The sequence below is a fragment of the Triticum urartu genome, chromosome 1, assembly GCF_003073215.2.
Source record: "Triticum urartu cultivar G1812 chromosome 1, Tu2.1, whole genome shotgun sequence".
In the NCBI taxonomy this organism is placed as follows: domain Eukaryota; kingdom Viridiplantae; phylum Streptophyta; class Magnoliopsida; order Poales; family Poaceae; genus Triticum; species Triticum urartu.
Window position 1 is genome coordinate 111,451,309 of NC_053022.1, and position 72,089 is coordinate 111,523,397.

General features: G+C 46.9%; 1 pseudogene; it reads left to right on the forward strand.

Annotated features, from left to right (window-relative positions):
* Positions 1-52,537: 52,537 nt before the first annotated feature.
* On the forward strand, positions 52,538-60,145 carry LOC125532759 (annotated as a pseudogene).
* Positions 60,146-72,089: the final 11,944 nt, after the last annotated feature.

A 72,089-nucleotide genomic window follows, 5' to 3' on the forward strand; every position in this document is an offset into this window, starting at 1 on the left:
AGTTGTACCTTGACCTTATGACAACTAGAATCGGATACTTAATAAAACACACCCTTCCAAGTGCCAGATACAACCGGTGGTCGCTCTCTCTCAGGGATACGAGGAGGGGATCGCCGGGTAGGATTATGCTATGCGATGTTACTTGGAGGACTTCAGTCTACTCTCTTCTACATGTCGCAAGACGGAGGCTACTAGAAGCGTAGTCTTCGAAAAGATTAGTTATCCCCCTCTTATTCTGGCATTCTGCAGTTCAGTCCACATATGATACCCTTACTCCATTTGATACCCATGCATATGTAGTGTAGCTCCTTGCTTGCGAGTACTTTGGATGAGTACTCACGGTTGCTTTCTTCCCCTTTTCCCCCTTTCCTTTCATTCTGGTTGTCGCAACCAGATGCTGGAGTCCAGGAGCCAGACGCCACCGTCGACGACGACTCCTACTACACCGGAGGTGCCTATTACTACGTGCTGCCCGCTGACGACGACCAGGAGTAGTTAGGAGGATCCCAGGCAGGAGGCCTGCACCTCTTTCGATCTGTATCCCAGTTTGTGCTAGCCTTCTTAAGGCAAACTTGTTTAACTTATGTCTGTACTCAGATATTGTTGCTTCCGCTGACTCGTCTATGATCGAGCTCTTGTATTCGAGCCCTCGAGGCCCCTGGCTTGTAATATGATGCTTGTATGACTTATTTTTATTTGTAGAGTTGTGTTGTGATATCTTCCCGTGAGTCCCTGATCTTGATCGTACACGTTTGCGTGTATGATTAGTGTACGATTGAATCGGGGGCACCACAAAAGCTTCGGGGAGGAGTTCTGTCAACATGACGGCGTGGTGACGATCTTGATGTTCAACCGTCGCAGGGCTTCGCCTAAGCACCGCTACAATATGACCGAGGTGGAATATGGTGGAGGGGGGGCACCGCACACGGCTAAGGAACGATCACGAAGATCAACTTGTGTGTCCTAGGGTGCCCCCTGCCCCCGTATATAAAGGAGCCAAGGGGAGGGGGCGGCCGGCCAAGGAGGGCGCGCCAAGGGGGAGTCCTACTCCCACCGGGAGTAGGACTCCCTTCTTTCGTAGTTGGAGAAGGAGAAGTGGGAAAGAGGAGGAAGAGGGAAAGGAAAGGGGGGGCGCCACCCCCCTCTCCTTGTCCTATTCGGACTAGGGAGGGGAGGGGCGCGCGGCCACCTCTTGCCTCCTTTCCTCTTCTCCCTTACGGCCTATGTAGGCCCAATAACCCCCGGGGGGGTTCCGGTAACCCCTCGGTACTCCGGTAAAATCCCGATTTCACCCGGAACGATTCCGATATCCAGATATAGGCTTCCAATATATCGATCTTTATGTCTCGACCATTTCGAGACTCCTCGTCATGTCCATGATCACATCCGGGACTCCGAACAACCTTCGGTACATCAAAATACATAAACTCATAATGAAACTGTCATCGTAACGTTAAGCGTGCGGACCCTACGGTTCGAGAACAATGTAGACATGACCGAGACACATCTCCGGTCAATAACCAATAGCGGAACCTGGATGCTCATATTGGTTCCTACATATTCTACGAAGATCTTTATCGGTCAGACCGCATAACAACATGCGTTGTTCCCTTTGTCATCGGTATGTTACTTGCCCGAGATTCGATCGTCGGTATCTCAATACCTAGTTCAATCTCGTTACCGGCAAGTCTCTTTACTCGTTCCGTAATACATCATCTCACAACTAACTCATTAGTTGCAATGCTTGCAAGGCTTATGTGATGTGCATTACCGAGAGGGCCCAGAGATACCTCTCCGACAATCGGAGTGACAAATCCTAATCTCGAAATACGCCAACCCAACATGTACCTTTGGAGACACCTGTAGAGCACCTTTATAATCACCCAGTTACGTTGTGACGTTTGGTAGCACACAAAGTGTTCCTCCGGCAAACGGGAGTTGCATAATCTCATAGTCATATGAACATGTATAAGTCATGAAGAAAGCAATAGCAACATACTAAACGATCGGGTGCTAAGCTAATGGAATGGGTCATGTTAATCAGATCATTCACCTAATGATGTGATCCCGTTAATCAAATAACAACTCTTTGTCCATGGTTAGGAAACATAACCATCTTTGATTAACGAGCTAGTCAAGTAGAGGCATACTAGTGACACTCTGTTTGTCTATGTATTCACACATGTATTATGTTTCCGGTTAATACAATTCTAGCCTGAATAATAAACATTTATCATGATATAAGGAAATAAATAATAACTTTATTATTGCCTCTAGGGCATATTTCCTTCAAACAAGATGTGTGTGTTGTGAGTAAACGATTGCTGGTATACAATTGTCAGTGATTGATGAAAACATCACCGACGGGTTCCATTGTTTAGTCTGTGTGCGATGTGATTTGCTTTGTCTGCACAAAATCTACACTCTGTCTGCAGAGCATCAACATATATACTTAAAAAGACAGCATTGCAAAACCAAATTAAGCATGCAATTAAACAAGTGACTAGAGACATAACATTTCCATACACCAAAGTAAGCAATTACATGCATACTAAACTAGGAGAAACGAGCATCTAATCGTCTACTTCTTGCCGAGACAACGCTTACCATTGCTCTGCTTTTGGCTAGATCCCTGGCCATTTTGGGGAAGGAGGAACTTCCTCATGTCAACGATCCGTCTGTACATTTCGCAGCTCATGTACGCCTCCTTCACCGCGTACACGACACGAGCTTTGTCGAGTTTCTTCATCCAGGCCGAGTGCCAGGAACACTTGTCCTTATTGCAGGAATCCTTCATGTCTCTGTAGTAGGGATCCATGACGGCCTCGGCAAGGTGAACCAGTGAGTCCTTCTCATGCTCGTTGCTGGCCCAGATCTTGTATTAACCCTCGATGTTGACAAGATTCTGGCAGGCGTTGTCCAAATTCTTGAGCACCTTTACATCGTTGGTGATGTCCACCGTAGCAAACATGTAGTGGGGGCTATTGACAAACCCAGCGAAACGCTCGTAAGACCTTGTGGCCAAGCAGTAGTGGTAGACGAGGACGTGATCGCGCACACACATCTGGGCGATGGCAACCTTGGGATGAGACCCGACACGAGTGCGGGTGTACTCGAGGTCGAACCCGACCACCTTGTACTTCTCCTCAGCAAGCAACAACTCCATGATGTGGATGGAGTGCTCCACCCAGACCGGGTTGTTGGTGTACACCACCGAGAGCTCTGTGAACCTTCTGTGGGTGTCCACCACGGCATGCATGGTGAACTGCTACTCGTCGTCGGCAGCCGCTCGGAGTGCCATTGGAGCCACGCAGGATACCTTATAAGAATTTGTCATGGTGGGTGTGCTTTCTTGCAATGGTGGGGCGCGATCGAAAGGTTGAAGAGACACAAGGGTTAAATGGCCGTTGTAATAAATGGGGGCCGACTGGCCTGTAATCGTCACGTCTTGTCACCACGTTCATAGTGAAGGATTCCAGTGCACGCTTGACAACACCACACCACACGCGATTCGTTTGACCATGCGTGGGCTCGAAGAGGCGCCAAATGTATCGCCGGTGAGCCTATTCCCACGCTACCGCGCAAGCTTCCCGCCCGGCTAGTTTGGCCACGCGTCGGCTAGAAAAGGGACAAATCATGGATATTTATTGGCAAAAAGCTTTGTAAAAACAAAGTGTGTGGTGACTTCGGTCATAAGTTTACCTGTGGTTGATGAGGTCAAAGTTACACAGAAGGGTGATGATGGACACTCGAGTGCGATAATTAATTCTGCGCTCTATAGGGCACACGGTTGAAGAAACCAACTGTGTGCAATAATGTTGAAGATCGTAGTCGAGTTAGCTATACAGATTGTGTGCTACGAGATCGACAAGGTAAACAGATTCAAGAATGGTTAATAAAATCTAAGTCCATTGCATATTAAAGTCAAAGTAGTGCTACCAATATACGAGTCTCATATGATGCCATTTCAACGATTGTACCACAAAAGCTCAAAATATTACAAGATTCAAATTTCAGAGTTATATGGCTCAAATTCGAAGATTACAAGGTTCAAACTGATATTAGAAATGAAATCCAGCTCATCAGCTACAAACGCTCATGCTAATCCGCTGAACATGGATATCAGAGAGCTTCAAACTAATATTACCACTTGTAAGTCTGGTTTTGTGTAACGCCCCGAGACCGATGCTCGAGAAGACTTCCATATGTTCCGGGTTTCACCGTGCGTTTCTTTTGTGCCTGCCCTTTTATTTTTGCATTGCATCATGTCATTTTGCATTGCGACCATGCCTCTAGCCGTTTCCCTCTCGGCTGGGCCGGCCTCCCAGGCCCATCCCTAGGCTCACCAGTCCCGCAGCTAACCCTAGCGCCAGGGAGCTTCTCCCCTCGCGCCGCCACAGGGAGAGCGTGCCCGATCCCTTTTCCTCCTCCCGTCGACCCTCTCCCTCTCGTCTCCTAGCCCGCACCACGCTCGATCCCCTCGTCTCTCTTCTTCCCTCGCGCCGCAGGAGATGCCATCTCCCGATCCCCATCTCTCCCCTTCCCCGATCCATCTCTCTCCTTGTTGTTTCTTCCTCCTGGCGCCGCCGCAGAGAGAGGAGCAGCGCGCCCGCACCCGAAACCTCTCGTCCTTCTCGGAACCCACTCTCTCCCTCACCCCTCATTCCCATCCTTCCTCCAGCGCGCCGCGCAGTGCCCGCCAGCTTCTCCCTTCTCTTTGCATGTCGCCCACGCTGGCGACCTTGCAGGCCGCTGCCGCTGGAGATTGTCAGTCCCGTGACCCCTCGTCCAGCGCGCCCTCAACTCCTCGCCCGCGAGCGTCTGCTTCGACGAGCCGCATCACGCCATGCTTCCTTCATGTCTGGGCACACCCCAATGTCTTCGTCAGCGTCGCCTCCGACATCGCGCCTCCTGCCCTGCCGGCCATCTCCGCCGTTCTTGCCCTGGATCCAGCCAGAGCTCGCCTTCTGGCTTCGGATCCGCACCTCCCGCGCCCATTCCCGGTGCCACTGGACCGCTGCTTCGTTCATCCTCTCGCAAGCTGTCATGGCAGGCAGGAACCTTGGCTCCTCTTGCAGCCGACGTGCCCTACCTAGGCCTCCTGTTCACGTTGATCGGAAGACCGCAAGAGACCTCTCCGTTGCCTATATGCATTGTTGGTCAACAGATTGATGCACGCCAAGTACCAGGTCAAGGAGGACCGCCAAGTTCGTCTTTTGATGTCTCTGAAATCGCCAAGTACCACGATGTCAAGTACCCTATGGATGCGTCAAGTGCCACGACGTCGCAAGAATGAGACCGACAAGTTCGAATGACCCCAAGTACCTCTTCGAAACAACCGAGTACCATTACCGTCAGACGCTCGAACGACTACAGGCTGAAACGTCAAGTTCCTCGATGAACCGTGTACGACTACCGTTTCCCATGGACTCACCTAAGTACCACGAAATGGACGACCCTACAAGTTCAACTATAGTTGCCGTGTACGACTACCGTCGCCTCGGAGATGTTGGGTTCATCAAGTTCCTCTTCGGAAAAGTACCACTACTTCCACGACGATATGAGAACAACTACCCTCGTTGAAGGCCGTCAAGTGAACAACTACTGTCGACGTGTACGACTACTTCGTGAACGTGTACCCGACGACCCCGGAGACCTATGTTGCGCCAAGTACCCCCTCGTTAACCCGAACATCTACGAAGCGAGAACGACTACTTCCACTACTGCCATCGCGAGAACGCCTACTTTCCTCTACGAACTTGATCCATCCCGTTTGCACGCTTCAAAGATATAACCACCGAGACGACGCCCGTGAATGAATGTTGAGTGATGTATGAGATGCTCGTGGTTGCACCGTGTCCGAGTTGTTCTTTGCGAGTTCCTCGTTGCCTTGTCATCGACATGTGGGAACCCGGAATCCAGGATCACCCCACCATCCTTGCGTGACTCGCTCTGCACACTTGCTCTTTTGCACCGGTACTCCAACGAGTTACCGGAACCGTGGCACCATTTCCGTTGTCATTGCCGTGGCACCCCTTTCGTTTCCGCCATGATGACAAATGCCTCATATCTTATCATGTCAACATTTTCTTTAATACTAAATAAAACTTCCACATGTCATCCGCATCATGATAATAACATTTAAATGTTTAAATTTGTTGTTGCATCAAATTGCTAAATGCATATGGGGATTTACCGGAATTGTTGTTTGTTATTTCCGGCCTCATTTAAACTTGCCTAAATGTTATGTTTACTTATGCTCCACCTCTTGCCATGCTTAGCAACATTTAATATTGTTGAGTACATAAACGCGAGAGAACTAAATAATTGATGTGGTGTTCCGTCAATATGCAACTTGTTGCATATTGACCTCTACTTAACTTGTAGTGTTGCTTGTGCATTTTGCCATGCCATGCCTGATTAAACCGGATATGCATCATACTTGATTGTGCATCATGCCATGTTCAAGTGATGGTTGTTTACTATGTTGTTTGCTTCTTCCCGGTGTTGCTTCTTCGGGTTAGTTCCGATAATGTCGTGTTTGTGAGGAACTGTTCAACTACGTCCGTTTGTCTTCTTCATGGACTCGTTCTTCTTCCTTGCGGGGTTTCAGGCAAGATGACCATACCCTCGAAATCACTTCTATCTTTGCTTGCTAGATACTCGCTCTTTTGCTATGCCTATGCTACGATACCTACCACTTGCTTATCACGCCTCCCATATTGTTAAGCCATGCCTCTAACCCACCTTGTCCTAGCAAACCGTTGTTTGGCTATGTTACCGCTTTGCTCAGCCCCTCTTATAGCGTTGTTAGTTGCAGGTGAAGATTGGAGCTTGTTCCATGTTTGGAACATGGATATTTTGTTGGGATATCACAATATCTCTTATTTAATTAATGCATCTATATACTTGGTAAAGGGTGGAAGGCTAGGTCTTATGCCTGGTGTTTTGTTCCACTCTTGCCGCCCTAGTTTCCGTCATATCAGTGTTATGTTCCCGGATTTTGCGTTCCTTACACGGTTGGGTTATAATGGGAACCCCTTGACAGTTCGCTTTGAATAAAACTCCTCCAGCAAGGCGCAACCTTGGTTTTGCCATTTGCCTCACCACCACCTATTTTTCCCTTGGGAGTCGCTCTCTCGAGGGTCATCTTTATTTTAACCCCCCGGGCCAGTGCTTCTCTAAGTGTTGGTCCGAACCGGGCAGCCTGCGGGGCCACCTCGGGGAAACTCGAGGGCTGGTTTTACTCGTAGCTTGACCTATCTGAGTGTGCCCTGAGAACGAGATATGTGCAGCTCCTATCGGGATTTGTCGGCACATTCGGGCGGCTTTGCTAGACTTGTTTTACCATTGTCGAGGATGTCTTGTAACCAGGATGCCGAGCCTGATCGGATTGTCTTAGGAGAAGGAATATCCTTCGTTGACCGTGAGAGCTTGTGATGGGCTAAGTTGGGACACCCCTGCAGAGTTTGAACTTTCGAAAGCCGTGCCCGCGGTTATGGGAAGATGGGAATTTGTTAATGTCCGGTTGTAGAAAACCTGAAGTTGATCTTAATTAAAATACACCCACCGCGTGTGTAACCGTGATGGTCTCTTCTCGGCGGAGTCCGGGAAGTGAACACGATGTTGGAGTTATGCTTGACGTAGGTTGTTCTAGGATCACTTCTTGATCATACTTTTATCGACCGTGCTTTACCTTCTCTTCTCGCTCTCATTTGCGTATGTTAGCCACAAAATATGCTAGTCGCTTGCTGCAGCTCCACCTCATACCTTGTACCCTTCCTATAAGCTTAAATAGTCTTGATCGCGAGGGTGTGAGATTGCTGAGTCCCCGTGACTCATAGATACTTCCAAAACCAGTTTGCAGGTGCCGATGTTACCGAGCAGGTGACGCAACCAAGCTCAAGGAGGAGCTTGTTGAAGATCGTGTTCTTTATGTTGTTCCGTTTCCAGTTGTTCAGTAGTGGAGCCCAGTTGGGACGATCGGGGATCTGTGTAGCATTTGGGGTAGTCTTCTTTTATTTTGGTTCCATAGTCGGACCTTGATTGTATCTGGATGATGTAATGCTTTATTCATGTAATTGTGTGAAGTGGCGATTGTAAGCCAACTATGTATCTTTTTCCCTTATGTATTACATGGGTTGTGTGAAGATTACCTCACTTGCGACATTGCTTTCAATGCGGTTATGCCTCTAAGTCGTGCTTCGACACGTGGGAGATATAGCCGCATTGAGGGCGTTACAAGTTGGTAATCAGAGCCTTCCCCGACTTTAGGAGCCCCCTGCTTGATCGAATCGCTGGCGTTGTTGAGTCTTGAAAAATGTTTTGAGTCATTTAGGATTATATATATTGGAGAGTTAGGACTTCTTTTTACTCCTTAGTCCCTTCGTCGCTCTGGTGAGGCATCCTGACGTAGAGTTTTGACTCTTCTCTTCTCAAATTTCACTAAAAACATTTTTAGGATCACGCGGGTATCTTGGAATCATTCCGATGGTTTTGTGATGGGAACATTGTTCTTGGTGCCTCCTGACATTTAGGGGTTGTGGCAGTGTCCCGAGGAGTTGAGCTCCGAGGTGTTGTCGTCACAATTTTAACGTTGCAGTTCTGGAATACCTGAGCTCGCCGACATCGAAAATCTCTTTTATGCAGTTGTTGGTGAGATAACCTCGATGCCACCCAGTATTGGGGCGGGAGTTCGGGAGTATTGCCATAACTCGTATAACGGATGCTTTTCGAAGGTTGAGGTAAATGATTTCCGAAGGTTTCTTGGTTATGTGTTGAAGGATGGATACAACTGGATGTAGGATTTGCTAGTTTTGGGTGAGATATTATGCTTCCCCTGTATCCCCAACACCTGATTGCATAACCGGAAAGTTCCGGGAGTTTATAAGTGGGAAATCAAGTAGCTCTTAGGATTTCTTTCCGACAGATGTATGATATGAAATTGGGGTTCGACGTCTAGTGGTCCGCCTATCCACGGTTGGTTTTACAGTGGTCTCGTTGTGTCTTAAAGAGTCCTTGGCTATGCCGACTCGGGGACGCTTCGTATGTCATGTGCACTGCCTTGTACATGATGGTGCTGTACGATCGAGCCCGTGTAGGTCCCACCATGAAAACTTCGAACGAAATCTCTATCATATGTTTGTTCCGGCTTATTCCGCAAGCCAATCCTTTGTTTTGTTTTGAGTTGTGGTAGTCGAGTTGCTTCGAAGTCAAATGTTGACTCCATACCTTTCCTAAATGGTGTTCTTATACTCCGATGGGAATACTAATCCTTCTCGATCATCGAGTTTGTCATGTCAATCCTTTTTAACCGGTGTGCTTCTCTTCAAGTGGATCCGATCATTTCATCATCCGCAAGATCAACTCAAGCATTCTCAATGGTGTTCGTTTCATTCTCAACGGTGTTCTCCCACCCTCCCTCCCTTTGTTTCTTCAAGGATTCAGATTTCTTATTCAAGTATCCTTTTATTGATGGGAAATCTCTCCATTCCTTTCCGTCATGTTCTTATACGGTGATTCTCATGAAGATTCTAGTGGAGCTTCAAGCTCATCATTCTGCGTTTTTTTCCTTCTCCGGTGGATTCAATTCAAGCTTTGGTATTGAGCATAGTCTTTTCTTTTGCCCAATGCTTTTCTTATGCCGGTGCACCTCTTAATCATTCACCTCTCACTATTCATTTGTTTCCGAAGTGTTGAAGATATCTCAGAAGGTTCGTCTTTTCATTCAAGATCCGTTCAAACCTTATCTCGAGGTTATTGTCTTATTCAAGACATTTAACTCAACCAGCGCAATCTATCTTTTAAATCGCTCAACGGTGTTTATTTTGAGTGGGCCCTAACCCACAGGTCTTTTTCCAGGATCTTACCTGACTCGTCTTATTTTCCGGAGCTATCCTAAATTCTTTTCAAAGTTTGACGTAAGAATGATTTTTCATCAGTCAGACGTCCTGCTCCAAGATCTTCAAATTCTTTTCATTGTTAATTCAGCCCTTATATTCTTCTTTATTCCAGAGTGTCTAAATAATTCATGGTGGTGTTTCTCGTCGTATTTCTCAGATTCTGAAGACCGAAGAAGAGTTCCTCTCTAATCCTTATCCGTTCTCTCAAAGATCCGTGATTCTAGCTTGTTGCCATCCTCTCATAATTGTTTTTCGATTGTGGGAATTCTTTTCACCCATCCGAAACAATTCAAGAGTCTTCTCAGTTTGATTATCCGGAGTCCATCAATTCAGGTTTATTTCATTCTAGCTTTCAGCTCTCGTTCTCCAAACCTTACCGGTGCATCAGTCAAGTATACTCTAATCAGCTCGTCATCTCTCCGTTCTCATGGATCTAAATTCTCTCAACCATCTTCGTTTATTTGTTAATTCTTCCCGGTGTTTCTTTACCTTTTCTTTGTTCATTTTAATTCTTACGGTGGTTCGTGCAAGAGTTCTCGTCATTCGTTATCGTATATATTCATTCATTCTTCTCAATCCTACCGGTGACTTGTTGAAGACTTTCTCAAGTTATGCTATATCTATCTTAATCCTTTCTATGAGAATAAGTAGTGTGCCAAATCCATTGTTTGTCATCAATTTAATTGGTGAAGAAGAAGCATAATGTAATTCTTATTCTTGTTTCATCGAGTGAACTCAATTCCTTATTCCGGAGCCTCATCAAAATTCTCGGTTTCACTTGTTTCATCTTTTCTTTTCCGGAGTTCCAAGTTTCCACTTTATCTCATCGCAAAGTTTCATCTAATCATTGCAAGGCTTCAACCTTACTCTTTTCATCTTTCTTTTTGTTTGAACATTCCTTTGTTTAACCGGAGTTCTTCATGGATGTTCTACATGATGGTTCATCAAGGATTTAATTCCTTCTCAAAGTGTTCACTGAGATTCTTTTCAGAGGAGCCCAAACATTCCTCATCTTGCAATCCGGAGTACAATTCTTTCTGCCGTATCATTGGAGGTGGTATTATGTCATTCTTGATAATTAGAGTTCATGTTTCATGAGTCACATGTTGTTAAGAATGATGTATGTTAAATCCATCAATCTCGTCATTGGAGTTATCTTGGGTTATATTTCACCTAAAGCCTTCCCTAAGGATTGTTGCTATTTATGGTGCTCATAAAGGACCCAAGTCTTTATTTATCCTCCCGGTGAAATAAGTTTCTCGTCTCCTTGTTGATATCAATCCAACCTATTGGTCCCGTTAGTGGCAGAATTTCACCTCATAGTTTTGAGATGTTCTCCATAAGCCCACTACAATCTCATTCTTTTCGTTGTTGATTTCCCAACAACCCCGTGCAATCCTTCCTTGCAAGGATGCTTTCCAAGCTCTTTTGTGGCAGAAGTTGCCATTTTCTTCTCCGTTCTTTTGTTCTGACGATCGACCTTTAATTCCTTCATCCGGAGGCATTATGACGTTGCTCTCTTCGTCCTATCATCTCGTTTGCCAAGATCATGTTTTTTCCTTGATTATCCATCCATCCGGAGTGTCGTGCCCCTTTTCAAGTTCTTTCATCTTATCAAGTCTTTCATCTCTTTTCAACCAGAGTGCTACCCGAATCGGTTCTTTCTTATTCCTCTTTCTTAACAGAGTGTTTGCAACTTTGTTCTTCTTCGTTGCATTCTTTCTTTCAATTTGTTCAACCTCTCAAGGTTCATTGGTTTCACTCGTTTGTCAAAGAAGCAACTTAGTTTTACCTCTTCTCTTTCTCTTCCGGTTTCCTCCGGTTCCATCCTAGATCTCGGGACGAGATCCTCTCGTAGTGGTGGAGTGTTGTAACGCCCCGAGACCGATGCTCGAGAAGACTTCCATATGTTCCGGGTTTCTCTGTGTGTTTCTTTTGTGCCTGCCCTTTTATTTTTGCATTGCATCATGTCATCTTGCACCTCTTATTAAAACTCAACTAAATAAATTGCATGGATCTTTGATCCATTTAAATCGAGGGAGTTCACATGGTGAAATTCTCTTTATAACATATTAAAGTCTCCTACTATTATTAGGGAGCTATAAATAATTATTCCATTAATTTGGAATTAACCACAACCCACTTGCATTTTAAAGTTCCTTTCGTTTCCGAATATTCACATCCTTTCTCTATTCTCCTTTTGACTCCAATTCTTCTTGTGGAGCCTTGTTATATTACCGCGAGGTCGCTTGTCAAATTTCAGCTAAATTGGGATTTATTTTAGAGCTCCAAATAAATGCTTTGGCCCCTCTTCTCTTTTCCAATGAGAAAACCTTTTTTCTTTTCTTTTCACCAAGCGACCAGGCCTCTGGCCGTTTCCCTCTCGGCTGGGCCGGCCTCCCAGGCCCATCCCAAGGCCCACCAGTCCCGCAGCTAACCCTAGCGCCAGGGAGCTTCTCCCCTCGCGCCGCCACAGGGAGAGCGTGCCCGATCCCTTTTCCTCATCCCGTCGACCCTCTCCCTCTCGTCTCCTAGCCCGCACCACGCTCGATCCCCTCGTATCTCTTCTTCCCTCGCGCCGCAGGAGACGCCATCTCCCAATCCCCATCTCTCCCCTTCCTCGATCCATCTCTCTCCTTGTTGTTTCTTCCTCCTGGCGCCGCCGCAGAGAGAGGAGCAGCGCGCCCGCACCTGAAACCTCTCGTCCTTCTCGGAACCCACTCTCTCCCTCACCCCTTGTTCCCGTCCTTCCTCCAGCGCGCCGCGCAGTGCCTGCCAGCTGCTCCCTTCTCTTCACATGTCGCCCACGCTGGCGACCTTGCAGGCCGCTGCCGCTGGAGATTGTTAGTCCCGCGACCCCTCATCCACCGCGCCCTCAACTCCTCGCCCGCGAGCCTCTGCTTCGACGAGCCGCATCGCGCCGTGCCTCCTTCGTGTCTGGGCACACCCCAACGTCTTCGTTAGCGTCGCCTCCGACATCGCGCCTCCTGCCCTGCCGGCCATCTCCGCCGTTCTCGCCCTGGATCCGGCCAGAGCTCGCCTTCCGGCTTCGGATCCGCACCTCCCGCGCCCATTCCTGGTGCCGCTGGACCACTGCTTCATTCATCCTCTCGCAAGCCATCATGGCAGGCAGGAACCTTGGCTCCTCTTGCAGCCGATGTGCCCTGCCTAGGCCTCCTGTTCACGTTGACCGGAAGACCGCAAGAGACCTCTCCGTTGCCTATATGCATTGTTGGTCAACAGATTTATGCACGCCAAGTACCAGGTCAAGGAGGACCGCCAAGTTTGTCTTTCAATGTCTCCGAAATTGCCAAGTACCACGACGTCAAGTACCCTGTGGGTGCGCCAAGTGCCACGACGCCGCAAGAACGAGACCAGCAAGTTCGAATAACCCCAAGTACCTCTTCGAAACAACCGAGTACCATTACCGTCAGACGCTCGAACGACTATAGGCCGAAACGTCCTCTTCCTCCATGAACCGTGTACGACTACTGTCGGTGTCAAAATCGGCGGATCTCGGGTAGGGGGTCCCGAACTGTGCGTCTAGGCCGGATGGTAACAGGAGGCAAGGGATACGAAGTTTTACCCAGGTTCGGGCCCTCTCGATGGAGGTAAAACCCTACGTCCTGCTTGATTAATATTGATGATATGGGTAGTACAAGAGTAGATCTACCACGAGATCAGAGAGGCTAAACCCTAGAAGCTAGCCTATGGTATGATTGTGTTGTCCTACAGACTAAAACCCTCTGAGGATCGCAGCCCCCAAGGCGGCGTCCAACCGCCCATCCTCGATCGGCGCAGTTGGCTCCGAACTAAAGGTCGAAGCCGACGTGGGTGCGGCCTCCAGGGCACTGTTTGGCGGCAGAGCTAGATCATGCTCGTCGTGACAGTGCGGCGCGCTCGGCAGTGGCTCGAATCTGTCAAATATCAAGTCCCCGCGGATGTCAGCCGTGTAGTTTAAACTTCCAAATCTGACCTGACGGCCAGGGGCGTAGCTTTCGATCTGCTCCAGATGGCCAAGTGAATTGGCCCGTAGTGCGAAACCGCCGAAGACGAAGATCTGTCCGGGGAGGAAGGTCTCACCCTGGAGCGCATCGCTATTGATGATCGTAGGAGCCATCGAGCCTGACGGCGACGACACAGAGGAACTCTCAATGAAAGCACCAATGTCGGTGTCAAAACCGGCGGATCTCGGGTAGGGGGTCCCGAACTGTGCGTCTAGGCCGGATGGTAATAGGAGGCAAGGGACACGAAGTTTTACCCAGGTTCGGGCCCTCTCGATGGAGGTAAAACCCTATGTCCTACTTGATTAATATTGATGATATGGGTAGTACAAGAGTAGATCTACCACGAGATCAGAGAGGCTAAACCCTAGAAGCTAGCCTATGGTATGATTGTGTTGTGTATGTTGTCCTACGGACTAAAACCCTCCGGTTTATATAGACACCGGATAGGGTTAGGGTTACATAGAGTCGGTTACAATGGTAGGAGATCTACATATCTGTATCGCCAAGCTTGCCTTCCACGCCAAGGAAAGTCCCTTCCGGACACGGGACGAAGTCTTCAATCTTATATATTCATAGTCCAGGAGTCCGGCTGAAGGTATAGTCCGGCCATCCGGACACGTCCTAATCCAGGACTCCCTCAGTAGCCCCTGAACCAGGCTTCAATGACGACGGGTCCGGCGCGCATATTGTCTTAGACATTGCAAGGCGGGTTCCTCCTCCAAGTACTTCATCGAAGATTTTGAACACAAAGATAGTGTCCGGCTCTGCAAAATAAGTTTCCACATATTGCCATAGAGAGAATAATATTTACACAAATCTAATCTGCTGATGTATTCCGTAGTGTGACATCACACCACGGCCAAGCTTTTATTCGAACCGTTTTACTGTCCCATCTCAGCGTGTTATGCGAGGCGGTTTCCTTGGCACATCTTGTTAAAGCAGAGATCGTGTCCCCTTATTTCGGGATTCTCATCAATACGGGCGTGGGTAACCCAACCGCGCCATTGATTACGGCGCTTGGGAGATAAGCGAGTTTTACCAGGCTGGTGGGGACGCATAGTCGCGTCCACCCATATAAGGGGATAAGGATCCACCTTTTCACCTACGCCTTCCTCCTCCTTTGCCTATCCATTTTCGCGCACTCGAGCTCTAGCACCCAAGTCCGCACTCCCCACCTCAACCTTCTCCAGCCATGTCTGGAGCGGGAGGCAAGTGGATGGTCTCCTCCGTCACGGACGGACACATCAAAAAACTGAGGAAGGCCGGATACTTGTCTAACGACATCGCGTACCGGCTTCCCGAAAAGGGGCAGCTCATCCCCACCCCTAGGCCCCATGAGAGGGTGGTGTTCCTCCCCCATTTCCTCCGCGGACTGGGCTTCCCTCTTCACCCATTTGTCCGGGGGCTCATGTTCTACTATGGCCTGGATTTCCATGATCTGGCCCCGAACTTTGTCCTCAACATCTCGGTGTTTATCGTCGTGTGCGAGGCTTTCCTCCGCATCCGCCCCCATTTTGGCCTATGGCTCAAGACTTTCAATGTCAAGCCGAAGTTGGTGCGCGGCAACCAGGCGGAGTGCGGAGGCGCCATGGTGGGCAAGATGCCCAACGTCTTATGGCTCGAGGGCTCCTTTGTGGAGACCCTGAAGGGGTGGCAATCGGGGTGGTTTTACATCACCGAGCCATGCGACCCTGAGTGGGTCGCAGCCCCCGAGTTCCGGTCCGGACCCCCAACGCGGCTCACGTCCTGGAAAGAGACGGGCCTGTCGTGGGGTAACAAAGGAGAGGTAACTGGACTGCAAACATGCATCCAAACCCTGGTGGACAAGCAGCTCAAGCTGGTCAACGTAGTCCAGGTTATGCTCATCCGCCTGATCCTCTCGTGTCAACAATGGGCCTTCAATCTGTGGGAGTTCAACCCGGCGCAGCACCGAACTCTGAGCAGGCTCTTCGACACTACGTACGAAGATGCTTGGAAGGTGCTTTTCAAGGGCGCCGAGGCTCCCGCATCCGCCACCGAGGATCGCGGATTCAGCGCGCAGCGTCACGCTAGCGCGGTAAGTTGTTTGTACCTTTTTACAGGGTATTGGTTTTCCATAGTTTAACTCAATGTGGGATCTAAGCTCCCTTCCCTTTGACAGAGTTGGAAGGCGAAGTCTGGACAGATCAACTGTCCGGCTCCCTTGCCTAAAGACCCAGCTGATGCCCGCTTGGCAAAGCTGCTGGTTCCGGCACCCTATGTGGTGCCGGAGAAGAAGGCCACGGGGACTCGAAAGAGTGCCCGGCGCCAGGAGGCGTCAGATCTATCATCCGACGGCTCCAAGACGCACTCCTCCCATGAAGATGAGGAGGAGGAAGAAGAGACCTCTCCCCCTCCAGCGGGGGAAGGGAAGAAAAGGAAGGCCGCCCTCTCTGGGGAGGCCGGAGGGTCCAAGAAGGGGAGAACCCTTCCTCCGGACTACTCCACCGACGCCGACGACGGCGGAGAAGAGTGGCCGACCAGGGCCAAGCCCCTGGCGAAATCGTAAGTATCCGGATACCAGAGTAATTCATAATATTCGTTTATTGCACAACTTTCCCTTATGTCGAATATGTTTATGCAACCCACCCAAAGACCGGCTCGACGCGTCGTCGAGCGGCTCACTGGACTCGTCGGATGTGAACTCGCTTCCGACAGCTTCCTCCCCCCACCCTACGGACGACACCGAAGTGTTGTCCCAACAGGTTCCAAGTCGGGAGGAGGTGGTCCCGGAGGCGTCGCAAGGCGACCTCCCGGACTCCAGGAGTAAAGGGGATGAAACCCCCCAGGGCTCCAAGTCCGGCTCTAGGCCAGACACCGCTCCGGAACCTTCAAAGGTTCCAGAGTCCGGTGGGGGACCTCCTTCCAAGAGGAGCAAGCCCACTGTGCCAGTGACCCCCGTCCAACCGGAGGCGCCGGACAATCTGTTGAGACATTCCAAGGCGCCTCCATCGACGAGGAGCACCGCACCATTATGAGTGCGGTGGTCCAAAAGGTTTAGTCCGCCAAGAGCGGACTGACTGAAGCTTGTACTAGCCTTTTAACAGGCTTTGAGGTAAGTAAAGAATGTGTAAATAATATTACCGCATAGACAGTAGCCCCTGATGCTCTGTTTGGCGTTCGGGAAGAAAAGCCGAATAGAGGATGAAATAAAATTCGCAGGAGTCTAACAAAAAGGAGTCAATATGCGTATGCAGGCTTCTCTGCTTGCGTCCGCCGCACTGACTGCGGAAGTGGACACGCTAAAGCAGAACCTCGAGCGGTCCGAGCAAGATCTCGGGCATGCCAAGAAGCAGCTCGAGGACAATGAAGGTAAGAAATACCTTGTTTAAATATATATAGAAAAAGGTGCAATTGCAAAAAATTACAGGATTATCGTGGCTATTGTAGGGGCCACGTCTGAGGTGGCGACCCTTAAGCAAGCGCTGCTCGAGGACGAGAAGGCGGCGGCCACGGAGCGCACCGAGCGGGAGAAGTATGAGACCGAGGTTGGCAAGGTGCGGCAAGAGCTCCAGGCTCTTATGAAAAAACATGAGAGTTTGGAGCTTGACTCAAAGACGCGAGCGTCCGAGCTCGCAGTGGCTGTTGAAAATGCCAAGTCTGCCAAGTCTGAATCCCAGAAGACCCTCCAGGAGTTGGATGAGGCGAAAAATATAGCGGCGGGTAAGGCATTCTTTATGCAAAGAAAACACATAACCGTGAGTTACTTGTTACTTACCCGAATCCGGAGCTCTCCAGGAGCGTTCGCAGATCTTCCCCGTAGCGTGTCCGATGCCGCCGCATTCTATCGAGCCGAGGAGGGCAGCTCGACAGAGAAGGTGTTCTGGTCTCAGTATGCTGAGGCCGGACACCCCGTGCCCCTGAGCGACCAGCTGAAGCAACTGGTCGAGCTCCACAAGGCGGCCGAACAGGCCATGAAGGGCCTCATAGTTTGGCTGTGGCCTGGAGAGGCTTAGCCTGGGAGCTATTTCGGGCTGGTGCGGCGGCTGGTGGAGGCCTGTCCAAGGCTCAAAGTAATCAAGCGCTCCGTCTGCATTGAAGGTGCCCGTAGGGCCCTTGCCCGTGCTAAGGTGCACTGGGGCAAACTGGATGCTGAGAAGCTTGTGAAGGACGGGCCACCGCCGGGGAAAGAGCATCGCAAGCCCGAAAATTATTATAAGGATGTTCTGAAGGGTGCCTGCCTTGTGGCGGATGTATGTTCCAGAGATGTAATTTTTGAGTAAAACTCGCTCGTTTTGTCCTGTGCGCTGAAAACTTGTTCATATGCGCTAAGCAATGCTGTTTGAATTTAAAATGTTACCTTCTGTGCGGCTGTTTATCAATTCTGAGAGATGGCGAGTCATCGGCTTCTGCCCCCGTGCCGCTAGTGCTGGGGTGTTCGGGGATAAACCTGAGCGCTCTTTTTCCCATGTTTGGGTCCTTCGAGGGAGGCGCTCAGCCCAACGAACAAGGCAATCAGACTATAATGCGTGAACACTCTCACTTAGCCATAGAATTCTATAATTTTAAATTTCGGCGAAGCCCCTGGTATTCGGAAGACCGAGTTCAGGGCGCTATCCACGCCTTGGCCGGACAGAGCCGGCTCCTCGCTCTAAGCGGCATAAGTCTTTAGGGACTCGAAAAACCTCTCAAACAGCGACCAGCTCTCGCTTCATCATGACAGTCAGTTTTAGCTTTCTCCACTGAGGTGCTTGACCCAGCTCAACCGGGGCACAATCGCAGTGGTTCTCCTAGTGCTACCTTAGCCGATATAGCGGAACGTAAGGCACCAAAACATAGGAGCCGGGCAAGCCCAACATTTGACCAAAGACATGATTCGGAGCCGATGCATATAATGCTATAAGTTCGGGGTGCCGCACTTGTTAAAGTGTTCGAACTTCTCACACCATGTTGAGGGGTACTAAAGCCCCTGGCGTATTTTGGTCGTACCAAAGTGTAGGGATGCAACATGTCGTTAAGGAACATATATTAAAAAAGAGTAATGCAAAAATAGACAGAAGCTATGCATTGTTTATTAAAGAGGGCTGCGATCAAAGCAGAACGATACAATTAATGCGATAAGCAAAAGGTTGGACTATGTAGCATGTCCTTTCCAGGGGCAAGCTGCAGAATAGTATGCGAAACAGGTATACTGCTCGTGATAGAGACCACCTGGGAGTTCCATAATGCGGCGTGGCTTGTCTGCTTCCCTAGTTCTTGCATCGTTTGTGCGGTAATTGAACTGCCGAACAGGCCTTCCGAAGAGTGGAGTCCTGAAAGTAAGAGAAAATTAAAAAATCGGTAGCCCCTGGTGCGGTTTAAGCCGTGTTTCGGGCGTGCCGTGATGGTGCCCCTCCCCCTATACCCATGGTATTTCTAGAGCGTAGTTATGTATGCGAAGTACTGGTATCGCATTTTTTGCGAGGGCTGTGGTTGGGGCCGCATTGCTACACCTGCTCGGGTCGTGCCAGGCGGTCTTGTTGTAGGTTACTCCGGGCGCGCTTGACGGTGTCCGGTCGTTTAATGGCTGGACTGGAGAACTGCCTGGAGAGGCTGCTTTGTACTTCCGCTGCAAGGGCCGCCGTGTGCTCCTCCATTCGGAGGGAGCGTTCGGTGTTTCCATTGACCGTAATTACTCCTCGAGGGCCTGGCATCTTGAGCTTAAGGTATGCGTAGTGCGGTACCACATTGAACTTGGCGAATGCGGTTCGTCCGAGCAGTGCGTGATAGCCACTGCGGAATGGGACTATGCCGAAGATTAACTCCTCGCTTCGGAAGTTATCCGGAGATCCGAAGACCACTTCAAGTGTGACTGAGCCTGTATAGTTGGCCTCTACACCTGGTATTACGCCTTTAAAGGTCGTTTTGGTGGGCCTAATCCTCGAGGGATCTATGCCCATTTTCCGCACTGTATCCTGGTAAAGCAGGTTCAGGCTACTGCTGCCGTACATAAGGACTCTAGTGAGATGAAATCCGTCAATAATTGGGTCTAGAACCAATGCGGCGAATCTGCCATGACGGGTGCTAGTGGGATGGTCCCTTCGATCAAAGGTGATCGGGCAGGAGGACCGTGGGTTGAACTTTGGGGCGACTGGCTCTATCGCGTATACGTCCCTTAACGCGCGCTTCCGCTCCCTCTTGGGGATGTTGGTTGCGTATATCATGTTCACCGTCCGCACTTGTGGGGGAAAACCCTTCTATCCCCTGTTGTTCGGCGGCCGGGGCTCTTCGTCGTCATCGCTATGCAGCCCCTTGTCTGTATTTTCGGCATTTAACTTGCCTGCCTGCTTGAACACCCAACAATCCCTGTTGGTGTGATTGGCCGGCTTTTCAGGGGTGCCATGTATCTAACACAAGCGGTCGAGTATTCGGTCCAAACTGGATGGGCCCCTAGGATTTCTTTTGAATGGTTTTTTCCGCTGACCGGATTTATAGCCTCTGAATCCGTCATTAACTACCGTATCCTTAGCGTTGTCGCCGTTAATGCGGCGCTTCTGCTTGTTGCGACGCGACCTGCCACTACTGTCCCTGGTATCCGAATTACCAGGGTTCTTGGTCATGTTGTTGCTACGAGCAAGCCAGCTGTATTCTCCCACGCAAAAGCGGGTCATGAGTGTCATGAGTGCTGCCATAGATTTCGGCTTTTCCTGTCCAAGGTGCCGGGGAAGCCACTCGTCACGGATATTGTGCTTGAAGGCTGCTAGGGCCTCAGCGTCCGCACAGTCGACTATTTGATTTTTCTTTGTTAGGAACCATGACCAGAATTGCCTGGCCGATTCCTTTGGCTGCTGAATTACGTGACTTAGGTCATCGGCGTCTGGGGGTCGCACATAAGTGCCCTGGAAATTGTCGAGGAATGCGGCTTCCAGGTCCTCCCAACAACTGATTGATCCTGTTGGCAAGCTGTTAAGCCAATGCCGAGCTGGTCCTTTAAGCTTGAGTGGGAGGTATTTGATGGCGTGGAAATCATCGCCGCGGGCCATGTGGATATGAAGGAGATAATCCTCGATCCATACCGCATGATCTGTTGTGCCATCATATGATTCGATGTTTACGGGTTTGAAATCCTCGGGGTTTTGATGATCCATTATTTCGTCTGTGAAACATAGTGGGTGTGCGGCACCTCTGTACTGGGCTATATCACGACGTAGCTCCAATGAGCTTTGTCTACTGTGTTCGGCCCTGCCGAATTTGTGGCCAGCGTGACGGTTACCGTCTCGAGCCGTGGGGCGCCCACGCGATCCGTAGATCGATCTTGTTTGCTTTGCCTTGTCCTCCAACATATCTCGTAAGTCCGGCACATATTCCCGTGCCTTGGTACGGGGTGCGGCTTGAGTGGAGGGCCGAGAGGCCTCTCTGTCGTGGCCACGAGGTGGCCGGTCGGCGGCATCAAGTGCTTCCTCCTCTAATCGGGGTAGCAACCTGCGCTTTGGGTAGCTCTTGGAGGGGCGTTCGAGTTTATGCTCTTCGGCCGCAAGGACTTCAGTCCATCTGTCGACTAGCAAATCTTGATCAGCTCTAAGCTGTTGCTATTTTTTCTTGAGGCTTCTTGCCGTGGCCATAAGCCTGCGTTGAAAACGCTCTTGCTCGACGGGATCCTCTGGCACGACGAATTCGTCGTCGTCGAGGCTTGCCTCGTCTTCGGAGGGAGGCATATAATTATCGTCCTCGACCTCTCTGTCTGCCGCTCTCTCATGAGGGCTGGTTTCTCCATCCTCCTGTGCTAAATCTTGCTGGAGGGGGTTTTCTTCGGCACTTTCTGGAGTATTATTATCTCCGGTGCTGGAATCACCGTATTTGTTTTGGCAGGATTTTGAGCGGCGCCGCTGACGCCGGCGCTTAGGCTGTTTCTTGGAGGGGTTATCCTCCGCAGTTCCATCGCCGTCTCCTTCTTTTGGGGTGTCCACCATGTATATGTCATATGACGAGGTGGCTTTCCAGGGCCTGATAGGCGCTGGTTCTTCATCGTCTCCTTCATCGGCGTCCATACCGTCGATGTCTTCGGAGTCGAAGTCGAGCATGTCGGTTAAGTCGTCGACAGTGGCTACAAAGTGGGTGGTGGGTGGGCTTTGAATTTCTTCATCGTCCGAATCCCAACCTTGCTGACCGTAGTCCGGCCAGGGCTCTCCTGATAAAGAGAGAGACTTCAGTGTCTTCAGAATATCGCCGAAAGGCGAGTGCTGAAAGATGTCCGCGGCAGTAAACTCCATAATCGGCGCCCAATCGGATTCGATCGGCAGGGGCGCGGAGGGTTCGGAGTCCGGAGAGGAGTCCGGATCCTTGGAGTCACGAGTCTCGCAGAGTGCGGGGCTGGTGTTCGGCTCGATCGCCTTTGGGATCGCAGCCCCCAAGGCGGCGTCCAACCGCCCATCCTCGATCGGCGCAGTTGGCTCCGAACTAAAGGTCGAAGCCGACGTGGGTGCGGCCTCCAGGGCACTGTTTGGCGGCAGAGCTAGATCATGCTCGTCGTGACAGTGCGGCGCGCTCGGCAGTGGCTCGAATCCGTCAAATATCAAGTCCCCGCGGATGTCAGCCGTGTAGTTTAAACTTCCAAATCTGACCTGACGGCCAGGGGCGTAGCTTTCGATCTGCTCCAGATGGCCAAGTGAATTGGCCCGTAGTGCGAAACCGCCGAAGACGAAGATCTGTCCGGGGAGGAAGGTCTCACCCTGGAGCGCATCGCTATTGATGATCGTAGGAGCCATCGAGCCTGACGGCGACAACACAGAGGAACTCTCAATGAAAGCACCAATGTCGGTGTCAAAACCGGCGGATCTCGGGTAGGGGGTCCCGAACTGTGCGTCTAGGCCGGATGGTAATAGGAGGCAAGGGACACGAAGTTTTACCCAGGTTCGGGCCCTCTCGATGGAGGTAAAACCCTATGTCCTACTTGATTAATATTGATGATATGGGTAGTACAAGAGTAGATCTACCACGAGATCAGAGAGGCTAAACCCTAGAAGCTAGCCTATGGTATGATTGTGTTGTGTATGTTGTCCTACGGACTAAAACCCTCCGGTTTATATAGACACCGGATAGGGTTAGGGTTACATAGAGTCGGTTACAATGGTAGGAGATCTACATATCCGTATCGCCAAGCTTGCCTTCCACGCCAAGGAAAGTCCCTTCCGGACACGGGACGAAGTCTTCAATCTTGCATCTTCATAGTCCAGGAGTCCGGCTGAAGGTATAGTCCGGCCATCCGGACACCCCCTAATCCAGGACTCCCTCAACTACCGTTTCCCGTGGACTCACCTAAGTACCACGAAATGGACGACCCTACAAGTTCAACTACAGTTGCCGTGTACGACTACCGTCGCCTCGGAGATGTTGGGTTCATCAAGTTACTCTTTGGAAAAGTACCACTACTTCCACGATGATACGAGAACAACAACCCTCGTTGAAGGCCGTCAAGTGAACAACTACCTTCGACGTGTATGACTACTTCATGAACGTGTACCCGACGACCCCGGAGACCTATGTTGCGCCAAGTACCCCCTCGTTAACCCGAACATCTACGAAGCGAGAACGACTACTTCCACTACCGCCGTCGCGAGAACACCTACTTCCCTCTACAAACTTGATCCATCCCATTTGCACGCTTCGAAGATATAACCACCGAGATGACGCCCGTGAATGAATGTTGAGAGATGTATAAGATGCTCGTGGTTGCACCGTGTCCGAGTTGTTCTTTGCAAGTTCCTCATTGCCTTGTTGTCGACATGTGGGAACCCAGAATCCAGGATCACCCCACCATCCTTGTGTGACTCGCTCCGCACACTTGCTCTTTTGCACCGGTACTCCAACGAGTTACCGGAACCGGAATGTTGCCGTGGCACCATTTCCGTTTTCATTGCCGTGGCACCCCTTTCATTTCTGCCATGATGACAAATGCCTCATATCTTGTCATGTCAACATTTTCTTTAATACTGCATAAAACTTCCACATGTCATTCGCATCATGATAATAACATTTAAATGTTTAAATTTGTTGTTGCACCAAATTGCTAAATGCATATGGGGATTTACCGGAATTGTTGTTTGTTATTTCCGGCCTCATTTAAACTTGCCTAAATGTTTAGTTTACTTATGCTCCACCTCTTGCCATGCTTAACAACATTTAATATTGTTGAGTACATAAACGCGAGAGAACTAAATAATTGATGTGGTGTTCCGTCAATATGCAACTCGTTGCATATTGACCTCCACTTAACTTGTAGTGTTGCTTGTGCATTTTGCCATGCCATGCCTCATTAAACCGGACATGCATCATACTTGATTGTGCATCATGCCATGTTCAAGTGATGGTTGTTTACTATGTTGTTTGCTTCTTTCCCGTGTTGCTTCTTCGGGTTAGTTCCGATAACGTCGCGTTTGTGAGGAACCGTTCAACTACGTCCGTTTGTCTTCTTCATGGACTTGTTCTTCTTCCTTGCGGGGTTTCAGGCAAGATGACCATACCCTCGAAGTCACTTCTATCTTTGCTTGCTAGATGCTCGCTCTTTTGCTATGCCTATGCTACGATACCTACCACTTGCTTATCATGCCTCCCATATTGTTAAGCCAAGCCTCTAACCCACCTTGTCCTAGCAAACCGTTGTTTGGCTATGTTACCGCTTTGCTCAGCCCCTCTTATAGCGTTGTTAGTTGCAGGTGAAGATTGGATCTTGTTCCATGTTTGGAACATGGATATTTTGTTGGGATATCACAATATCTCTTATTTAATTAATGCATCTATATACTTGGTAAAGGGTGGAAGGCTCGGCCTTATGCCTGGTGTTTTGTTCCACTCTTGCCGCCCTAGTTTCCGTCATATCGGTGTTATGTTCCCGGATTTTGCGTTCCTTACACGGTTGGGTTATAATGGGAACCCCTTGACAGTTTGCTTTGAATAAAACTCCTCCAGCAAGGCGCAACCTTGGTTTTGCCATTTGCCTCACCACCACCTATTTTTCCCTTGGGAGTCGCTCTCTCGAGGGTCATCTTTATTTTAACCCCCCCGGGCCAGTGCTTCTCTAAGTGTTGGTCCGAACCGGGCAGCCTGCGGGGCCACCTCGGGGAAACTCGAGGGCTGGTTTTACTCGTAGCTTGACCTATCTGAGTGTGCCCTGAGAATGAGATATGTGCAGCTCCTATCGGGATTTGTCGGCACATTCGGGCGGCTTTGCTGGACTTGTTTTACCATTGTCGAGGATGTCTTGTAACCGGGATGCCGAGCCTGATCGGATTGTCTTGGGAGAATGAATATCCTTCATTGATCGTGAGAGCTTGTGATGGGCTAAGTTGGGACACCCCTGCAGGGTTTGAACTTTCGAAAGCTGTGCCCGTGGTTATGGGCAGATGGGAATTTGTTAATGTCCGGTTGTAGAAAACCTGAAGTTGATCTTAATTAAAATACACCCACCGCGTGTGTAACCGTGATGGTCTCTTCTCGGCGGAGTCCGGGAAGTGAACATGGTGTTGGAGTTATGCTTGACGTAGGTTGTTCTAGGATCACTTCTTGATCATACTTTTATCGACCGTGCTTTGCCTTCTCGCCTCACTCTCATTTGCGTATGTTAGCCACCAAATATGCTAGTCGCTTGCTGCAGCTCCACCTCATACCTTGTACCCTTCCTATAAGCTTAAATAGTCTTGATCGCGAGGGTGTGAGATTGCTGAGTCCCCGTGACTCACAGATACTTCCAAAACCAGTTTGCAGGTGCCGATGTTACCGAGCAGGTGATGCAACCAAGCTCAAGGAGGATCTCGTTGAAGGTCGTGTTCTTTATGTTGTTCCATTTCCAGTTGTTCAGTAGTGGAGCCCAGTTGGGACGATCGGGGATCTGTGTAGCATTTGGGGTAGTCTTCTTTTATTTTGGTTCCGTAGTCGGACCTTGATTGTATCTGGATGATGTAATGCTTTATTCATGTAATTGTGTGAAGTGGCGATTGTAAGCCAACTATGTATCTTTTTCCCTTATGTATTACATGGGTTGTGTGAAGATTACCTCACTTGCGACATTGCTTTCAATGCGGTTATGCCTCTAAGTCATGCTTCGACACGTGGGAGATATAGCCGCATCGAGGGCGTTACATTTTGAAACCTAATAATTTTTGCAAAGGGGTCATCCACTCAGAAGTTATGTATGGGGTCGACACGATGACTCCCGATTACTCTGTCATCTGAAGTTCTGATATGTCTCGAACGTATCTATAATTTTTGATTGTTCCATGCTATTATATTATCTATTTTGGATGATAACGGGCTTTATTTTACACTTTTATATTATTTTTGGGACTAACCTATTAACTGGAGGCCCAGCTCAAATTGCTGTTTTTGCCTATTTCAGTGTTTCGTAGAAAAGGAATATCAAACGGAGTCCAAATGGAATGAAACCTTCGGGGGCGTGATTTTTGGAACAAACATGATCCAGAGGACTTGGAGTGGACGTCAAGCAATCAACGAGGAGGCCACGAGGCAGGGGGGCGCGCCTACCCCCTGGGCGCGCCCTCCACCCTCGTGGGCCCCTCGTTGCTCCACCGACCTACTTCTTCCTCCTATATATATCCATGTACCCCGCAAACATCCAGGAGCACCATGAAACCCTATTTCCACCACCGCAACAGAAAAGAAGGAATTCCTTATTGATATGAGTAGTCTATCATCCCTAATAAGCCAGGCCATCACATACACCCCCACTCAGAGGAACCGACGTCCTCGTCGGGCCACAGGAACGTTCCCTCTTGGCACATATGTCTATGCTTCCAGTCCAGTACATGTGCCATGCCGTGTGCCACGACAGGTCACAAACGTCATGAACAACATGACCACGCACCTGTCCGCAACCATCTGTGTAACCGCGAGGGTCAGCTCTGATACCAACTTGTAATGCCCCGGACACACCCGCCGGTGGTCATTACTCCTGGCGTGATCTAGACTGGCCCCACAGATCAATACTAGTCTTTTCTGTGCACTTTGTCCTCACTCGTGCGCACCCGGGAGCAACTTCCCAGTCGGTCACCCGTCCTGAAATTACTCCAAGCTGAGCATGCTTAACTTTAGAGTTATGTCCGAATGGGCTTCCAGAAAAGAAGGAATTCCTTATTGATATGAGTAGTCTATCATCCCTAATAAGCCAGGCCATCACACCGCCGAAGGGGGCATTGATCACGGAGGGCCTCTACATCAACTCCATGACCTCTCTGGTGATGTGTGAGTATTCTACTTCAGACCTTCAGGTCCATAGCTAGTAGCTAGATGGCTTCTTCTCTCTCTTTTGATCTCAATACAAAGTTCTCCTCGATTCTCTTGGAGATATATTCAATGTAACTCTTCTTTTTGCGGTGTGTTTGTCGAGATCCGATGAATTGTGGGTTTATGATCAAGTTTATCTATGAACAATATTTGAATCTTCTATGAATTCTTTTATGTATGATTGGTTTATCTTTGCAAGTCTCTTCGAATTATCAGTTTGGTTTGGCCTACTAGATTGATCTTTCTTGCAATGGGAGAAGTGCTTAGCTTTGGGTTCAATCTTGCGGTGCTCGATCCCAGTGACAGAAAGGGAAACAACACATATTTTATTGTTGCCATCGAGGATAAAAAGATGGGTTTACATCATATTGCATGAGTTTATCCCTCTACATCATGTCATCTTGCTTAAGGCCTTACTCTGTTCTTATGAACTTAATACTCTAGATGCATGCAGGATAGCGGTCGATGTGTGGAGTAATAGTAGTGGATGCAGAATCGTTTCGGTCTACTTGTCACGGACGTGATGCCTATATACATGATCATGCCTAGATATTCTCATAATTATCCGCTTTTCTATCAATTGCTCGACAGTAATTTGTTCACCCACCGTAATACTTATGCTATCTTGAGAGAAGCCACTAGTGAAACCTATGGCCCCCGGGTCTATTTTTTTATCATACAAGTTTCCAATCTATTTTATTTTGCTATCTTTTACTTTCAATCTATATCATAAAAATACCAAAAATATTTATCTTATTATTATCATCTCTATCAGATCTCACTCTTGCAAGTGGCCAAGAAGGGATTGACAACCCCTTTATCGCGTTGGTTGCGAGGTTCTTATTTGTTTGTGTAGGTACAAGGTGACTCACGCATGGTCTCCTACTGGATTGATACCTTGGTTCTCAAAAACTGAGGGAAATACTTAGGCTGCTTTACTGCACCACCCTTTCCTCTTCAAGGGAAAACCAACGCAGTGCTTAAGAGGTAGCAATAAGGATTTCTGGCGCTGTTGCCGGGGAGATCTACCCCAAGTCAAGACATATCAAGTACCCATCACAACTCTTATCCTTCGCATTATATTATTTTCCATTTGCCTCTCGTTTTCCTCTCCCCCACTTCACCCTTGCCATTTTATTCGCCCTCTTTTCCATTCACCCTCTTTTCCATTCTCCCTCTTTTTCCGTTCGCCTCTTTTTCGCTTGCTTCTTGTTTGCTTGTGTGTTGGAGTGCTTGCTAGTCACGATGGATCAAGATAATACTAAATTGTGTGACTTTGCCAATACCAACAATAATGATTTTATTAGCACTCCAATTGCTCCTCTTGATATTAATACTGCTTTGCTGAATCTTGTCATGAAGATCCATTTTCTGGCCTTCCTAGTGAAGATGCCGCTACCCATCTAAACAACTTTGTTGATTTGTGTGATATGCAAAAGAATAAAGATGTGGACAATGATATTGTTAAACTTAAGCTATTTCCGTTTTTGCTTAGAGATCGTGCTAAAGCTTGGTTTTCGTCTTTGCCTAAAAATAGTATTGATTCATGGAATAAGTGCAAAGATGCTTTTATCTCTAAGTATTTTCCTCCCACTAAGATCATCTCTCTTAGAAACGATGTTATGAATTTTAAGCAACTTGATCATGAACATGTTGCACAAGCTTGGGAGAGGATGAAATCAATGATACGTAATTGCCCATCACATGGTTTGAGTTTATGGATGATTATACAAAAATTTTATGCCGAATTGAATTTTGCTTCTAGAAATCTTTTAGATTCGGCTGCGGGAGGCACTTTTATGGAAATCACTTTAGGAGAAGCTACCAAACTCCGATATAATATTATGGTTAATTATTCTCAATGGCACACTGAAAGATCTACTAGTAAAAAGGTGCATGGAATTGAAGAGATTAATGTTTTGAGTGGAAAGATGGATGAACTTATGAAATTGTTTGCTAATAAGAGTGCTCCTACTAATTCTATGACATGCCTTTGTCTACTTTGATTGAGAATAATAATGAATCTATGGATGTGAATTTTGTTGGTAGGAACAATTTTGGTAATAACGCGTATAGAGGTAATTTTAATTCTAGGCCGTTTCTAGTAATTCCTCTAACAAATTATGGTAATTCCTACAACAATTCTTGTGGAAATTATAATAATATGCCCTCTAATTTTGAATCTAGTATTAAAGAATTTATTACTTCGCAAAAGAGTTTCAATGCTTTGATTGAAGAAAAATTGCTTAAGATTGATGAGTTGGCTAGGAACGTGGATATAATTTCTCTTGATGTTGATTCTTTGAAACTTAGATCTATTCCACCTAAGCATGATATCAATGAGTCTCTCAAAGCCATGAGAATTTCCATTGATGAGTGCAAAGAAAGAACCACTAGGATGCGTGCAAAAAGAGATTGTTTTGTAAAAGCGTGTTCTTCTAGTTTTCATGATAATAAGGATGAAGATCTAAAAGTGATTGATGTGTCCCCTATTAAATCTTTGTTTTGCAATATGAATCTTGATAATGATGGGACTAGACATGAGTCAACTTTAGTTAGAAGGCGTCCCAAAAATTCGGAGTTTTTAGATCTTGATGCAAAAGTTGATAAAAGTGGGATTGGTGAGGTCAAAACTTTAAATAGCAATGAACCCACTATCTTGGATTTCAAGGAATTTAATTATGATAATTGCTCTTTGATAGATTGTATTTCCTTGTTGCAATCCGTGCTAAATTCTCCTCATGCTTATAGTCAAAATAAAGCTTTTACTAAACATATCATTGATGCTTTGATGCAATCTTATGAAGAAAAACTTGAGTTGGAAGTTTCTATCCCTAGAAAACTTTATGATGAGTGGGAACCTAATATTAAAATAAAAATTAAAGATCATGAATGCTATGCTTTGTGTGATTTGGGTGCTAGTGTTTCCACGGTTCCAAAAACTTTGTGTGATTTGTTAGGTTTCCGTGAATTTGATGATTGTTCTTTAAACTTGCACCTTGCGGATTCCACCATTAAGAAACCTATGGGAAAGATTAATGATGTTCTTATTGTTGCAAATAGGAATTATGTGCCCATAGATTTCATTGTTCTTGATATATATTGCAATCCTTCATGCCCTATTATTCTTGGTAGACCATTCCTTAGAACGATTGGTGCAATTATTGATATGAAGGAAGGGAATATTAGATTCCAATTTCTATTAAGGAAAGGCATGGAACACTTCCATAGAAAGAAAATTAAATTACCTTATGAATTTATTATGAGAGCTACTTATGGATTGCCTACCAAAGATGGCAATACCTAGATTTATCCTCGCTTTTATACCTAGCTAGGGGCGTTAAACGATAGCGCTTGTTGGGAGGCAACCCAATTTTATTTTTGTTCCTGTTTAGTAATAAATAATTTATCTAGCCTCTGTTTTGGTTGTGTTTTTGTGTTTAATTAGTGTTGGTGCCAAGTAGAACCGTTGGGAAGACTTGGGGAAAGTTTTTTGATCTTGCTGTAAAAAACAGAAACTTTAGCGCTCATGAGAATTGCTGCCATTTTTTACTGGAGAGTGATATTTAGTTAATTATTTTTTCAGATGATTAATAGATGAATTCCTCACGTCCAGAAATTTATTTTAGAATTTTTTGGGTTCAGAAGTATTCGAAATCTACATATTACTACAGACTGTTCTGTTTTTGACAGATTCTGTTTTCCGTGCGTTGTTTGCTTATTTTGATGAATCTATGGCTAGTAATAGATTTTATAAACCATAGAAAAGTTGGAATACAGTAGGTTTAACATCAATATAAACAAATAATGAGTTCATTACATTACCTTGAAGTTGTGGTTTGTTTTCTTTTACTAACGGAGCTCACGAAGATTTTCTTTTAAGTTTTGTGTTGTGAACTTTTCAAGTTTTGGGTAAAGATTTGATGGATTATGGAACAAGGAGTGGCAAGAGCCTAAGCTTGGGGATGCCCCGGAAGGCATCCCCTCTTTCGTCTTCATTCATCGGTAACTTTACTTGAAGCTATATTTTTATTCGCCTCATGATATGTGTTTTGCTTGGAGCGTCTTGTATGATTTGAGTCTTTGCTTTTTAGTTTACCACAATCATCCTTGCTGTACACACCTTTTGAGAGACACACACATGAATTGGAATTTATTAGAATACTCTATGTGCTTCACTTATATCTTTTGAGCTATATAGTTTTTGCTCTAGTGCTTCACTTATATCTTTTAGAGCACGGTGGTGGTTTTATTTTATAGAAATAATTGATCTCTCATGCTTCACGTATATTATTTTGAGAGTCCTTTAGAACAACATGGCAATTTTCTTTTAGGCATAATAAAAACTTTCATATAAGTGCATTGAATACTAAGAGAAGTTTGATACTTGATGATTGTTTTGAGATATGGAGATAGTGATATCAAAGTTGTTCTTGTTGAGTAGTTGTGAATTTAAGAAATACTTGTGTTGAAGTTTGCAAGTCCCGTAGCATGCACGTATGGTAAACATTGTGTAACAAATTTGAAACATGAGGTGTTATTTGATTGTCTTCCTTATGAGTGGCGATCGGGGACGAGCGATGGTCTTTTCCTACCAATCTATCCCCGTTGGAGCATGCGCGTAATACTTGGTTTTTGATGACTTGTAGATTTTTGCAATAAGTATGTGAGTTGTTTATGACTAATGTTGAGTCCATGGATTATACGCACTCTCACCTTCCATCATTGCTAGCCTCTTCGGTACCATGCATTTCCCTTTCTCACCTTGAGAGTTGGTGCAAACTTCGCCGGTGCATCCAAACCCCGTGATACGATACGCTCTAGCACACATAAAACTCCTTATATCTTCCTCAAAACAGCCACCATACCTACCTATTATGGAATTTCCATAGCCATTCCGAGATATATTGCCATGCAACTTTCCACCGTTCCGTTTATTATGACACGCATCATCATTGTCATATTGCTTTGCATGATCATGTACTTGACATCGTATTTGTGGCAAAGCCACCGTTCATAATTTTTTTCATACATGTCACTCTTGATTCATCGCAATCCCAGTACACTGCCGGAGGCATTCATATAGAGTCATATCTTGTTCTAGTATCGAGTTGTAATTATTGAGTTGTAAATAAATAGAAGTGTGATGATCATCATTAATAGAGCATTGTCCCAAATAAAAAAAAAGAAAGGCCCAAAAAAGAAAAGAAAAAGGAAGGCCCAAAAAAGGGAAAATAAAAAGGGGCAATGCTACTATCCTTTTTCCGCACTTGTGCTTCAAAGTAGCACCATGATCTTTATGATAGAGAGTCTCTTGTTTTGTCATTTTCATATACTAGTGGGCAATTTTCATTATAGAACTTGGCATGTATATTCCAACAATGGGCCTCCTCAAGTGCCCTAGGTCTTCATGAGCAAGCAAGTTGGATGCACACCCACTTAGTTTCTTTTGTTGAGCTTTCATACATTTATAGCTCTAGTGCATCCGTTGCATGGCAATCCCTACTCCTTGCATTGACATCAATTGATGGGCATCTCCCTAGCCCATTGATTAGCCGCGTCGATGTGAGACTTTCTCCTTTTTTGTCTTCTCCACATAATCCCCTCTGAGGGAGTCCTGGATTAGGGGGTGTCCGGATGGCCGGACTATACCTTCAGCCGGACTCCTGGACTATGAAGATACAAGATTGAAGACTTCGTCCCGTGTCTGGAAGGGACTTTTCTTGGCGTGGAAGGCAAGCTTGGCGATACGGATATGTAGATCTCCTACCATTGTAACTGACTCTATGTAACCCTAACCCTATCCGGTGTCTATATAAATCGGAGGGTTTTAGTCTGTAGGACAACACAATCATACCATAGGCTAGCTTCTAGGGTTTAGCCTCTCTGATCTCGTGGTAGATCTACTCTTGTACTACCCATATCATCAATATTAATCAAGCAGGACATAGGGTTTTACCTCCATCGAGAGGGCCCGAACCTGGATAAAACTTCGTGTCCCTTGCCTCCTATTACCATCTGTCCTAGACGCACAGTTCGGGACCCCCTACCCGAGATCCGCCGGTTTTGACACCGACATTGGTGCTTTCATTAAGAGTTCCTCTGTGTCGTCGCCATCAGGAAGGATGCCTCGCCCCATCTTTAAAGACGGCACCGTTGCTAAGGGAGCTTTGGCTGTCGGCCAAACCCTCCGGCCAGGTGGTTTTCTTATGACCGCCTGTTCGGCTTCTGCGCCGACGATGACCTCTCGAGCCATCGAAAAAAATCTTCATGTCAGCTCAGAACTCGCCGAGTAGTTAGATCCAATGGAGCTCTCCTCCATAAACGAGCTCTTGGATCGCATCGCCGCCCTGGGAGTCGCTACGGATTACGACCAGATTGGGCCCAAGCCCGATCTGAGAGAGATTAACTCTCCCCAAGTCACCCATCACGTTGCCGTGGTAGAGGGACAATGCGACGACCCCTCATCTATCTTAAGGACTAGCTATGTCTGGATTCCCGATCCCTCCAAGCCGGATACCCGCGGAGGGGAGGATATCACTCAAGACCTGAACTTAGAGTCAGGCGATGGACTGGATTCATTGGACAACATCCAGGAATCCAAATTTTCGAGTTCGGAAATTCCTCGGCCTCTGAGCCTCAGATGGGGTGAGGCTTCGGATTTAATTCCACCCACCCACCCGAACATTAGTGATCTATCCCAAATTAGGCAAGAGCCCGAAGAAACAGTACATCATTACTGGGCCAGATTCCTCCTGGTTATGAACAGGATAAAGGACTGCCGCAAGGAAGACGTGATTTCATTCTTCTGCAATAATTGCACGGACAAGGGAATCCTCAACGCCATAAGTCGCCGTGATATTACACGCTTCGCTGACTTGGCGTCCATAGTACGAAAGTACTGTGCGATGGAAAGCGCCTGGAAAACCGAAATAAAATTTTGGGACAATCCGGCCCTGAATGCAAACCCAGTCCGAAATAAAAGGGTGCATCATCGCCAGACACCCGGGTCAAACACCAAAAAGCAAAACCCTCTACAGGGCATGGAACTGTATTGGAAGGATGGCTTAATGGACCCTGTAAAATTCACAGTACAGAGGATGCCACACCAACTCACAGCCTTAGAGCATGTTGGATACTCCGGCAGGTGGCCAAAATTGGCGAAGATCTCCTAATTCCGGAGGCCACAGAAAGCCACCCCAAAGACGCCAATACGGTATTAACAGTCTTCGAGACTTTCGGATCAAATAACATGCGAAAAAGGACACCCCGCAGCCTTACCGAAATCTACCAAGTGGCAACAATAAACCCATGGAGTGACACGGCTATCACCTTTAACGCCAGTGATGAACCTAAATTCCGAACAGCCCGAGTACCAACTGCATTGGTCCTCAGTCTAATAGTGGACGGCTTTCGTCTTACCAAGGTACTCATGGACGGCGACAGCGGATTGAACCTCATTTACGAGGAAACCCTTCAGAAAATGGAAATAGACTGGAACCACATTGAGCGAAGCAGCACAACCTTTAGAGGAATAATCCCCAGTCGGGAAGCGCGCTATACAGGAAAAATCACACTAGATGTGGTGTTCGGCACGCCGGATAATTACAGGTCCGAAGAGGTCACGTTCCATGTGGCTCCGTTCAGCAGTAGTTATCATGCTCTGCTAGGGCGGGAAGCGTTTACAATCTTCCAAGCAATACCCCATTACGGGTACATGAAGCTCAAGATGCCCGGGCCCAACGGGATCATCACTCTCGCTAGTGATCCGTACATAGCACTCCGCGCCGAAAACAAGACAGCCGCACTGGCCCTTGAGGCACTATCCGAAGCCCTAGCGGTTGAGGAACTGACTGCGCTGCGCTCCACTGTGAATAGAAATGATGGTACTCGACAAAAGATCCAAGTCCACCTCCTTTAAACCGGCGGACGAAATAGTCAAATTCCAGGTCCATCCAACGGACCCCAATAAAACAGCTTCCATCGGGGCACATTTAAACCCTGATGTAGATGCCGCACTGCGAGAGTTCCTATGAGAGAACTGGGACATTTTTGCCTGGCACCCTTCAGACATACCAGGAATTCCACGCAGGCTGGCCAAGCACAGCTTAAATATCCTAAAAGAATTCAAACCTGTCAAGCAAGCTCTTCGGCGTTTTTCCGAACCTAAGAGACAGGCCATGGGAGAGGAGCTAGCAAAGCTATTGGACGCCAGATTCATCAGAGATATAGAACATCCGGACTGGCTAGCAAACCTGGTGATGGTACCAAAGAAGGACAAATCCTGGCGCCTGTGCGTTGATTTTAAAGACCTTAACAAGGCTTGCCCAAAGGATCCCTTCCCCCTCCCCCGCATCGATCAAATTATCAACGCTACCGCAGGACACGACTCGTTGTGTTTCCTCGACGCATATTCCGGCTACCATCAAATCAAGATGGCAGAATCAGACCAAGCCGCAACGGCATTTATCACACCATACGGCCCATTCTGCTTCAACACAATGCCCTTCGGGCTCAAAAACGCCGGCGCAACATATCAGCGCATGATTCAGACATGTCTGGCAAACCAGATCGGCAAAACAGTGGAGGCATATGTAGATGATGTGGTCGTCAAAAAAAGACATGTCGAATCTCTAGTAGACGACTTGAGGCTCACATTTGATAACCTCCGAACATACGACATCAAGCTCAACCCGAAAAAATGTGTTTTCGGCGTCCCAGCCGGAAAGCTCTTGGGCTTCATTGTATCCGGTAGAGGAATTGAAGCAAATCCAACCAAGATCCGACCTCTGTCACAATTGGATATCCCAAAGGACCTCAAACAAATACAAAAATTAACCGGATGCGTGGCGGCTCTAAGCCGCTTTATCTCCCGCTTGGGAGAAAAGGCCCTACCCCTTTACCGCCTCCTTCGGTGCACCGAACACTTCGAATGGACGGATGCAACCACGACCGGACTCGACGAAATAAAAGCCATACTGGCAACAAACCCAGTCCTGGCCGTGCCAAACATTGGCAAACCAATGCTATTATACATTGCAGCAACACATCAGGTTGTAAGCGCAGTGCTCGTCGTCGAACGAGAAACGGATGGACACAAATTCCCCCTTCAAAAGCCGGTCTATTATGTGTCCACTGTCCTCACTCCCTGCAAATCACGGTACCCGCATTATCAAAATATTGCGTACGCGGTATTCATGGCATCTCGGAAGCTACGACACTACTTTCAAGAGTGTTCAATAATAGTGGCCTTGGAAGTACCACTTAACGATATTATAAACAACCGTGACGCAACGGGCCGGATTGCAAAATGGGCCATTGAGCTCCTCCTGTTCGACATAACTTATAATTCATGGCGAGCCATCAAGTCGCAAGTCTTGGCCGACTTTGTCGCAGAATGGACGGAGGCCGAACTCCCTAAAGAGTACGACACATATTCAAATTGGATCATGCATTTCGACGACTCCAAGATGTTGGCCGGACTAGGGGCTGGCGTCGTTTTGACGTCCCCCATAGGAGACACAGTTCAATACGTACTCCAGATTATGTACACAGACTCCAACAATGTAGCCGAATATGAGGCCCTTCTACATGGTCTTTGGATGGCAGTATCCATGGGCATTCAACGCCTAGAGGTGCGCGGGGACTCGAACCTCGCAATATCCCAAATAAATGGAGACTTCGATGCTAAGGATCCAAAAATGGCAGCTTACCGCAACGCCGTCCTAAAAATGTCAGCTCGGTTCGAAGGGCTTGAATTCCACCATGTAGCCCAGGAAAATAATCAGGCGGCAGATGTCCTGGCACGCATCGGTGCAAAACGCGATGTAGTCCCCCCAACATCTTCTTGGAAAGGCTGTTCAAGCCATCCATAGTATGGGAAGGGGAGCCGAACAATAACAGCCCGGACCCAACCGCACTGCCTGACACCGAACATTCTGACACAATCGGAGGCTCTGCCAACGAAATAACACCTTCAGCCCACGTAATAATGGCCGTTATCGCCCCGTGGACGGAACCATTCCTCACCTACATTACTAGGCAGGAACTCCCCGAGGACCAAAATGAGGCACGCTGCATAGTGCGGCGATCCAAAGCCTACAAAGTCCACGAGGAGAGCTTTATAAGAAAAGCACTACCGGAGTCCTTCAAAGGTGCATCTCCGAAGAGGAAGGGCGGAACCTCATGGCTGAAATTCATGCCGGACTCGGCGGTCATCACGCGGCAGCTTGGTCCCTTGTAAGCAAGGCCTTTCGTACAAGCTTCTATTGGCCGACGGCCCGGGCAGACGCCCAGGACTTAGTCCAACGATGCACCTGTTGCCAGCTCTTTGCAAACCAAAGCCATATGCCACCCACCGCCCTCCAAACTATCCCCATCACTTGGCCCTTCGCAGTCTGGGGGCTTGACATGGTTGGACCCCTTAAAGGCGAAACCCACAAGCAAAAATACTTACTAGTCATGGTGGATAAGTTCACCAAATGGATAGAAGCCAAGCCTGTTAAGACGGCCAAATCCGGACCGGTGATAGACTTCATATCTGGGGTTGTACACCGTTACAGCGTCCCCCACAGCATCATCACTGATAACGACACGAACTTTACAGCCGACGAGGTAAAACTCTGGTGCAAAAACATGGGCATCAAGCTCGATTATGCTTCCGTCTATCACCAACAAACTAACAGCCAGGTCGAAAATGCAAATGGTCTCATCATGAGCGGCACAAACCCAGATTAGTGCGGTCCCTCAAGGAATCTAACACGCACTGGGTAGAGGAGCTCGACTCTGTACTCTGGGGGCTGCAGACCACGCCGAATCGCACCACCGAATACACACCATTCTTCATGGTGTATGGGCAGAGGCAGTTTTACCTTGCGACATAATTCATGACTCACCTCAAATGCGCATGTACGAAGAAAGAGAAGCCGAGCTCGATCGGCAGGACTGCTTGGACGCATTGGAGGAGGAGCGTGACGTGGCAAAAGCCTGTTCCGCATTCTATCAACAGCAGGCTCGAAGATACCAAAGCAGAGAAGTACGGGCCAAAAATTACAACGCTGGCGACTTAGTTCTACGACTACCGGACAAGAAAAAGGACAAACTCAAGCCCAAGTGGGAAGGTCCCTTCATAATTGACCAAGTCTTGACTGGTGGAGCGTACCGCCTGCGAGATGCATCAGATAACCGACTCGAGCCGAACCCATGGAATGCAGCCCGTCTCCGAAGATTCTATGCCTAGCGCCGGACTTTGTGTTCGTCTCCTTCCTCTGTCCATTTTTTATACTTTCTGTCTTACATTCCTCTTCTCTCTCTCTCTCTCTCTCTCTCTCTCTCTCTCTTATAGCCTTTAAAGGCTCATAAAGTGACGTGCTATCCGCGCTCATTAAACCTGGGGGCTTCTTTAAACAGAAGCTTATTTATACGGGCTTCATGCCCAACACATGTGTCACACTTCCGCATGTACCTTTTATTCACCATTATATGCACCGATATGACTTAAGTTTTGGCCAAGCTGGGTTGCCTGACTCCTGTGCTTACCCCTACGTTCCTGATTGTTCGGCTAGGTGGTAAAGGGAGCACCTCTGCGATTGTTACTGCCGGGTCAGCCGGACGTGTACCTCAGACTGGGTGAAGCCGAAAGCTAGCGTTCTTAAGGGAATATTCGGTCGGTGAACTAAAGATGATCTTTTTTTATTTATCTATACGCCCCCAGATGTTTTTCCTGCGTTTCTTTTCATAGCATGGACATGCACTTTAGGGCATGCCTCCCAGGGAAAGGAACCCCTAACGGAACTATTCTCCCTGGAAGATGTTTCTTACTAACCATGTAATATAACATAACTAGTCGGGCACTTGTCTGTTCACGCACTAATGACCCCTACGCCTGGTCTCCATGCATTCCCCGGTTCCTATATAACCGCATGGGAATTCGGACACACTCCGGACCGTCAGGTCCCGAGGCTGAAGCGAAAAGGTCGGCCATGACAAATGATCTACAATCCGGCTAGAAGGCATTATAAATGTCAATTAAATTACATAGTCATTTTGACTGATTGTATTCCTCTTCAATACCATCTAACAGGCTGTCTAATTTACAGTCCTGCTGGGAATACTTTGCGGCCAACTCTACTTGGCCGTATACTAAGCTTACAGGGATATCCTTCCCATCGGGCCCTACAGGACCGACCTCGGCCATGTGGTTGGGGTCAGCCTTTGTATAGCGCGTCTTCACCACGGCCCAGGCCTCCCTAGCGCCTTGACGGCAGGCCGATATCTTCCACAATCGGAAGCGCCGCCGTGCTCCCTTTAGCTTCTCCGCAAGCTCTCCAAGACCTTCGGGCATGGAGATGGATGGCCACAGGGCCTGGGCGACGTCTGGCATCGCCTGCCGAACTCGATCGAGCAGTTGCGAGAGCTCGGGAAGAAGGTCACCCGTAGAACCGGGCATCTCCTCTGGAGGACGACCTGTTAGCACACCTACAGACATTGCTCTGTTAGTCGACTTCCCCGCCGAACTTTCTTTCAAAGGTTCGTTCAAGCACTTACTAAATATGCCGCGCCAAAGCCGCTGATTCTCCTTAACGGAGTCTGACAACTGGGCACGAACATCTTTCAGCTCGACGCCCAGCTTGGTGTTGGCATCTTGGAGATCGTTCTTCTCCCGCCTCACCTTTGTCAGCACCTTCTCACCAGCCTTTAGCTGGCGTAGGAGGTGTTGCCTTTTCGGATTCAATCCGGCGCCATCTGCAATTTCATTTGTCAGATTCGCACCCATGCCGTGCTTCGCAAAATACTTATCTTTCGAAGTATATATTACCAAAGGGGGTCTCCTTGGGCTCCCCTGCCGCGGCTAGTGCGGCCTCAAGTTGGGCTTTGCACTCTTCCAGCTCCTTGGACAGTAGGGAATTCTTTTCTGTAAGAACCTGCATAACAAATGATCCTTAAATCAGTTATTTTAACTGTTTCAAGTCTCGGGGGCTACTGGTATCTATATATAATTACCAAAATTTTCTTACCCGTATGTCTTTTACATATTGCTCTGTGGCTCTGGCTAGACCATTTTGAGCGGCACGGAGGTATGCATCTCCCAGTTTGAAGGCATCTAACGCCTCTTGGGAGAAACAAGCGTCGTGAAGAATTGTCCGGCGACGCCTGTGGTTCATGGCACTCTCCACCTCAGAGTTGGTGGCAGACAACCTGTCCACATCCTCCATCGGAGGAGCGCCCGGTGCGCGCCTTGTGTTCGCCTCCACCTCCGGACCAGGCTTTGGAGCCTGGCTGGTGGAGGCGCGATTGGCAGCCTCTCCGAATCCAGTCCGGCGAGGTCTCTTTATCCTGAAGAGAGCACGAGTGTTAATGTGCCTTGAAGGTGTAACACCTGGGATAAGGGGGCATGCCATACCTTTGCGCTGACGTCTCGGTCCGGACTGCACCTCTTTTCTGCCCACGGGGCCCTGCGGCCCCTCGTTGGCTTGTCGCCGTAGGTTCGGCCCCCCGTTTTTGGGAGGCCGGGATTAGCCCTGGGTAATCAGCCGTAATGGCCACCAAGGCGTTGTCCTTGCTCAATTGATGGAACACTCCATCAATCAGCTCCACCGAAAAGTCCGGATCCTCTTGAGAGTCCGGGTCAAGGGACCGTCATGGGTCCTCGGGTTGTGGAGGAGGGCTGTTTATTTCTTTAACAGCCTGGCGCAGTTCCTGCGTTGAATTCGCTAGACTAAGTATTTAACAATGGGAATATAAAACGGATGGGCAAGATGCGACCACTTACCTAGCTTGGAGGATTGTACATAGAAAATCCACCCTTTGGGTCGACGCGGAGAAAATCCTCCTCTTCTCCCTTGTATAAAGCGGACAAGGTCTTTATTAGAGCCGCAGCCGAATCCGGCCCCTTACGGCCGTAGTGGGTGGTGTCATCCTCCCCGTTGAAGTCCCACATGGGGTGGCCTCTATACTGTAGCGGCTGCACCCCTCGCATGATGCATGCGGCCATGACCCCGATCATGGTCAGTCCGGAATGAGCTAACAATCTTATCCGGCCCATCAGGTAAAAAATGTCCTTGTCGCTTTCCATCTGAGGGCTCCGTGGACGCCAACTTAGGCGCTTCTTTAGTGGGGCACTGTCAAACTTAGGGAGGCCGATCCGGACAGGATCCGGCAGTGGGACGTCTTCTATGTAAAACCATTCCGAAGGCCAGTCCTCGGACGCCTTCTTTGGGGTTCCGGATAGGTATCCGGTCCCGGTGATGTGCCACACTTCGGCTCCGCCCACTTGATATATTGACCCCTTCTTAGAACGGTGCACGAGGCAGAATAACTCTTTCCACAGCCCGAAATGAGCCTCAACACCCAAAAACAGCTCGCAGTGGGCTACGAAGCCCGCGATATGCAATACGGAGGCGGGTGTAAGATTGTGTAGCTGGAGGCCATAGTACTCCAGTAGCCCCTGGAGAAACGAATGGATTGGAAATCCGAGCCCTCTTATTAGATAAGGGACAAGGCATACCCGCTCTCCTTTGGAGGGATTGGGGGCACTCTCCGCTTGCTCTCCACCATTATAAATGGCAAGACCGGCTCGAACCGGGACCATATAGGCCGGGGGAGAAATCCCTTGGTCTGGAGCGTCACTAGCTCGCTATGTGGGATGGAGCATCTCTCCCAATATCCAGGCTTAGGGCTGGAAGGGCGAGGGGAGGAGTTGCGACGGCTGGCCATGGTGGAATGGACCTTTGTCGGATGCGCTCTGATGAACACTCGCGAAGGGGAGAAGGTGTGGTTTGGATCTAAATCCTCGTCCCCTTAAATGGGCGGCTCATTTACGCGGCTAGGGGTGTGGATGTAAAAACACTTGGACTTTTCATATTCATTTGACATGTGGGAGACGGCCATTATTGGGCGTAGAAGCCAAGGAACGCAACATTTACAAGAAACCGAACTTTATTCAACAGGTACATGGAATTTGGAGGAGAACCCGCGCGCCGGACGCATCGTCATTGAAGCCTGGTTCGGGGGCTACTGAGGGAGTCCTGGATTAGGGGGTGTCCGGATGGCCGGACAACACCTTCAGCCGGACTCCTGGACTATGAAGATACAAGATTGAAGACTTCGTCCCATGTCTGGAAGGGACTTTTCTTGGCGTGGAAGGCAAGCTTGGCGATACGGATATGTAGATCTCCTACCATTGTAACCGACTCTATGTAACCCTAACCCTATCCGGTGTCTACATAAACCGGAAGGTTTTAGTCCGTAGGACAACACAATCATACCATAGGCTAGCTTCTAGGGTTTAGCCTCTCTGATCTCGTGGTAGATCTACTCTTGTACTACCCATATCATCAATATTAATAAAGAAGAACGTAGGGTTTTTACCTCCATCGAGAGGGCCCGAACCTGGGTAAAACTTCATGTCCCTTGCCTCCTGTTACCATCCGGCCTAGACACACAGTTCGGGACCCCCTACCCGAGATCCACCGGTTTTGACACCGACACCCTCCATTATATTCTATTCCACCCATAGTGCTTTATCCATGGCTCACACTCATGTATTGCGTGAAAGTTGAAAAAGTTTGAGATTACTAAAGTATGAAACAATTGCTTGGCTTGTCATCGGGGTTGTGCATGATGAGAGCATTCTTGTGCGACGAAAATGGAGCATGACCAAACTATATGATTTTGTAGGGATGAACTTTCTTTGGCCATGTTATTTTGAGAAAACATGATTGCTTAGTTAGTATGCTTGAAGTATTATTATTTTTATGTCAATATTAAACTTTTATCTTGAATCTTTCGGATATGAACATTCATGCCACAATAAAGAAAATTACATTGATAAATATGTTAGGAAGCATTCCACATCAAAAATTCTGTTTTTATCATTTACCTACTCAAGGACGAGTAGGAAATAAGCTTGCGGATGCTTGATACGTCTCCAACGTATCTATAATTTTTGATTGTTCCATGCTATTATATTATCTGTTTTGGATGATAACAGGCTTTATTTTACACTTTTATATTATTTTTGGGACTAACCTATTAATTGGAGGCCCAACCCAAATTGCTGTTTTTTCCTATTTCGGTGTTTCATAGAAAAGGAATATCAAACAGAGTCCAAACGGAATGAAACCTTCGGGAACGTGATTTTTGGAACAAACGTGATCCAGTGGACTTGGAGTGGAAGTCAAGCAATCAACGAGGAGCCCACGAGGCAGGGGGCGCGCCTACCCCCTGGGCGCGCCCTCCACCCTCGTGGGCCCCTCGTTGCTCCACCGACCTACTTCTTCCTCCTATATATATATCCATGTACCCCGCAAACATCCAGGAGCACCACAAAACCCTATTTCCACCGCCGCAACCTTCTGTACCCAAGAGATCCCATCTTGGGGCCTTTTCCGGAGCTCCGCCGGAGGGGGCATTGATCAAGGAGGGCCTCTACATCAACTCCATGGCCTCTCTGGTGATGTGTGAGTATTCTACTTCAGACCTTCGGGTCCATAGCTAGTAGCTAGATGGCTTCTTCTCTCTCTTTGGATCTCAATAAAAAGTTCTCCTCGATTCTCTTGGAGATCTATTCGGTGTAACTCTTCTTTTTGCGGTGTGTTTGTCGAGATCCGATGAATTGTGGGTTTATGATCAAGTTTATCTACGAACAATATTTGAATCTTCTATGAATTCTTTTATGTATGATTGGTTTATCTTTGCAAGTCTCTTTGAATTATCAGTTTGGTTTGGCCTACTAGATTGATCTTTCTTGCAATGGGAGAAGTGCTTAGCTTTGGGTTCAATCTTGCGGTGCTCGATCCCAGTGACAGAAAGGGAAACGACATGTATTGTATTGTTGCCATCGAGGATAAAAAGATGGGGTTTACATCATATTGCATGAGTTTATCCCTCTACATCATGTCCTCTTGCTTAAGGCGTTACTCTGTTCTTCTGAACTTAATACTCTAGATGCATGCTGGATAGCGGTCGGTGTGTGGAGTAATAGTAGTAGATGTAGAATCGTTTCGGTCTACTTGTCACAGACGTGATGCCTATATACATGATCATGCCTAGATATTCTCATAATTATTCGCTTTTCTATCAATTGCTCGACAGTAGTTTGTTCACCCACTATAATACTTATGCTATCTTGAGAGAATCCACTAGTGAAACCTATGGCCCTCGGGTCTATTTTCCATCATACAAGTTTCCAATCTATTTTATTTTGCTATCTTTTACTTTCAATCTATATCATACAAATACAAAAAATATTTATCTTATTATTATCATCTCTATCAGATCTCACTCTTGCAAGTGGCCGAGAAGGGATTGACAACCCCTTCATTGCGTTGGTTGAGAGGTTCTTATTTGTTTGTGTAGGTATGAGGTGACTCGCACGTGGTCTCCTACTGGATTGATACCTTGGTTCTCAAAAACTGAGGGAAATACTTACGCTGCTTTACTGCACCACCCTTTCCTCTTCAAGGGAAGACCAACGTAATGCTCAAGAGGTAGCAAGTTCCAAAATGAAATTCAACATTTTCGGAGCCTATTCCATTCTGCCGCAGCCGCCGGCGCTGATCAGCAAACCATTCATTTTTGCGAAATAAATGTAGGGGAAACCTCATTACCTTCAGCACCCTTTCTCTAACAACAATGAACCTGGCGAATATAATCTCCGGTAAGGTCACTCGGTAGGATTTCAAAGTAATTTCTGAGAGATGCAGATCTAGGCATTTCGATGTGATTGTTATATTGTATCACATTATCCACCATCGGGCCTAATCTTATCTACAAAAGAAGAAAACGTGTTAGTGCCTACATGCAGTTTTGAACACTACTACATGCCTATTTGGTTTGCAGGATTTGTAAAATGCACTAACATGCCATCTTCGATCCGACATGATTAACATGGGCATTTGATTACAATCTAGAAAAATGTAGCCTTCTTCACAAGAGGTTGGTGTGGATGAAAAGTTCCCTAAGAAAACTAGTACAGGTGAATCCAAAGGAGAAATGCTTATGGATTGTAACCATATGGATCAAGAAACAAATATGGGGGGGGGCATGTATGTACTGAAATCCTCCAAAAAATTCTTCATAAATCGTAGTACACTGTCATTGTAAAAACTTGGAAAAAGGTGTCACGAAATTGAACTCCCTTATGGTTAACATTTAACAGGAAAGGAACATCACCTCGATATATAGCTTCTCCAGGCACGGAAAGCATCTCAGGAAACTGACAACTTACTCCTGGTTGGGGCCAATAGATTCTTGTGCCAAGACCTTCACTGTGCGCAATTTCGGGGTCAATCTTGTCGGAATCATTTTCTGGATGACAGACGAACATACATCTTCAAAATTAGAAATAATGTTAATTTCTAGAAGGAGAGATAGAAGGCGGCTGTTGTACCTGAACGGGTGTGGATCCAATAACAAGTTCGGAGTATTTGTCAAATGAGTAGCCCACCACTGTCAATTTCGGCGCAGAAATGACATTGATTCTTGTTGGACCTTCTTGATCAACTACAAGTAATCTCTCAAGCGAAGGTGTGTCCTCAGTGACCATACCGTGGTACACATCTTGTGATGTCTTCTTCCCGCACCGGCAACACACATAAATAGTCCGGAGAGTCATGGAGGTGATGTGGAAGCTACTCAACCCATTGATTGCCTGAAGATGAAGGTAATCGAGTGCAGTACAGCCACAGAGTAGGCGCTCCATGTCACCGTTTGGGGGGCAGACAGCGACGAGCTCGAGGTGCTTCAGTCGTGGTAGAATAAGAGCGGGCACGTCATTGAGGGGGGATGGCAGTTCCTAAACTTAGCGACGCGCAACGTGGGCGCGAGGCAGAGCGCGGATGTTGGCAGCGAGCGCATATGCCCATCATCAAAAGTGAGCTCCTCGAGCTGATCTAGGGCGGGGCATCAAAACCAGTCGTCAAGCTTGGCTCGGTCCTTGCCATTGGAACGGAACTTGCCCATGCTAAGGCTTCTGGTTGGGCCAGGGTGACTGCCGAGGATCTTGGAGAACGCATCCAAGCTTTTGTGATAGCTATGGCATAGTTCGTGGGTGTTGATGAAGTCGAGAGGTGTGGAGTTCCATAGGGGGCGCCACCGCTGGGAAAGGACGGTTGTCCGCGCCCCATATTTGATTGGGAGGAGGGAGATGATGACTGTCAACATATCATCGGGGAGGCTGCTGATGAAGTCTAGGCCTGCTAGAGTCACTTGCGGTTCTTGCTCGACCCACCTCCACTTGTTGGCAGCCCCGTTCTCCACCTCCGGTGTCTCCTTGTCAGCGTGATTACTGATAGAAGTGGGAGTACAGGGAATATTTAGTTAAAACAGGTCAATATAAAAGTGTATTGGTAACTAGAAGTTAGTAGGTAGGAATAGAGTAAGAAAATGGAATAACAATTGGTTGCTTAAATACTACACAATTCATTTGATATTGCTAGGTAAGTCAACATGCAGATACTTGAAAAAACACTTACTTCGAACAAAGTCTGGATGGATGATATCGTCGGGGAAGTTAGCATATATCTCATGACCAGGCTCTTTTATGTGGAGTGCAATTTTAGTGCCATCTTTCAGTAAATAAAACTTAGAAATTTCCTTCCAAAGGCCAATGCCAAAATAGGAGTCACCACGCTCATCAAGTCTTACAGTAGCAATGATTGTAAATCCATGGTTTGTGTTCAGTATGACATCCCTGCAGTCTTGATTTATGTAAAGGGAAATATTGTGTACTACAGATTTTGTTGCATAGCAAGGGACGCGCTACAGAAAATGGTAGGATTGTTAAAGAAAATATGGTAACATGCAAATATGGGCCCAAATTGAAGGAACTATACAACGGTTGAAATCGAAGGACAAAAATCTATAATTAAACAGATAGGGTAAACATGATGTCATGGAAATATGAGAGTAATCGAAAGAACAATACATCATTAATTTGTCTAATATAGAAAGAAGAGGAAAAATCCCCTTTGACATATGTGGTGCATGTGGCACCTTTTATCGAAATGTAGCAATATTTAGTATATGTTTAGTAAAGTAGGCCATGCCAACCGATTTAGGGTGAGATTGAACATACCGCGTGCATCCTCAAGTCATCTGATACGGTGAGAAGGAACTCCATGGATGTCTGGCGGAGGCCGCAATGTCCTGATGTGTCCGTGCACTGTACACTCTATGAATGAAAGAAAACCCTCAAAACAACTTGAATAAAAATGAGTTCACGGTGATTTCGGCCCAGGTGATTAAAGGAGGCAAATGAACTGGGATAAGAGATGAGATAATATCTCATTAAATTAGTTACCTTGTTTCCCATGAGAAACAACCCTCAATATGGCGGATTCCCCAACCGTGCGGAGCTGGGTCGACCGCGAGCAGCGTCAAGAAAGTCGATGGCGATAGGCGGTGGCAAGCGGAAGTGGCGAAATGCGGTGGGGTTTGCCGGTAGCCTGGCGGCGGCAGTCGTTGAGCAAGTGGTTGCCGCCGCGATAGGCGGTGCCATGCATAGACACCGAGGAGCTTGTGCAGGTGTGAATGGGGACCGGAAGGGGTGGCCGGCGGGGTGAGGGTTTTTGTGACGTGGGTATGGTGAGGGTTTTCTTTTTTATTTTTTGAATTGGGTGGTGAGGGTTTTCTGTCCCACAAAGATTTTCGGAGGCAACGCTTTGCTAGAGCCAACCTTGTGTGATTGACGTAACAGGGAAAATGAAAGTCATTGAACACGGCTCCAATTTTGGGAACCGTGTGTGATTGACGTACTACCTCCATCCTGGTTTATTGGCCCCCTTTGTAATTTGTACCAAATTTTGACCAAATATTTAACTAAAAAAATGTTTATGCATGTCACCAAAAATTATATCATTAAACACTATGTTCAAATACACATCCAACGATATAGTTTTTGCTGACCTGCACTAACATTTTGTCAGTTAAATCTTTGGTCAAAATTTAACACAAATTACAAAGGGGACCAGTAAACCAGGACGGAGGTAGATTACATCAACCGAACTGATTGCATCCATATCCCACATTTATACATAAGTAAATATAGATTGAACATACTCAGACATAGATAATAAGCGTACACAAGCATAGTTCAACCATAAGTACATAGTTCAACCGACATTAAGCATACTCAAGCGTACATAGTTCGATCCCACATCTCGTCTCATCTGCCGGCACGATCCCGAAGCTTCTCCAGGTACTCGGCGTGCGCGGTGTGCGCCACCCTGCAAGAATACTTCTGCTTGAAGGAGCCAACGGCTCGTCCTCTTGCATGCGCCAGAACACTTTCATATGTGTCATGAAGCTTTTGGTTGCAAAATGGTCATCGATAGCCGCCGTCCCAGGTCCTAATACGCATGTTATGCATTCCCGCATAAAGCTCCCTCAGGATTTGCCTCTTGTACCTCTCTGGCCATCTTCATCCTCGCTGTCCACATCGCCAGACAACACCTGTACAAATAGTAAAAAATGAGGCGTCAAATCAATGTTTACAAACTAATCTCTAGCGAACATTTGGCAGTTGCCAAAATTTGGCATCAAATCAATGTTTACATGCCGTGAAGTAGGATTTGGAATTTATGACTATTTTTTTATACATATCCATAGATTATGGTTCGATTTTAAAGCATAATCGTCTATGTACAGACCAATCTTGAAGAAAATAATGACACAAACATATATGTAGGTCATTCAAAATCAATTGTCAAGTCCTGGATAGGAATTATTAGCACGAACACTAAGCCTAGTCGGATTACTAGCAGAAATCATTTGCACAGATGAAACAACTAATCACTTATCACTTGTACCATTTAAACAATCAATACACTAGACGGATCTAACAAAACTTACTCAGATTTCATGGATTGGGAGAACATAACCATAGAATTTCTATTCCAAAAAGGGGGAGGCAGGGGTACCCAGAGAAATCCTAGGATCTATTTGACACATAAATGGGTATATATGACTAACCTGTTGTCTGTCGTCGTCGGAGTCATCGCCGGAGTCGTCATCAGAGTCGTCGTCGGGGTTGTCGCCCGAGTCGTCACTGGAGTCGGTGTGGACCTCCGCCTCCGGCTGTGGAAGTGATACGTCTCCAACGTATCACTTCCACAGTCGGAGGCGGAGGTCCATGTATCTATAATTTTTTATTGTTCCATGCTATTATATTATCCATCTTGGATGTTTTATATGCATTCATATGCTGTTTTATATGATTTTTGAGACTAACCTATTAACCTAGAGCCCAGTGCCAGTTTCTGTTTTTTTTTCTTATTTTTGAGTTTTACAGAAAAGGAATACCAAACGAAGTCCAATTGACGTGCCAATTTTTGATGATTTTTTATGGACCAAAAGAAGCCCCCAGAGTAAAGGAGTTGGGTTAGAAGACTCTCGAGCCATCCACGAGGGTGGAGGGCGCGCCCTACCCCCTGGGCTCGCCCCCTATCTCGTGGACGACTCAGAGACCCCCCCTAACGTGAGACTGACGCCAAAAATTCCTATAAATACAGAAACCTCCAGAAAATAACCTAGATCAGGAGTTCCGCCACCGCAAGCCTTTGTAGCCACCAAAAACCAATTGGGGCCCTGTTCCGGCACCCTGCCGGAGGTGGGATCCATCACCGGTGGCCATCTTCATCATCCCAGTGCTCTCCATGACGAGAAGGGAGTAGTTCATCCTCGAGGCTGAGGGTATGTACCAGTAGCTATGTGTTTGATCTCTCTCTCTCTCTCTCTCTCGTGTTTTTGATTTGGCACGATCTTGATGTACCGCGAGCTTTGCTATTATAGTTGGATCTTATGATGTTTCTCCCCCTCTACTCTCTTGTAATGGATTGATTTTTCCCTTTGAAGTTATCTTATCGGATTGAGTCTTTAAGGATTTGAGAACACTTGATGTATGTCTTGCGTGGGATACCCGTGGTGACAATGGGGTATTCTATTGATTCACTTGATGTATGTTTTGGTGATCAACTTGCGGGTTCAGTGACCTTGTGAACTTATGCATAGGGGTTGGCACACGTTTTTGTCTTGACTCTCCGGTAGAAACTTTGGGGCACTCTTTGAAGTTCTTTGTGTTGGTTGAATAGATGAATCTGAGATTGTGTGATGCATATCGTATAATCATACCCACGGATACTTGAGGTGACATTGGAGTATCTAGGTGACATTAGGGTTTTGGTTGATTTGTGTCTTAAGGTGTTATTCTAGTACGAACTCTAGGATAGATCGAACGGAAAGAAGCTTCGTGTTATTTTACTATGGACTCTTGAATAGATCGATCAAAAAGGATAACTTTGAGGTGGTTTCATACCCTACAATAATCTCTTCGTTTGTTCTCCGCTATTAGTGACTTTGGAGTGACTCTATGTTGTATGTTGAGGGATTTTTATATGATCTAATTATGCTATTATTGTTGAGAGAACTTTCACTAGTGAAAGTATGAACCATAGGCCTTGTTTCCTAGCATTGCAATACCGTTTACACTCACTTTTACCACTTGCTACCTTGCTATTTTTATATTTTCAGATTACAAAAACCAATATCTACCATCCATATTGCACTTGTATCACCATCTCTTCGCTGAACGAGTGCGCCTATACAATCTACCATTGTATTGGGTGTGTTGGGGACACAAGAGACTCTTTGTTATTTGGTTGCAGGGTTGCTTGAGAGAGACCATCTTCATCCTACGCCTCCCACGGATTGATAAACCTTAGGTCATCCACTTGAGGGAAATTTACTACTGTCCTACAAACCTCTACACTTGGAGGCCCAACAACGTCTACAAGAAGAAGGTGTGTAGTAGACATTAGGAAGCACGACACCGCCGGTGATGTCAGGGTGCAGCGATACCTCGCCAGTGGTGACGGCAACCTCTGTCGCCATCTCCACGCCGTGCTCCGGTGGTTCAGCAGCCCCGGCGTTGCCACTCCCTCCGATTGGGCGCTTCGGTGGCATCCTCATACACTGACGACTTTGAGGACTGAGAGCGGCGTCGAGGATGGAAGCGGAGAGAGAGAGGATTGTGTGTGTGGCGAGGTGGGGGTGCGGCCGCTCGGGTGCGCCATTAATGTGGAGTAGTGGGAGAGAGGCGGGCGGCAGTCAAACCGCTGGCTCGCCTCCTGGTGAGCCTGTGCACCGGACTGCTGGCATGCCTACTGGCGTTTCACACAGCTACTCGCACGCCTCCCGATGACACTGCACAGCGAGCACGCCTCCTGTCAATTCACACACATGCACGCACGCCTCCCGGTCTGCCTGCATGGCGGACTGCTCGCATGCGTCCCGTCAACTCACGCCTTCTCACATGACACATGGGTCGCGTGGCGGCATGTATATTGTTTTTCTATTTGGATGATTAATGCTGTCGCTTTATTGCTTAACCAAAGCATGACACGTATTCATTGTTGGTCTGACACTCATGGTTCGAATAAATAATCTGTTTGGGATATTGGTTCCCAATTATAAATAATCTCCCGTTTGTAAGAAGATAAAGATTACATCAAAACTGGTCTCAACTTTGACAAAAAAAGTACAATGCCACTTCGTATTGGTGTCCATATGACAACACGATAAGTTTCATGAATTTCAAATAAGTTTTGGATGTACTAGAATTTAAAAATCAAGATTCTCAATGTTTCAATTTCTTGCATGGGGAGTAAACATGCACCCAGTGAGACACATGTGTTTTTGCAATCCATTTAAGTGCACTGTCATGTGTGCATGTAGCTCAAATTTGATTTTTGCACATTATGCCCCTAGAAAATCAATCAATGTACTAAATCATCTTAATGATCTCTGTTTTTTTCAAAATTAAAACATCCCTTCTTTGGTAACATATGTTCACCGCGGGATAATTTAACATGCATCGTAGTTGCGGTGGATTCGCGGTGTGTGTGTGTGCGTGCGTCTGGGGGTGGGGAGTGGCTGGCAGTACACTACGAGTCGTGATCCATCATGTGGGTTGGCCATTTTGTGAGGCAGGTGCCACATCAGAGTCGTGAATTCGTTATTTAAAGCATTACATAACTCTTTCATACATATGTACATACATGTTTTGGCCACATGCAGTCGATGGTTGTCCTACATGACACTCGATACTCACGTGTGATGCTTTCTGTGGGCCCACGAGGTCGTCGTCCATCACTTTGACCAATAGCCGGTAGAGAGGTTAATTTGACCAGCAAGGTAGAATCTTTTTTGTTTGTGTTATGGTGGGAGTATATAGCACATGTCGAAGAGGTGGGAGGGGACTAGCATATATACTATACGTACGCGCCCGTGAACAGGTACACCTCACTCAGTGTCAGGACTTTCAGTTTCCGAGGCACATGCCACATCAAAGTTGTGAAATTGGCTATTCAAATATGACACAACACCTCTTTGGGCCACATGCATGCAGGCGGTGGTTATCCTAGGACACTCACGTGTGAGGCTTCCATCTGTGGGCCCGCGAGGCCATCATCAGTGCATGCATCACTTTGACCTACATCGGCAGAGGTTAATTAATTTCACCATAAAGGATGATTCTTTTTGGGTTGTATTACGGTAGGAGCATATAGTATGCATCGAAGAGGGGGAATGGGACCATCATATGTAGTACGCTTCATGAACCTCGCTCTGTGTGGGGACTTTATGGTTTTTGAGGCATGTACCACATCAATGTTGTGCATTTTGGGTATTCAACATATATTTGGCCCACATACAAAGCGATGGTGGTTGTCCTCTCTCACCCACTTAAGCGGATATCAGCGATATCGATGCTTTCCATCTGTGGGCCCGCTTGGTCCATCACTACTTTGCCTGATAATGAGAGAGGTTAATTTGACTTAGGAGGGGATTTTTTTTTGTAATAGGGTATATATATATAGGTCATGCTTTGGGATGACATGATATAGTTTGAGCACACACATGCATGTGTACGCATGAATCCCTCACATCGAGTCAAAGTGGCTAGTACCACGACACGTCATGAACCGATCTCACTCTGTGTGGGGACTGTACGATTTTCGTCGCACGTGCCACATCAATGTTGTCTTCGGGGAATAGCTACTTGTGTGATTATTGGTGAGCTACCCCATCTCCGGGGTCGCATGGACGACCATCACTTTTGACCATCAACAGGAGAGAGGTTGTACGACCAAGGTGGATTATTATTGGTCTGTTTTACGATTGATCTTGGTGAGATGCCCTCTCTAGCCCGCCGACTGAAAGTGTGTGTGTGTGGGGGGGATTGCTACTTTGCAATTTTCTAGGTGAACCTTCGGGGGGGGGCATGCATTCATATCTTAGGATTACCTTCATGTCGACACGAGGAGGGGCAAGCAATACCATGCGCTTTGCTAGATAGGTGCCACATCGAAGTTGCATTTGGTATTTGAACATCAAACCACCATTTTCATACATATATTTGGTCCACATGCAAGTGTGTTCGTGTTCTGACCCTCTCCCGCGTCATTTTTCACCAAATTTATGAACATTAGACAAGTCGGATGACGCAACAGACACGGTTCACTCACACTAACAGTGTGCCACGCCAGTGCTCATGTCATGCACATCTGCACAGTACATTGGGCTCCATGAGGCTACCCCTCTAAAAAATATCTACCCACCTGCAGGTTTTTTCTTTTAGTAACACACATTTATTATGTTTCGACCGTGTGTGATGTTTCTTGTTCCCACTCCTGCCTGCATCCCTCGAAAATATCTGCCCGCCTCGAGGGTTTTTCTGTTTCATAACACATGGTTGTTATTTCCGAACCATGTGCGATGCACCATGATCCAAATTTTCAATAGCCCCGGCATTTCACTCCTGCATAGTAGAATTTTCAGTAGCCGCGTAATTTCCTCAAACACACCTCGCCCCCCTCCACCCACGTGCACACACACACACACACAGACACACACACCGAAACCTCCCTCGCTCAAAACCCTAGCAAGGTCGCCGCCGCAAGGCCTCCATTGTCAACATCTACCAGTTTGCCCGTGCAACTTACCCACCGACCTCCATACCCAGGCCGCCCTGAGTTTCTTAGATGACGCCTGCCAAACGCCCCCTTTCCCACAGATCCCCATCCCCATCCTCATCCCCATCCCCCACTCTAGAGCGTCGCAGCCTAAGCCCAGCTACGCTTCCCATGGAGCTCGAGGAGCGACTGGCCCAAAAGAGGTGTATCATGGTCTCTTCGCTCGATGTTGCCGAGGAAGCTGATGACCGTTACTGGCCGCAGACACTCAATCACCGGGCTAGAGTATGCGGGTATGTCATAGACGCCGGCTTCGACATCGAGGTTGTCGACAGCGACGGCCTGACGCGAGCTATCTCATAGGTTAAGTAGACCACCCCAATCCCCCGAGTTCAACCACCGTCGATCTCATCCATGGCCCCGCCGCTGATCTCCTCTGTCTCGCTGTCAAGAATTTGCCATCCTACATCACCATCGAGCCCCTTTTGTCATTTCTGAAGGACACGTTCTGTGACGCTGGCTTGGGATCCACAGCTTCAAAGTCAGACCTCATCGACGGCGACCACGAGGAGGGCACCCTCTCCGGATCTTACAAGGGGAAAGAGCCCACCTGCTCTTCCAAGGGGAAAGAGCTCGTGTGCGACATCAGGGAGGGCACCCTACAGCCGTGCTCTCCTAAGGAGAAGGATCCCATCTACGACAACATGGAGCGCATCCAGGGTCCATGCTCTTCCCACGGGAATGAGCCCATCTGTGACAAGTGAGGAAACCCATGATTTGTTTTGCTGTGCCTCTTCACAGGGGGAACCCATGATTTGTTTTGTCGAGTCCCTTTTGTAGTGTACTGAGAATATGTCCAGTTTTAATTGCTATATTTGGTTGTTTGCAGTATGCCTTGTTTATTCTAGTTTTTCACAATGTGATGCTCTATATGTGCAACTATTTACTGTGTAGTACATTTCATCAATCCAGTTTTAAACATACCGATAGGAATCCATATATTTGCTTGTTGTTAAGCCTGTTATAGCTAGCATATGCCTCTTTTAAAGTTTTTTTATTGTTTAATTGTTTGTAGTTAGCATATGTCCAGTTCCAAACGCTATCTTTGGTTGTTCATAGTATGCCTTGTTTATTCCAGTTATTCATAATGTGATGTTCTATATGTGCAAGTATGAACCGTGCAGTTCAATTTCATCAATAACAATTTCAAAAATACCACTATGATTGACTACATTTGGTTGCTGCATCTTGTAGTTAACACGCCTTTCCATTTTTATTTAACAATAACCAGTGTACTTAGACCGGCACAATACCAGTTTGAATGACTATGTTTGCTTGTTGTTAAATGTTAGGCCTGTTGTAGGTAACACACCTTTCCACTTGTTTTGCTTTACTAGCGTGCTTAAACCTGCACACTGAAGCTATCTTTTGGAGAGTATTTTCTCTGCCATGGATATATTTGGTTGATGTTTAGCCTGTTGTGCTTAACATGCCTCTCGATTTACCTGCACAAGACAATTTTGGGAATGACTGTTGTTTTCCATCGAGGCTAGTTTCATCCCATGGCTTATATATACTCACTGTTCAGGATATCGGTAGCTGGTACCATATAAACCAGGGCTGATAAGGGACTAATCAGTGAATCAAACTTTTAACTGAATATATTTGTAACCCATTTATCGTTACGTTAACTAGGGCCATATGTAATATATCTTAGGCTACATAGCAACATGAACTGTACTTAATGTCTAAATATGAAATCCTAGGCTACATAGCAACAAGGAAGAGTGTTACCTTAATTCTGATGATGTCTAGATATACGTTGAAGAGCAGCAGCAACAACAACATAGTCCTGTTTGGATACTCAACTTAGCTAGAGGTTAGAGTTAGTTTCTAGCTCATGACTAACCCTGAACTAACTCCATCCAAAGAGGTGTTTGGATGACAAGGTTAGATTGACAATAAATGCACTAGGAGAACTAGCTCCAATTAGCACCTCTTGGGTGGGATAGTTTTTTTGGTGAGTTAGATGCAACTAGATCAAACTAGCCCTCATGTCTGGATATACTTCAGGGCTATTTGAGCCCAAACTAGCTCAAACTAACTCTAACCCATGGATACAACAACAGTTAATCAGCTGATAATTTGTAAAAATGCAATAAACTCCTTCCGACCCATAATGTAAGATGTTAATTCATCTAATATATGAGTATATTGGATGTTACAAAATATTATAAAAGAGTGTTGTCCTACATCATTGTGCAATTGTTGTTTAGCTTATAAAATTGACATGCTGCTTTTAGGTACATATGTCATTGGTAAAGAGTCGTGCTTCGACCCTTTCTGCGTATGTGGGAATGAGATATCGATGAACCAACATCAAGTGAGGAAGCTGATAAAGTTTGTTAGTAAAATGGGTCAAAAGATGGCAATTACACTATTTGTTTACACTTTATCCAAGACAATAGCAAACTGCAGGATGGTAAGTAAGAACTCTGTAGCCTTCTTTTTACTACCCATAATGAGTTGTATTAGATGACAATGTCTGAATCTTTTTCCTTTGCAGTGGTTCCCAAATCAGTTTACTCAAGATTACCTCTCAAACTACATGATTGGTGGGCATGCAAAGGTTAAAGTATTTCTACCAGAACACGATGATTATCTAGATGTTTTCATGAAGACCGTGAAGGATGGGTGGTCGTCCATCACAAGGGGTTGGGCTAGAGTCGTGCGTGCCTTGTGCATGGAGGAGGGCAAATATGGGTATTTCTCTTCACCTTGTTTAGCAACCAGAATGTGTTTCGCCTCTTTCTTTACCGTATTTAATAATACAAGTATACAACTATCGTTCATCATTCTTTATTTGTCTCTTATGTAATTCTTGAACATATGTACCTATGAATCGAATAATGCATTGGTTGTTTGAACCTAATGGATATGAATAAAGCTATAGCATACATTCAAATTCAAATCCGGTACAATTTGAAACAGCAGCAATTAAGTTACGGTTGAATTATGCTCTCCAGGTCGTTATGATGCACATGGTTGGTAAAACACAAACATTTGTGATATACACCATAATCCAACACGGTTCACAGAGAGAAAATGTCTGCAAGCATGCACACAATTGCCGTTTGCAAAGCATGTGCGATGTCAGACAATATCACAAACAGGGCGGGCAAACTAAACATTTGTGATAGTTGCCTTATCATACACGATTCGCAACCATGAACTGTTTCTGATGTGGTATGCATCGTAAACGTTACACCACAGAATAGCGTGTGCGATAGTTGTCATGTATGATGATGTTACGACGGTCTGACGTTTCATATGTCCGACACTCGTATGACGATTAGCTGATCTTTAGTTAGTTATTGCACACGGTTTGTGAAAAGCGAATGTGTGTGATTGTTTGCTTATCATACAAGTTCTATAATCGTGAACCGTTTGTGATGGGCCGCACATCGTAACTGTAGCACCACATAATACAGACTGCGATGGCAATGCGAGCACAAATGAGTTGCAAGGATGCAGCGTCTGGGTGGCTCCCTATCCCCGACGGTTTCTGGGTTGTGTGGGAAGGACCACCCTATCACAGTCACTCACTTGGTGACGGTTCCAAATGCCATTGCGAAAAATGGGTTAAAAACCATTTGTATAGCACCTCGCTGTACCAGTGAGTTTCTCCTGTTTTATTAGCTAACTGAAAAATGTCGTGCATATTGTGCATTGTTGAGTTATGGTATGATTTTTTACTGCCACATGCATAACTTTCATTGTTTATTACTGCTGCTAGAGTCTGTTCTTGGTTAGCCATTTACTCATTTGCCTTGTGGTTGTGGAATACTTTGGGTTGCATCTTTACTTGCTACAAAGAATGACCAAGTACCTCAAATAAAGAGAAAAATAATGACCAAGCATTAACTAAAACAGGACCGAGGTAGTAGCTCTAGGACCTCTGTTCTTGGATTTACTGATACCAAATCCTTTTTGTTCAATGTGATTTTTTCATCTTATTTTGTATGCACAAAGTATATTTCTGTGAAATAAATTTTATTTTTTAGGATCAGGTTGCTTGTTGATTGGCTATGGGGCTACAACTAAGCTAGGGCCTCTCGGAGTTGTCAAAAAAGGAGAAGCACTAGACTTCAACAAATATACTTGGGACAAAGGTGATGAGCATTCATGCTTGCATGAATTCTTCTTGGAACCCTGGTTCTTTTCGTGCTTATTTACCTTTGTTTGATGAATAACTTTGCGATAAGTCCTTTGAGTTTGTAATTTTTAGAGGCTAACTTGGTATTCTTGGAGTTTCCTCTTGGGGTTGGCTTCTCCTACACCAATACATAATTTGACCTTACTAGAGTGACGACAGTTTTTTAGGTAAAGTGATAATTGCATATTGTTTCCCAAAAAATACATTGACCTTGTGTTGCTATGTAATAATTACATGTTCACAAATGGAAGTTTGGGCCATCCTTTTTGTAGTTGGGGACACTTATAGTTTCCTGATGAATTGGTTCAAGAGGTTTCCTCAGTACAAGGGCAGAGAGTTCTACATAGAGGCGGGGCGATGTGTATTGCTTGGGGGGGGGGTGTTACCGCCGGTCTACTAGGTTCAGGTTTAGAATTCAGATTTAAGAAATTTAGCACTGCCGGAATATAACATTCAAAATGGATATATACGCTACAGGTTGGTAACCCCGTCATCGATGATCACTATGACTATAAAGGGTTGGCTGACTACGCATGGATCCACGCGGTTGTGTCAGACACAGTTTGTCAATGTATCAACCAAAAATGTGACTTCAAGTCCTCTAACTGGATTGATGACTACAAAAATATCATGATGATCGTCGATCAGTACTACAGCAAGATTGGCAAATACAACGTCTGTGGCCCCAAGTGCCTATTGGACCTGAACTCATCCTCATCCGCTAACACAGCATTCTTGGCGACTAATGAGGTAATGTTACATGGAAACTATTAGCTTCACGTTTGAGCTTCATCCAAAAATTATGTGTATCTCTAGCATGATATGAGGTGGAATTGACGTGACCCCGGGTGTTCTTGGATCCATGCTACCACTAGAACTTAGTGTAGTTCAGGCGGTCATGCCCCTCCCCCACCTTAGAAAATTTTGTGAATGAAATAATGAATAGACAGATTAGATGGAAGAAAATTTAGTATTTTTCCCCCTCAAAGGTTCACATTTTGTGTTTCGTCCCTCAAGAATTCTGGTGTAGCTCCGCCACTGTATGCTATTCATTCAATGCGCAAGACTACTTCAATAGGGAAGATGTGCATAAAGCATTCAATGTGAATTTCGGTGGATTGCTTCCAAGAAAATATCATGTCTACACGGGAATCAACCAATAGCTGTTTAGTTTGTTTTTTCATTATAATATTTTATAAATAAAGAAGAGTAGTCGTTCATTCTAGTCATACAGTTTTTTGTGCAGTAACCCTATCATGAAATCCTACAATATCTAGGTGTTTTCGGTCCTATCAATGTACTCCAAGCTCATCAAAGTTGGCCTGAGAGTTTGGCTCTACAGGTGTGCTTCTCGTTAGATTTTCAACAAGTCATTTTTAACTTCTATAAGATGCATATTTATTCTTTTTCTACATGGAAGTAACCATGAGCACGACATTGACAATTGCTAAATCCCACTCTATTTACCATCGCAGCAGCGATGCATATGGCATGGTGACGGTGATCGGCTCTCCGTACCGCGTTGAGGCACTCGACCTACCGACCAAGACCCCGTGGCAGCCTTGGTACCTTGATAAGCAGGCCTGAAGTCTCTGAACACACTATGAACTGAACAAACTGAACCGGCCATCGTTATTGACCGGTGGTGCTGACATGTGGGGCAAAAATGTAGGTTTCCCGGAGTTTTGTGGAGTACCATGGCATGATCATGGTGATAGTCAGAGGGGCAGGACACCTAGTGCTCCTTGACAAGCCGGCCGAGGCCTGAAGTTGATCAACGCATTCCTCGGAGGCGAGCAGCTTCCGATGCACCGGTAAATTGGGGTAAAAGATTGTATTTCGAGATATGTGCAACTATTGTCAGATAAATAAGCATAAATATTAGGACACTACAAGGGAAAACCTTATACATAGAATCTTAGCAGCAGCGTGGTACAGAAACAGGCACTACTGCTAATTATCAGTAGCGCGGGAGCAAAAGAGGCGCTACTGCTACCAAGTTAGCAGTAGCGCGGCCCAGTGGAACCACGCTGCTACTAAAATCCACCGACAGTTCCCGCCACCCTAGGTTTAGCAGTAGTGCGCTCGAGATAACCACACTACTGATAAAGTAATAGTAGTAGCGCGCTTTTTTTGGGCGACGCTACCGCTAATTTTGAAACTGGCCACATGCCGGGCCGCGCTTAGCAGTAGCGCGTGTGCCAGAAGCGTGTTGCTGCTATTACTTTAGCAGTAGCGCGGTTTACCACCCGCGCTACTGCTAAGCCGCAACATATACCACCTTTCCCCCTCCCCCTCTCCCCCTCCCCCATCCTCTCTTCCACACTTTCCCAACCTCCCACCTCCTCTATCCTTCACTTTGCTTCTTCCTCACTACTTCTCCCTCCATTACTCTCCTTCTTCTACCTACCTTTCTCTCTCTTTATTACTCCTAGCTAACTACACCACCTCCATTAATGCATGTCCTTTCTCTTTTTCCTTCCCCTCCACTAGTTGAAGTTGTCTCCTCCCAAATTAGCTAGCTAGGTAGATGTAGCATTTAGTGAAGTGACCTATGTAACCCCTAACTAGATCTAGCTTTGTCAAGAAGAGCTTTGTCCACTTTTGATCTCCCTACTACATCATCATCTCCACCATGTGCTCGATATCGAGATAGGTGATTAAAAATTCATGCTTTTGCAAGAATGGAAATATGTGTATGTGTGTGCGATATGATAATCGGGTGACATGATGAAAATTGTGTGTGTGGCATGAGTTGACGCGAATTGTGTGCTTGTGAGTTGCCTATGTTTTGCCGAAATGTTGATTTATTTCCGTTTCGGCGAATTTCGGGCAAACTCTAGATCTATATGTCCTATTTTTAGGGAAGGTCATGCCGAATTTTTGTATGACTTTGATGCATGCACGCATTTTTATAATCAATTTGTTTATTATTACCGTGCAGGCGTGCATGATGGTGAGTGGAACGATGGTGGACATGTGGTTGCGGTCGATGGTGCAGGACATGAAAGAAAATAACCTGACAGAGGTTTTATGTCCGTGTCGAAGATGCAAAGGAATAGTTTGGCTCGACCCCTATGACGATGGTCATGTCGAAGCGCACCTGGTCATGACTGGTTTCATGCACTACTGCAGGTTGCTGCTAACGCCACACTACGATCAGAGACCCTTCGACGAAACTGTGTGGGATGCCATAATCACAAATGGTGGTGTAAAAAACCATCAAAAAAATGTGCAAAACATTTGCGATGGAGGATGCATCAAACACGGTTCAGATTTTAGTTGTGTGTGCGATGCAGGGCATACGGTTTAGCTCAATTAACTGTTTGTGATGAGGAGGAACAAAAGAAATGGGCAACCAGATGAAGGTGTGTGCGATGTATAGCATACGGTTCACTCGGATGAACTGTTTGTGATTAGGCAACACAAAAGAAACGGTCAGCCAGATCAAAGGTGTGTGCGATATACGGCATGCGGTTCACTTGGATGAACTGTTTGCATTGAGACATGAGAGCAGAAATGGTTTAAATGAACAAGATGTGTGTGATACCAGGCAAACAGGTCTGTAATCGAAAACATGTGCGAAGACCGATAACAACACAGATGATTACTACTAACAAGCCATGTGTGTTGTGAGAAAAAGATTGCTGGTATACAATTGTGAGTGATTAATGAAAACATCACCGACGGGTTCCATTGTTTAGTCCATGTGCGATGTGATTTTCTTTGTCCGCACAACATCTACGCTCTGTCTACAGAGCATCAACATATATACTTAAAAAGACAGCATTGCATAACCAAATTAAGCATGCAATTACACAAGTGACTACACAAATAACATTTCCACACACCAAAGCAAGCAATTACATGCATACTAAAGTAGGAGAAATGAGGATCTAATCATCTACTTATTCTTGCGACGACGCTTGCCATTGCTATGCTTCCGGCTGGATCCCTGGCTGTTTTGGGGAAGGAGGCACTTCCTCATGTCAACGATCCGCCTGTACATGTCGTAGCTCGTGTACGCCTCCTTGGCCGTGTACACAACGTGAGCTTTGTCGAGTTTCTCCATCCAGGCCGAGTGCTAGGCATGCTTGTCCTTGTTGCATGAATCATTCATGTTTCTGTAGTAGGGTTCGATGATGGCATCGGCGAGGTGAACCAGTGAGTCCTTCTCATGCTCCTTGTTGCCCTAGATCTTGTATTAGCCCTGGATGTCGACAAGATTCTGTCAGGCGATTCCCAAATTCTCGAGCGCCTTTACATCGTTGGTGATGTCCACCGTAGCAAACATGTAGTGGGGCTGTTGACAAACCTGGCGAAACACTTGCAAGGCCTTGTGGCTAGGAAGTAGTGGTAGACAAGGACGTGGTGGCGCATGCACATCTGGGCGACGGCGACCTTGGGACGAGACCCAGCACGAGCGCGGGTGTACTCGAGGTCGAACCCGACCACCTTGTACTTCTCCGCGGTAAGCAACAGCTCCATGATGTGGATGGAGTGCTCCACCCAAACCGGGTTGTTGGTGTACAACACCGAGAGGTCCATGCAGCTTATGTGGGTGTCCACCACGGCACGCCTAGTGAACTGCTGCTCATCGTCGGCAGCCGCTCGGAGCGCCATTGGAGCCGCACAGGATACCCTCTAAGAATTTCTTGTGGTGAGTGTGCTTCTTGCAATGGTGGGGTGCGATCGAAAGGTTGACGATACACAAGGGTTAAATGGCCGTTGTAATAAATGGGGGCCGACCGGCCTGTAATCATCACGTCTTGTCACGTCGTTCATAGAAAAGGATTCCAGTGCACGCTTGACAATGCCGCACTGCACGCGTGGGCTTGAAGAGGCGCAAATGTATCATCGGTGAGCCTGTTCCCGCGCTACCGTGCTGTTTATCGTGTAAGCTTCCCGCCCGGCTAGTTTAGCCATGCGTTAGCTAGAAGAGGGACAAATCATGGGCATTTATTGGCAAAAAGATTTGTAAAAACAAAGTGTGTGGAATGACTTCGGTCATAAGTTTACCCGTGGGTGATGAGGTCAAAGTTACACAGAAGGGTGATGATGGACACTCGAGTGCAATAATTAATTCTGCGCTCTACAGTGCACACGGTGGAAGAAACCAACTATGTGCAATAATGTCGAAGATCGTAGTCGAGTTAGCTATACAGATCGTGTGCTGTGAGATCGACAAGGTAAACAGATTCGAGAATGGTTAATAAAATCTAAGACCATTGCATATTAAGGTCAAAATAGTGCTAGCAATATACGAGTCTCATACGATGCCATTTCAACGATTGTACCACAAAAGGTTGAAATGTTATAAGGTTCCAATTCCAGAGTTATATGGCTCAAATTCAGAGATTACAAGGTTCAAACTAATATTAGAAATGAAATTCAGCTCATCAGCTGCAAACGCTCGCGCTGATCCACTGAACATGGATATCAGAGAGGTTCAAACTAATATCACCGCTTCTAAGTATGGTTTCGAAACCTCACAATTTTTTGCAAAGGGGTCAGCCACTGAGATGTCATGTATGGGGTTGACACGATGACTTCCTATTACTCTGTCATCTGAAGTTCCAAAATGAAATTCAGCATTTTTGGAGCCTACTCCATTCTGCCGCAGGCGCCGGCGCTGATCAACAAACCATTCATTTTTGTGAAATAAATGTAGGGAAAACCTCATTTCCTTCAGCACCCTTGCTCTGAGAACAAAGAACCTAGCGAATATAATCTCTAGTAAGGTCCCTCGGTAGGAGTTCAAAGTAATTTCTGAGAGATGCAGATCTAGGCATTCGACATGATTGTTATATTGTATCACATTATCCACCACCGGGCCTAATATTATCTGCAAAAGAAGAAACCATGTTAGTGCCTACATGTAGTTTTGAACATCAGTACATGCCTATTTGGTTTCCAGGATTTGTAAAATGCACTAACATGCCATCTTCGATCTGACATGATTAACATGGGCATTTGATTACATTCTAGAAAAATGTAGCCTTCTTCACAAGAGGTTGGAGTGGATGAAAAGTTCCCTAAGAAAACTAGTACAGATGAATCCAAAGGAGAAATGCTTATTGATTGTAACCATATGGATCAAGCAACCAATATGGGGGGAGACCATGTATGTACTGAAATCCTCCAAAAGAATCCTTCAGAAAATGTAGTACATTGTCATTGTAAACTTGGAAAAAGGTGTAACAAATTGAACTCCCTTATTGTCAACATTTAACAGGAAAGGAACATCACCTCGATATATAGCTTCTCTAGCCACGGAAAGCATCTCAGGAAACTGAGAACTTGCTCCAGGTTGGGGCCGATAGATTCTAGTGCCAAGACCTTCACTGTGCGCAGTTTCTGGGTCAAGCTTGTAGAAATCATTTTATGAATGACAGACGAAGAAACACCTTCAAAATTAGAAATAATGTTAATATATAGAAGGAGAGGTAGAAGGCGCCTGTTGTACCTGAACGGGTGTGGACCCAATAACAAATTCAGAGTATTTGTGAGATGAGTAGCCCACCACTGTCATTTTCGGCGCAGAAATGACATTGATTCTTGTTGGACCTTCTTGATCAAATACAAGTAATCTCTCAAGTGTAGGTGTCTCCTCAATGACCATACCGTGGTACACATCTTGTGATGTCTTCCTGCCGCACTAGCAACACACATAAATAGTCCGGAGAGTCATGGAGGTGATGTGGAAGGTACTCAACCCATTGATCACCTAAAGACGAAGGTACTCGAGTGCAGTACAGCCACGGAGCAGACGCTCCATATCACCGCTTGAGAGGCAGACGGTGATGAGCTCGAGGTGCTTCAGTCGTGGTAGAATAAGAGCGGGCGCGTCATTAAGGGGGGATGGCAGTTCCTGAACTTGGTGACGCGCAGCGTGGGCGCGAGGCGGAGTGCGGATGTTGGCAGCGACCGCATATGCCCATCATCAAAAGTGAGCTCCTCGAGCTGATCTAGGGTGGGGGACCGGAACCAATCGTCAAGCTTGGCTCGGCCCTTGCCGTTGGAACGAAACTTGCCCATCCTAGGGCCTTTGGTGGGGCCAAGGTGACTGCCAAGGATCTTGGAGAACGCATCCAAGCTTTTGCAATGGCCATGGTAGAGCTCATGGGTGTCGCTGAGCTCGAGAGGGCTGGAGTTCCATAGGGGGCGCCACCGCCACGCCCCATATTTAATAGGGAGGAGGGAGATGATGACTCTCAACATATCATCGAGGAGGCTCCTGATGAAGTCTAGGCCTGCTGGAGTCGCTTGCGGTTCTCGCTCGCCCCGCCTCCGCTTGTTGGCAGCCCTGTTCTCCACCTCCGGAGTCTCCTTGTCAGCGGCGCTTTCTGATAGAAATGGGAGTACAGGGAATATTTAGTTAAAATAGGGAAATAGAAAAGTGTATTGGTAACTAGAAGTTATTAGGTAGGAATATAGTAAGAAAAGGGAATGACAATTGTGTAGGATTGAAAGTATGTCTAGAGGGGGGTGATTGGACTACTTGACCAAATAAAAATCTAGCCTTTTCCCAATTTAATTCTTGGCAGATTTTAGCAACTTGGCACAAGTCAAGCAATCAACCTACACATGAAATTCTAAGAGTATAGCAGCGGAAAGTAAAACAATTGCATATGAAGGTAAAGGGAGGAGTTTGGAGGGAGCAAACGCAATGTAGACACGGAGATTTTTGGCATGGTTCTGATAGGTGGTGCTATCATACATCGATGTTGATGGAGACTTCAACCCACGAAGGGTAACGGTTGCGCGAGTCCATGGAGGGCTCCACCCACGAAGGATCCACGAAGAAGCAACCTTGTCTATCCCACCATGGCCGTCGCCCATGAAGGACTTGCCTCACTAGGGTAGATCTTCACGAAGTAGGCGATCTCCTTTCCCTTACAAACTCCTTGGTTCAACTCCACAATCTTGACAGAGGCTCCCAAGTGACACCTAACCAATCTAGGAGACATGACTCTCCAAGAGGTAACAAATGGTGTGTTGATGATGAACTCCTTGCTCTTGTGCTTCAAATGATAGTCTCCCCAACACTCAAATCTCTCTCATAGGATAGGATTTGGTGGAAAGATGATTTGAGCGGAAAGCAACTTTGGGAAGGCTAGAGATCAAGATTTATGTGGTTGGAATGGAATATCTTGACCTCAACACAAGTGTAGGTGGTTCTCTCTCAGAAAATGTATGTTGGAAGTGTAGGCATGTTCTGATGGCTCTCTCCATGAATGAAGATTGGGTGGAGGGGTATATATAGTCTCCACACAAAATCTAATCGTTACACACAATTTACCAAACTCGGTGGGACCGAATCATGTAACTCGGTCAGACCGATTTAGTTCATATGTGACCGTTAGGATTTTCGGTGGGACCGACATGTCAACTCGGTGAGACCGATTTCGTTAGGGTTAGGGCATAACGTAATCTCGGTGAGACCAATTACACAAACTCGATGGGACCGATTTTGGTAATAGAAAAACAGAGAGTTGGTCAGGCAAACTCGTTGGGACCGATTTGCTCATCTCGGTTGTACCGAAACGTTACGAAAGGGAAACCGAGAGTTTGCATTGCAATCTCGGTGGGACCGATCGCTCATCTCGGTTTGACTGAAACGTTACGTAGGGAAGCAAAGAGATTACAATCCCATCTCGGTGAGACCGAGATCCCTATCGGTAAGACCGAAAAGACTAGGGTTTCTGGCAGTGGCTATGTCAACTGAACTCGGTGGCGCCGAATAGACAGTTTCGGTGGGACCGAGTTTGACTTTTGGTTTGGGACATATGTGGATGTGAGAAAGTAGTTGAGGGTTTTTGGAGCATATCACTAAGCACTTTGAGCAAGAAACTCATTAAGCGACACCTCACCCCCTCTTAATAGTATTGGCTTTTCCAATGGACTCAATGTGATCTTGGATCACTTAAAATGAAAAAGTAGAGTCCTGAGCTTAGAGCTTGAGCCAATCCTTTGTCCTTAGCATTTTGAGGGGTCCACATTTCTCATCCATGCATTGCCAATCATTGAGCTTTCCTGAAATGTTTATCTTGAAGTAGCATTAGCTCAATGAGCTATATGTTGTTAGAATTACCAAAACTAGCCAGGGATAGTTGCACTTTCAATCCCCCCCTTTTTGGTAATTGATTACAACATATAGATCAAAGCTTCTACAAAAGATAATAAGATTGAAAAACATCGTCGCTTTGAGAAGTATGTGATAAACAAGAGTTCCCCCTAAATTTGTGCAGTATTTTTAAAATTTGCTTTTGAATGCAAATGCACAACCGATTAGGATCATGGGTTACTCTTCCATGTCACATACATCTTGGCGGAGCGCTCAAAATGATAGAAGTTAAAAACATGCACTCATCACCAAGCAAGTGAATGATCATATAGGGATATAAGAGATAATATCATCCAACAAGCATTAAGGGTAGCATATGATCAAACACATGATCAAACAAGTATATCACAAGGACATAATAAAGTAGTTCAACCAAAATAGCAAGGGAGATAAAAAGCAACACTCTCTCTCGAAGCTTATGATATATACATTTTTCTCCCCCTTTGGCAACAAGTTACCAAAAATTTCAAAATGCATAGTGCTAAACGACTCTCAGGCTTGATCTTCGGTAGGAGGTGTACAGATGACTCCAAGGACAAAAGCTTCTGTTGATGTAGATGGAGCTGGTGGAGTGGCTGCTGGAGCTGGTGGCACTGAGGTTGTAGCTACTGGAGCTGATGTTGTAGCTCTAGAATATGTGACTGGCACTGTAGTAGACCTCTAGTTTCTGGGCACTCTAGCAAAAACATCTATAGTAGACTTGCCCTTCTTCTCCTCTGCTTCCTCATGTAGCTTCTCAACTGCAGTTTGGATCTCAGTTACCTTGACATCAAGATCATAGAATCTCTGCTCAATGATCCTCTCCAAACTCTCCTGGTTTTGAGTCAGAGTGGCCAAGCCCTTCTCAATCCTCAAGGTGGATTGGATCAGATATCCAAGATGATCTTGCTTGGTCTTCAAGAATACTTGAGATGCCTCTTCAACAGTTGGCATCTTTGTAGCTTTCTCTGCCCTTGCTGAGGGAGTCCTGGATTAGGGGGTGTCCGGGTGGCCGGACTATACCTTCGGCCGGACTCCTGGACTATGAAGATACAAGATTGAAGACTTCGTCCCGTGTCCGGAAGGGACTTTCCTTGGCGTGGAAGGCAAGCTTGGCAATACGGATATGTAGATCTCCTACCATTGTAACCGACTCTATGTAACCCTAGCCCTCTCCGGTGTCTATATAAACCGGAGAGTTTTAGTCCGTAGGACGAACAACAATCATACCATAGGCTAGCTTCTAGGGTTTAGCCTCTCTGATCTCGTGGTAGATCTACTCTTGTACTACCCATATCATCAATATTAATCAAGCAGGACGTAGGGTTTTACCTCCATCAAGAGGGCCCGAACCTGGGTAAAACTTCGTGTCCCCTGCCTCCTGTTACCATCCGACCTAGACGCACAGTTCGGGACCCCCTACCCGAGATCCGCCAGTTTTGACACCGACATTGGTGCTTTCATTGAGAGTTCCTCTGTGTCGTCGCTTTTAGGCCCGATGGCTTCTCCGACCATCAACAGCGATGCGATCCAGGGTGAGACTTTTCACCCCGGACAAATCTTCGTATTCGGTGGCTTTGCACTGCGGGCCAATTCGCTTGGTCATCTAGAGCAGATCGAAAGCTACTCCCCTGGCCATCAGGTCAGATTTGGAAGTTTGAACTACATGGCCGACATCCGCGGAGACTTGATCTTCGACGGATTCGAGCCACAGCCAAGCGCGCCGCACTGTCACGATGGGCATGATTTGGCTCTGCCGCCGAACAGTGCCCTGGAGGCCGCACCTGTGTCTGCTCCGACCCCTAGCTCGGAGCCGATCACACCAACCGAGGATGGGTGGTTAGACACCGCCTCGGGGGCTGCAATTTCTACGGCGATCGATCCAAACACCAGCCCTGTTCTCTGCGAAGCCTGTGACTCCAAGGAGCCGGACTCCTCTCTAGACTCCGAGCCCTCCGCACCCCGATCGATCGAACCCGATTGGGCGCCGATCATGGAGTTCACCGCCGCGGACATCTTTTAGCACTCGCCCTTCGGTGATATTCTGAAGTCACTAAAGTCTCTCTCTTCGTCAGGAGAGCCCTGGCCGGACTATGGTCGGCAAGGTTGGGATGCGGATGATGAAGAAATTCAAAGCCCACCCACCACCCACTTCGTAGCCACTGTCGATGATTTAACCGTCATGCTCGACTTCGACTCCGAAGACATCGATGGTATGGACGCCGATGCAGGAGACGATCAAGAACCGGCGCCTATAGGGCACTGGAAAGCCACCTCGTCGTATGATATATACATGGTGGACACCCCAAAAGAAGGCAATGGCGATGGAACACCGGAGGATGACCCCTCCAAGAAGCAGCCTAAGCGCCGACATCAGCGGCGCCGCTCTAAATCCCGCCAAAACAAAAACGGTGATTCCGGCACGGGGGATAATAACACCCCAGACAGTGCCGAAGACAACCACCTCCAGCAAGAGAGGACAGAGAAGCCAGCTCTCATGAGAGAGCGGCAGACAGAGAGGTTGAGGAAGATAATTACATGCCTCCCTCCGAAGACGAGGCAAGCCTCGACGACGACGAATTTGTCGTGCGGGAGGATCCCGTCGAACAAGAGCGTTTCAAACGCAGGCTTATGGCCACGACGAGCAGCCTCAAGAAAAAACAGCAACAGCTTAGAGCTGATCAAGATTTGCTAGCCGACAGATGGACTGAAGTCCTTGCGGCCGAAGAGTATGAACTCGAACGCCCCTCCAAGAGCTACCCAAAGCGCAGGTTGCTACCCCAATTAGAGGAGGAAGCACTTAAACCTACATCACCAGCGCATGATGCGGCCGACCGCCACCCCGTGGCCGCGACAGAGAGGCCTCTCGGCCCTCCACTCAAGTCGCACCCCGGCGCCGCTCAAAAACTAGCAAGGCATGGGAAAATGTGCCAGACCTGCGAGACACATTGGAGGACAAGGCAAGGCAAACAAGATTGATCTACGGATCATGTGGGTTCCCCACGGCACGAGACGGTGCTTGTCACACCGGATATAGTAAATTCGGCCAGGCCGAACACAGTAGACAAAGCTCGTTTGAGCTGCGTCGTGATATAGCCCAGTACAGAGGCTCCGCACACCCACTATGCTTCACAGATGAAGTAATGGATCATCAAATCCCCGAGGGTTTCAAACCCGTGAACATCGAATCATATGATGGCACAATAGATCCCGCGGTATGGATCGGGACTATCTCCTTCATATCCACATGGCTCGCGGTGATGACTTACACGCCATCAAATACCTCCCACTCAAGGTTAAAGGACCAGCTTGGCATTGGCTTAACAGCTTGCCAGCAGAATCAATTGGTTGTTGGGAGGACCTGGAAGCCGCGTTCCTCGACAATTTCCAGGGCACTTATGTGCGACCACCAGACGCCGATGACCTAAGCCAGACAATTCAGTAGCTAGAGGAATCGGCCAGACAATTCTAGACACGGTTCCTAACCAAGAAAAATCAAATCATCGACTGTCCGGATGCAGAGGCCCTAGCAGCCTTCAAGCATAACATCCGCGACGAGTGGCTTGCACGGAACCTAGGACAGGAAAAGCCGAAATATATGGCAGCCCTCACGACACTTATGACCCGCTTTTGCACGGGAGAAGACAACTGGCTAGCTCGCAGCAATAACATGACCAAGAGCCCTGGTAATTCGGATACCAAGGACAGCAGTGGCAGGTCGCGTCGCAACAAGCAAAAGCGCCGCATTAACGATGACAATGCTGTGGATACGGCAGTTAATGCCGGATTCAGAGGCTCTAAACCCGGTCAGCGGAAAAAGCCATTCAAAAGAAATACTCCGGGCCCGTCCAGTTTGGACCGAATACTCGACCGCTCATGCCAGATACATGGCACCCCCGAAAAACCAGCCAATCACACCAACAAGGATTGTTGGGTGTTCAAGCAAGCAGGCAAGTTAAATGCCGAAAGCAGAGACAAGGGGCTGCATAGTGATGACGAGGAGGAGCCCCGGCTGCCGAACAACAGTGGACCGAAAGGTTTTCCCCCACAAGTGCGGACGGTGAACATGATATACGCAACCCATGTCCCCAAGAGGGAGCGGAAGCGTGTGATAAGGGACGTATACGCAATGGAGCCAGTCGCCCCAAAGTTCAACCCATGGTCTTCCTGCCCGATCACTTTTGATCGAAGGGACCACCCCACTAGCATCCGTCATGGCGGATGCGCCGCATTGGTTCTAGACCCAATTATTGACGGATTTCACCTCACTAGAGTCCTTATGGACGGCGGCAGTAGCCTGAACCTGCTTTATCAGGATACAGTGCGGAAAATGGGCATCGATCCCTCGAGGATTAAACCCACCACAACGACCTTTAAAGGCATCATACCAGGTGTAGAAGCCAACTGTACAGGCTCAGTTACACTTGAAGTGGCCTTCGGATCTCCGGATAATTTCCGAAGCGAGGAGTTAATCTTCGACATAGTCCCGTTCCGCAGTGGCTATCACGCACTGCTCGGGCGAACCGCATTTGCCAAGTTCAATGCGGTGCCGCACTACGCATACCTCAAGATCAAGACGCCAGGCCCTCGAGGCATCATCACGGTCAATGGAAACACCGAACGCTCTCTCCGAACGGAGGAGCATACGGTGGCTAT